Consider the following 71,505-nt stretch of genomic DNA (forward strand, 5'->3'; position numbering starts at 1 on the left):
CTACAACAACCACCATCGCGAGGCGGAGTTCGCGGTGGGTGATTGGGTGTGGCTGCGTCTTCTTCACCGCTCTACGCAGTCACTCGACCCGCGCGCGAAGCGCAAGCTCGGGTATCGCTACGCGGGACCCTTCGCCATCTTGGAGCGCATTGGGCAGGTGGCCTATCGTCTTCAGCTGCCGGCCGGCGCTCGCATCCACGATGTGTTTCATGTGGGGCTGCTCAAGCCTTTTCATGGAGAGCCACCGGCGGCTCCACCAGCTCTTCCCCCGACCGTCAATGGACGTCTTCTTCCGGAGCCAGAGAAGGTGTTGAAGGCGCAACTTCGTCGCGGGGTATGGTTCATCTTGATCCAGTGGGCGGGTCTTCCTGTGGAGGAAGCTACTTGGGAGCCACGTGAGGATTTCCGCCAACACTATCCAGACTTTCAGCTCGAGGACGAGCTGTTTGTGCAGGCGGGGAGAGATGTTATGACCGGTTTACAATACAACCGGAGGAGGCCCGCTGGGCAGTAGATTAAGGGCTTGGCCCACAAGTTATCTTAGGCTAGTCGTTTTCAGGTTATAAATATTAGATTGTAAGATACCTTTTGGAATTAAGCAATAAAGATAGTTCTATCCTATTGCCCGGCTCTAGAGGAGCCAGAAACCCTAGCTGCACCTTGCCCTAGCCGCGCCGCCCTCTTCTTCCTTGCGACGGCGCCCACGCGCCGGAGCCGCCGCCCTCGCCCCCAACCCTCGCTGTTCTGCCCGTATAACCTACGGAGTAGAGCCGGTAGGAACCCTAGCCCTACCAACCTCCATTGTAAAGAGAACACGACACCCCTTTTCGTAGGGGCTCGAAATCTGCCTCTGCGTCAATCTCCACGAACAAGGCATCGCGCTCCTTCATCATGACACATATTCACAATTGCTCGCGGCAGATGTCATGGGTGCTGCCTGATAATTCCCCAAGTGTAAAGAATCATCATAGCAATTTTTAAAGATGGAAGTGATAAGTATGGAGTGTCGAATCCACAAGGATCAAAAGGTAAGATCAATATTCTCTCAAGTCCTATCTGCCACTGATACAACTCTACGTACATCGAGAATTCATTTTTTTTCTAGAAACGAGAAATAAAACTACGTTATGGGTATAAAGAGGATAGCTTTCCAAAATATCGAAGAGCTAAAATATAAAAATAGATGTGCATAAATAAAGTTAGAATATATTACAAATAGCAAGTGGGGAATAATGATTGATTAGTGTGCGGATTTGTCCTATGCAATTGATAACAAGAATGGTAATCATTATTGTAATTTTATATGAGGGAGAGGCATGAGCTAACATACTTTTCGTATTTGAATCATATGAACTTATGATTGGACCTCTAGCAAGTATCCGCAACTACTAGAAATCATTAAGATAAACTCAACCATAGCATTAAGTATCAAGTCCCCTTTACTCCCATATGCAACAACTCCTTTATTCGAGCATAAACTTCTGTCACTCTAGGCACCTACTATAAGCGAATCATGAACGTATTGCAACACCCTACAGCGAGAATCCTGCACGTGTGCGCGGAACGGGAGGCATCATAGGACATCACCAAAATAAAACATACAATTCAAACCAATAAGAATCATCAATCAACTCAAAGAACAAAAGAAATCTACTCAACCATCATAGGATGGCAACACAACATTGGATAATAATATGCGGCATAAAGCACCATGTTCAAGTAGGGGATTACAACAGGGTGCGGGAGAGTGGACCATTGAAAGGAGATGATGGAGGTGATGAAGACGATGATGTTGATGAAGACGATCACCGCAACGATGGTTCCCCCGACAGCACTCCGGCACCACCGAGAGATAGGGGAAGAAAGGCTCCTCCTCTGGCTTGCTTCTCCATGGCCTCCCCCCCTAGATGGGGAGAGGTTCTCCCTCTGGTCCTTGGCCTCCTGGTGCCCGGAGGGGTGAGAGCCCCTCCAAGATTGGATCTCTCTCTATGTTTCCTTCTGTTTCTACGACCCCGTTTCTGGCCGAAAATCGTTTCTTAAATTTCCAGAGATCCGTAACTCCGATTGGGCCGAAATTTTGAGCAGATTTTTATCCGGAAAACATCTTTCTTGCGGAGAAAGAAGGGCATCAACCGACCTACAAGGTGCACAGAAGCCACCTAGGCGCGGCCAGGGGAGTAGGTCACGCCCATGTGGCTTGTGGGTCCCTCGAGCACCGCCTTGAGTTGTTTTTTCCTCCCAAATATCACATATATTTCATAAAAAATCCCCATGAATTTTATGGCGTTTGGACTTTGTTTGGTATGGCATTTCTCCGAAAGAAAAAATTTGCAAAAATAGAAACTGTCACTAGGCACTAGATTAATAAGTTAATCCATAAAAATAATATAAAAATGCACCAAAATCATAAAAATATATAATAAAAATGGCATGAATACTTCATAAATTATAAATACATTGGAGACGTATCACTTCCCATGGATTCGCACAATACTCGTTGTTCATTCCCAAAGGCTGGATTCTCCCATGGCTGTGACAACCTCCTCGTTTGCTTGCTCGCGACAGATCTATCCCTCCTGAGCCGGTACTGCTCAAGGAGGCGCAGGTTGTACCGCTCCTCCTCCTGCAACATCCGAAAAATGGAGACCGGGGCAGGCTCCTCCTCCACCATGATGGCCTCGTAGTACACCTGCGCTGGCGCCTTGGTGAAGCCGGCAACTTGCATGGGAGTGGGAACCAACTCCTTGTCGGTCATCTCCTCAGTCATCGGGTCAGCGTCGCTGCCCAATGGCGAGCTCATCGACTGTTCAAATTCTATCCATCGCGAATGACGGGCTTGCCAACCGGTTGTAAGGCTGACCAACCCATGATTTTGCTCCATCGAGAGGCTCTCCCACAACATGGTAGAGCTTGCCGTATAGCGGAGATAGTGCACGGAAGAGGAATGAAAGCGGACATGGTGTGTGCTACCTCTTGAGCACTGCGTTGGTTTTCCCTTAAAGAGGAAAGGGTGATGCAGCAAAGTAGCGTAAGTATTTCCCTTAGTTTTTGAGAACCAAGGTATCAATCCAGTAGGAGGCCACGCACGAGTCCCTCGCACCTACACAAACAAATAAAATCCTCGCAACCAACGCAATAAAGGGGTTGTCAATCCCTTCACGGTCACTTACGAAAGTGAGATCTGATAGATATGATAAGATAATATTTTTGGTATTTTTATGATAAATATGCAAAGTAAATAAAGCAAAATAGAAATGATAAAAGAAATAGCTTGTTGATGGAAGATTAATATGATAGAAAATAGACTCGGGGGCCATAGGTTTCACTAGTGGCTTCTCTCGAGAGCATAAGTATTACGGTGGCTAAACAAATTAATGTTAAGCAATTGACAGAATGGAGCATAGTTATGAGAATATCTAGGTATGATCATGTATATAGGCATCACATCCGAAACAAGTAGACTGACTCCTTCCTGCATCTACTACTATTACTCCACACATCGATCGCTATCCATCATGCATCTAGAGTATTAAGTTTAAAAGAACGGAGTAACACTTTAAGCAAGATGACATGATTCCATTTTGTTATCCTCGATGGCAAAAATACAATACGTGCCTTGCTGCCCCTACTGTCACTGGGAAAGGACACCGCAAGATTGAACCCAAAGCTAAGCACTTCTCCCATTGCAAGAAAGATCAATCTAGTAGGCCAAACCAAACTGATAATTCGAAGAGACTTGCAAAGATAACCAAACAGACATAAAAGAATTCAGAGAAGATTCAAATATTGTTCATAGATAAAATTGATCATAAACCCACAATTCATCGGTCTCAACAAACACACCGCAAAAAGAAGATTACATCGAATAGATCTCCACAAGAGAGGGGGAGAACATTGTATTGAGATCCAAAAAGAGAGAAGAAGCCATCTAGCTAATAACTATGGACCCGATGGTCTAAAGTAAACTACTCACACATCAACGGAGAGGTTATGGTGTTGATGTAGAAGCCCTCTGTGATCGATGCCCCCTCCGGCGGAGCTCCGGAAAAGGCCCCAAGATGGGATCTCACGGGTACAGAAGGTTGTGGTGGTGGAATTAGGGTTTTGGCTCCGTATCTGGTAGTTTGGGGGTACGTAGGTATATATAGGAGGAAGAAGTACGTCGGTGGAGCAACGTAGGCCCCACAAGGGGGAGGGCGCGCCTAGGGGGGGGGGTAGGCGCGCCCCCTACCTCGTTCCTTCCTGGTTGCTTTCTTGACGTAGGGTCCAACTCCTCTGGATCACGTTCATTCCAAAAATCACGTTCCCGAAGGTTTCATTCCGCTTGGACTCTCTTTGATATTCTTTTTCTGCGAAACTTTGAAATAGGCAAAAATCAGCAATTCTGGGCTGGGCCTCCAGTTAATAGGTTAGTCTCAAAAATAATATAAAAGTGTATAATAAAGCCCAATAATGTCCAAAACAGAATATAAAATAATATGGAACAATAAAAAATTATAGATACATTGGAGACGTATCCGTGTGGTGCGGATCAGGCCAATCAACGAGCTATTTCAATATGAGTGCCATAGTGAGTTTCTCAGCCGACGTGCCCGTTGAATGCCGGCAAGCGGACGGACAGACAACCATCTTCAATACATAAGATAGTTATCCCATCACCCCGTCCAGTCACGTCGTTCCGACATTGAACAAGCACGTAGACCGAGACAGGGCGCGGGTGGCGCTCTCAGTTGATGCATCGCTTCAATGTTGGCATCAGTGACCGGTCGCGTCCGCTCTGAACATGCATGAATGTGGCGCAGGGAGCGAAGGAGCGGTGACACGAGAGAGGACGTGGGTACGAGAGAAGTTTTTGGGTTGGACCGATGTGTCGGGCGCGTACGTGGGGACAGTCTGGACGTCCGCAAACCTTTCTGGTTTGTGTTCGGTTTATGGGACAATGGATGTGCGGACTCCATATACAAATACGAGTACACATTGGATGATAAACTATGTCCGAACAATTGGGTCCAAATGTTTACATGCTATTTAAGAGTCCGAAGATGCCCTTAGAACATCTCCAATAGCTGCCCTAAAATAGGGCACTAAGCCTTTTTAAGGGCAATCGTGGAAAAAATCCCTCTCCAATAGATGTCCAATCCTAATTTTTTTTTGCAAAACTAACTTTTGGGCAGCCCGAAAAAGAGGCACCAACTGCTGCAAATATACATCACCTGGGCGGCTGCCGTAAAAATGAATGACCACACCCACGACTCCCAACCACTGCTTTATTCTTCCTGTGCGCGATTGAGCGCCCGCCGTGGTCAATCGAGCGAGCTTCTTCGCCGGCCGCCGCCTCCTTTCGACCTCGACAACCCACAATTGAGTCCCTCAACCTTTCCTGGTGCGGAGCACCCTACAGTCATGCCCATGGATACTAGACGGACATCCCAAGCACCAAGTGGGCCATTGACAAGAGCACGTGCAAGAGTTACCGAAACCAAGATTACCTCTCTCCTTAGTGGGTTTCCCCTGGATTCACTTGATATATGGTTACTACCTCAACCGTAGATATTATGTATGCTTAGTTATCATGAAGATATCCTCGAAGACACTCGGACTGAGGAGCAAGTCACCACAGACGCGGAACAAGGAATGCAATGAGTGAAAACACCTAAATGCTACAGCGTACGGGCATCCAGCCATGCCCCGGCTATCTAGCGCCGACAAATGCCAAACTAACAATTGTTGGGATAGATACTATATGACAAATGAGACATTATTTGCTCTCCCTTTTGAATATAAAAGAACTTTATGAATTTGAGCATATAAAAGATCTTTATGAACATGATACATTCTTTGCACTTCCTTATGACAAATGCCAAACTAACAATTGTTGGGAGAGATACTATATAACGATCGATATCTTATGCGTGCTAACAAGCTTCTTTGCGCTTATTGCTTTTGCAATGGGCACATGGTGGAGGACTCATCGGCCGCGACAAGGCCTTTGCGATGCTCCCCACCAACTACTTTTGGCCAAAGATGTTTCGTGATATGGCATGCTACACCGACCGTTGTTTTATATGCCGCAAAGCTAAGTCTAGAGATCAGTCCCATGGATTATACATGCCTCTTCAAATTCCAAATGCACCTTGGGAAGATATAAGCATAGACTTCGTACTTGGTTTGCCTAGGACTAGAAATGGCAAAGACTCAATAATTGGTGTTGCGGATCATTTTTCAAAGGTAGATCATTTCATTCCATGCAACAAGATAGACGATGCATCAGATATTGCAATTTTATTTTGTAGGGAAATTATTCGTCTTCATGGGGTACCCAAGAGAATTGTCTTTCACCGCGACAGTCAACTTTTTAAGCTACTTTTGGAAGACTCTATGCACCGAGCTCGGAACCAAGCTCACGTTTTCTTTATCCTATCACCCACATATGGATGGCCAAACCGAGGTGGTGAACCACACAGTCTCCATGCTTCTTCGAGTACTTATCAAGAAAAACATCAAAGAATAAGAGGAGCGCCTACCCGTCGCCGAGTATGCCTACAACCGGGCAAGGCATTCAACCAGCAACAAGTCTCCTTTTGAGGTGGTCTACGACTTCAACCAGTTGTCCCCATTGGATATGCTCCTGTTACCGCTACAAGAAAAAAACGAACATGGATGTGAGCACACGAGCTACATACATATATGAAGAAGATGCATGAAGATACAAGGCTCACCATCGAGCGTCAAGTGCAATGCCTCGCCTCCAAGCTAAACATCAACAAGGAAAGCCCATGGTCTTCAACCCCGACAATCTCGTATGGATCCACATTCACAAGGAACGATTCCCCGATGAGTGCAAGTTGAAGCTCCTACCTCGAGCCAATGGTCCATTCAAGGTATTGGAATGCTACAACAACAATGCATACAAGATTGACTTACCAAGCGGCAAGTACAACGTGAGTGTCGTCTTCAACATCAATGACTTGGTCCCTTTCCATGGTGATGAAGATCATGAACAGAGAGCAGATCTTTTTCAAGGGAGGGGGGATGGTGCGGAGCACCCTACAATCATCCCATGGATGCTGCATTCACTTCCCAAGCACCAAGTGGACTGATGACAAGAGTATGTGCAAGAGCTATCGAAACCGAGGTTACCTCTCTCCTTAGTGAGCTTCCCCTTGATTCTCTTAAGACGTAGTTACTACCTCAAGCATATATGCTATGTATGCTTAGGTATCAAGAAGACAACCTCAGAGACACTCCGAGTGAGGAGCAACTCACCCTGGACGCAAATCAAGGAGTGCAACGAGTGGAAACGACAAAATGCTATAGCGGCCGGACATCCAACCATGCCCTGGATATCTGGCGGCTGGCGTTGACAAGTCCAAGGCAAGTGCCAAGAACCGGCGCCCGATGACCCTTCAGCGGCTGTATATCCGGCGACCCATCGATCGATCGGACATATGACCCTTCCCTGAAAATTCGACCACAAATGTCCAGAAGCATTGCTCAAAATGGACAGACATCCAGCCAAGAGCCGGACATCCAGTGCCCCCCTCACTAGTAGAAAAACGGCCATTTGCCCCGGTTCGTAAGGCCCATTTGTCCCGGTTAGGGAACCGGGACTAAAGGGTCATTACTAAAGCCACGGTGGTGCCGGCGACGAGATTGGCGCGGGCGATCGACGACGGTGAAGACAGGGACAGGACGTGACAAACCGCTAAACCTATGCAGATCTCGGGGAAAATGGAGCTTGGAGGTCGAGCTTCAAGAGGAGAAAAGCCTAACTAGTGTGGCTCGGGCATTTCATCGAACACCTCATGTGCATAGGAGGTGAGCTAGAGCACCCAAATGTCCTCTCCTCGCCGGCCAAAAAAAAACAGAGCACTGTGGAGTGCTCTGCTGCGACGATGGGATATATATAGACAACTCATTTGTCCCGGTTCGTGACTGGAACCGGGTCTAAAGCTCCCCCTTCTGTCCCGTTCGAGCCACGAACCGAGACCAATGTATGTGGGCCAGGAGCGAGGCCCATTGGTCCCGGTTCGTGCTAGGAACTGGGACAAATGTGTACTGATGAACCGGGACCAATGCCCATGAGGCCCCGGCCGGCCCCCTGGGCTCACGAACCGGGACGTATGCCCTTCATGGGTCCCAGTTCATAGCTGAACCGGGACTAATGGGCTGACCAGGCCTAAACCAAATTCCTGTTTTCTACTAGTGCTTGTTGGCCGGCCACTGGCACATCTCTAGACATCCGGCATTGGCGTGCGCGAACAGAGGCCCAAGGGCAGTGTATCTCCTCTTTCTCACACCCACTTCGCCCTCTACTATATATAGACCTTCCCCTTTTCCTCCTAGGGTTAAGTTGGATTAGATTTTAAGAGAGCTTTGCTCATCTATCACTCCTTGGAGTTCAAGACCTCCTAGGAGAAGGTCCCCTGGTGGATCTCAAGGCTTCCTTCCTTAGGGATTGGAGGAGCCTACCCTATCAAGACCTCAATTCCTCTAGGGATTCAGAAAACTACCTTATTTGTTATTTCCTCTGGTTGATTGTGGATCTTTGTTCTTATATGGATTTGTGGGATAGTAGATGTGTATCTTGGTTCTTGGTGAGAGATTCATCTGTTCCTTGTGTTCATCTTCGTTTCTCCTCCAAGAGTGAGAAGGTCACAAATCTAGGATTCCACCCTACATCATTTTCTATCTTCCTTGTGCTCGATTTCATTTCCATCCCCCCAAGATTCGGCTCCGTCCATGCCATGGCTGAGCTTGGCGAGCCGAACGAGGAGCCCGGAGCCCAGACACGCTCAGCTATGAGCCCAATACACGTGTCGTCACTAGATCCGTTGCTCACCACTGCCGGCTGCATCGGCCCGTACGCGGGTTAGGCTAAATCCGATGCCCACTGTCGGTGTCAAAACCGGCAGATCTCGGGTAGGGGGTCCCGAACTGTCCGTCTAGGCCGGATGGTAACAGGAGGCAGGGGACACGGTGTTTTACCCAGGTTCGGGCCCTCTTGATGGAGGTAAAACCCTACGTCCTGCTTGATTAATATTGATGATATGAGTAGTACAAGAGTAGATCTACCACGAGATCAGAGAGGCTAAACCCTAGAAGCTAGCCTATGGTATAATTGTATGTTATGATTCTTGTCCTACGGACTAAAACCCTTCGGTTTATATAGACACCGGAGAGGGTTAGGGTTACACAAGGTCGGTTACAAAGGAGGAGATATCCATATCCGTATTGCCTAGCTTGCCTTCCACGCCAAGTAGAGTCCCATCCGGACACGAGACAAAGTCTTCAATCTTGTATCTTCATAGTCTAACAGTCCAACCAATGGAGATAGTCCAGCTGTCCGGAGACCCCCTAATTCAGGACTCCCTCAGTAGCCCCTGAACCAGGCTTCAATGACGATGAGTCCGGCGCGCAGTATTGTCTTCGGCATTGCAAGGCGGGTTCCTTCTCCGAATACACCACAGAAGAATTTGAATGCGAGGATAGTGTCCGACCCTGCAAAATAAGTTCCACATTCCATCGTAGAGAGAATAATATTTTCGCAGATCTAATTTGCTGGCTTGTTTTGGCAGCATGACGTTATGTCACGGCCCAGCGATTATTCGAACCGTTTCTTTTAACCAGCCCCGCGCATAACGCGAGGCAGTTTTTCGACACGTCTTGTCAAAGCAGATATCGTGTCCCCTTATTACGGGATTCTCATCAATACGGGCGTGGGTAACCAAACCGCGCCATCAATTGCGGCGTTTGGGGGATAAGCGAGTTTTACCAGGCAAGTGGGGACGCTTAGTTTCGTCCGCCCATATAAAGGGATAAAAATTCACCTTTCTATCCATGCCTTCTTCCTCCCTTACCCATCCGTTTTCGCACACTCGAGCTCTAGCACCCAAGTCCGCACTTCCCACCTCGACCTTCTCCAGTCATGTCCGGAGCGGGAGGCAAGTGGATGGTCTCCTCCGTCACGGAGGGAGACATCAAGAAACTGAGGAGAGCCGGATACCTGCCCGACGACATCGCGCACCGGCTCCCATATGAGGGGCAGCTCATCCCCACCCCCAGGCCCCATGAAAGGGTAGTATTCCTCACCCATTTCCTTCGCGGACTGGGGTTCCCTCTCCATCCCTTCGTCCGGGGCTCATGTTTTATTACGGCATGGATTTCCATGATTTGGCCCCGAACTTCATCCTCAACATCTCGGCGTTTATCGTCGTGTGCGAGGCCTTCCTCCGCATCAAGCCCCACTCCGACTTATGGCTGAAGACCTTCAATGTCAAGCCGAAGGTGGTGGGCGGCCGCCAGGCAGAGTGCGGAGGCGCCATGGTGGGCAAGATGCCCAACATAACATGGCTCGAGGGCTCCTTTGTGGAAATCATAAAGGGGTGGCAATCGGGGTGGTTCTATATCACCGAGCCGCGCGACCCCGCATGGGTAGCGGCCCCGAGTTCCGATCTGGCATCCCCATGCGGCTCACCTCCTGGAAAGAGAAGGGCCTGTCCTGGGGTAATTCGAAAGAGCTGACCGGACTCCAAACATGTATTCAAAACATGGTGGACAAGAAGCTCAAGCTTGTCAACATAGTCCAAGTTATGCTCATCCGCCGGATACTCCCGTGCCAACAACGGGAGTTCAACTTGTGGGAGTTCAATCCGGCGCAACATCGAACTCTGAACAGGCTCTTCGACAAGACTCATGAAGACGCCTGGAGGGTGCTGTTCAAAAGTGCCGAGGTCCCTCCCCCTATTACCGAGGATCGCGGATTCAGCGCCAAGCCAGTGCGGTAAGCTGTTTTACCTTTCACATGATACTTATTTTTTATATAGATTGACTCTATGCGGGATCTAAACTCCCGTACCTTTGATAGGACTGGCAAAAGATGGTCGGACAGATCGACTGTCCGACTCCTTTGCCCGAAGGCCCCGCAGACGCTCTTCTGGCGAAGATGCTGACTCTGGCCCCTTATAAGGTACCGGAGAAGACCAAGAAGGCCAAGGAAACCCGAAAGAGTTCCCGACGCCAGGCGTCGTTGGACTCACCGTCTGATGACTCTGCGATGCACTCTTCCCCTGAAGACGAGAAAGAGGAAGAAGAAGATGCTCCCCCACTGACTGGGGAAGACAGTAAAAGGAAGGCCGCCCCAACCGGGGAGGCCGGAGGGTCCAGGAAGGAAAGGACTCTCCTTCCGGACAGTTCCACCGCCACCGATGAAGGCGAAGGCGAGTGGTTGCCTAGGGTCAAGCCCCCGGGGAGATCGTAAGTATTCGAATACCAGAGTAACTCCTAGGATTCCTTTGTCGCACTACTTTCCCTAACGCCGAACGCAATTATGCAGGCCGCTACGAGCCAGTATCGATGTGTCATCGGACGGCTCCTTGGGCTTGTCGGACATGGATAGAGATCCAGTCCCGACCGCCACCTCCCCTCATCCTACCGACGACGCCGAGGTGTTGTCTCAAGAGGCACCAGATCGAGGGGAGACAGTCCTGGAGGCGCCTTAAGGCGACCTTCTGGACTGCAGGAGCCGCGGGGACGGGGCCCCCGAGAGCTCCGAGTTCGGCCCTCAGCCGAACACCGTGCTGGACCCTCCAGCGGTTCTGGGCTCGGGCAGGCGGTCTCCTTCTAAGAGGGGCAAGACGCCTGTGCCGGTGACCTCTGTCCATCCGAAGGCACCGGACAATCTGCTGGAAGTGCTTCGCAGCGCTTCCATCGACGAGGAGCACCGCACTATCATGAGTGCGGTGATCCAGAAGGTTCAGTCTGCCAAGAGCGAATTGACTGAAGCCTGTGCCAGCCTTCTAACAGGCTTTGAGGTAAGTGTTTTAAAATTTAGTAGAAATATTACCGCATAGACAATAGCCCCTGATGCTTTGTTCGGTGTTCACAAAGAAAAGCCGAACAGAGGATCAAATAATATTGCAGGAGTCTAATATAAGTATGTCAATATGCATATGCAGGCTTCGCTGCTGGCATTCGCCGCACTAACTGCGGAGGTCGCCATACTGAAGGAGGACCTCGAGGGGTCCAAGAAAGAGCTCGGCCTTGCCAAGAGGCAGCTCGAGGAGAACAAGGGTAAGTAATACCCCATCTATAGATATGTATATATAAAAAGGGACGTGATTGCAAAATGACAGGATCATTGTAGTTTGCCAGGGGCCACGACCGAGGTGGCGACCCTGAAGCAAGCGCTGGCCAAGGCCGAAGATACAGCGGCCAAGGAGCGCACCGAGCGAGAGAAGCACAAGGCTCGGGTGGGCGAGGTGCAGCAAGAGCTCTAGGCTCTTGTGGCGAAGCACGAGGCGTTGGAGCTTGACTCCAAGACGCGGAAGTCTGAGCTTGCCGCGGCCCTCGAGAGTGTAAAAAGTGCCAAGGCCAAAGCCCAAAAGGCCCTCCAAGAGATCGACGCGATGAAAAAGATAGCGGCAGGTAAGGCTTTCTATATGCAAAGCAAGCATGTAAAAGTAAATTACCGATTACTTACCCGGATCCGGAGCTCTTCAGGAGCATTCGCAGATTTGCCCCGCAGTGTGTCTGATGCCGCATAATTTTACCAGGCCGAGGACGAAAGCTCAACGGAGAAGCTGTTCTGGTCTTAGTATGCTGAGGCCGAACATCCGGTGCCAATGAGCGACGAGCTGAAGCAGATGGTCGAGCTACATAAGGCGGCCGATCAAGCCATGAAGAGCTTTATAGTCCGGTTGTGGCCTTGTGATGCCCTTCCGAACAGCTTCTTCGGCCTGGTGAGGCGGCTCGTGGATGCCTGCCCGCGGCTGGAGGTCGTCAAGCGATCTGTCTGCATTGAAGGTGCATGCCGGGCTTTCGCCCGTGTGAAATTGCAGTGGGTCAAGCTAGACGCCGTGAAGCTGATCAAGGAGGGGCCGCCAGAGGGCAAGGAGCACTGCCACCCCGAGATGTACTACAAGGGTGTTCTGCCGGGCGCCCGTCTCATCGCGGACGAGTGTTCGAAAGATGTAATATTTGAATGAGACTTGCTCGTTTTATCCTGTATGTATGAAAACTTGTTTCATATGCACTATGCAACGCTTGTTGGAATTTAAAATATTACCTTCCATTTGGCTGTTTATCCAATCTGAGAGATGGCTAGTCCTCGGCTTCTGCCCCCATGCCATGAGTGTTGGGGTGTTCGGGATAAACGTGAGCACTCTTGTTCCCATGTTTGGGTCTTTGGAGGGAGGTGCTCAGCACAACGAACAAGGAAACCAGACTAATAATGCTTTATCACTCTCACTTAGCCATAGAATTCTATAATTTTAAATTTCGGCAAAGCCCCTGGTATTCGGAAGGCCGAATTCCAGGCGCGATACACGCCTGTAAGCCGGACAGGGTCGGCCCCTCGCCCTAAGCGGCATAAGTCTTTAGGGACTCGAAAAACCTCGCCGAACAGCGACCAATATCTCGCCTTATCATGACAGTCAGTTTTAGCTTTCTCTACTGAGGTGCTCAGCCCGGCAGAACCGGGGCACAATCACAGTAGTTCTCCTAGCGCTACCTTAGCCGATAGAGCGGAACGTAAGGTACCAAAACATAGGAGCCGGGCAAACCCAACATTTGACCAAAGACATGATTCGGAGCTGATGCATATAATGCTATAAGTTCGGGGTGCCGCACTTGTGAAAGTGTTCGCACTTTTCACACCGCATTGTGGGGTACGTAAGCCCCTAGTGTATTGGCCGTACCAGAGTGTACGGTTGCAAGGCGTCATTAATGAACACATAGATATATATATATATATATATATATATATATATATATATAACAAGAATGCAATAATAGTCGTAATGTCATGCATTGTTTATTGAAAAATTACGCTAAAGCAGAGTGATACAGATAGTGCGATAAGCAAATAGTAGGACTATGTCCCTTCCAAGGGAAAGCTGAGGAATGATATGAAATCGAATATTTCGCTCGTTACTGTAATCAACCTGGGAATTCCGTGGTATGACTTAGCTGTTTGCCTCCTTGGTTGCTGCATCATGTGTTCGGCAATAGTGATGCCGGACAGTGTTTCCAGAGATTAAGGTCCTGAAAGAAAAAGAAAAATAACCAAACGGGAAGCCCCTAGTGCGGTTTAGGCCGCGTTTTGGGGCGTGTCGCAGTTATGCCCCCCTCCCCACCTGTGCCCATGGTATTTTTAATGCGTAATTATGTACGCGCGACACGAATATCGCCGTTGGGCTGGGATTGGGGTGGCCGCCATATTGCTACGCGAGCTTAGATCGCGCCAGGCGGTCTATTTGCCGATTGCCCCGAGCGCGCTTGAAGGTGTCCGGGCTTTGAAACGCCGAACTGGTTGAGTGCCTTGAGAGGCTGCTTTGCGCTTCTGCTGCGAGGGCTCGGTGTGCTCCTCTGTTCGGAGAGACCGCTCTGTGTTTCCATTGACTGTAATAACTCCGCGAGGTCCTGGCATCTTGAGTTTGAGGTATGCATAATGCGGTACCGCATTGAATCTAGCAAATGCGGTTCGCCTGAGCAGTGCGTGATAACCACTGCGAAACAGGACTATATCGAAGATTAACTCTTCGCTTCAGAAGTTATCCGGAGATTCGAAGACCACTTCCAGTGTAATTGAGCTTGTATAATGGGCCTCTACGCCTGGAATGACGCCCTTAAAGGTCGTTTTTGTGGGTGTGATCCTTGAGGGGTCTATACCCATTTTACGCACTGTGTCCTGGTAAAGCAGGTTCAGACTGCTGCCGCCATCCATAAGGACTCGAGTGAGGTAAAATCCGTCGATGATTGGGTCTAGGACCAGTGCGGCGAATCCTCCATGACGGATACTAGTGGGGTGGTCCCTGCGATCGAAGGTGATCAGATAGGAGGACCAAGGGTTGAATTTTGGGGCGACTGGCTCCAACGCATATACGTCCCTGAGCGCATGCTTCCGCTCCCTCTTGGGGATGTGGGTTGCGTATATCATGTTCACCGTCCGCACTTGTGGGTGAAACCCCTTCTGTCCTCCAGTGTGCGGCTGCCGGGGCTCCTCCTCGTCATCGCTATGCGGTCCCTTGTCCTTGTTTTCGGCAATTAACTTGCCGGCCTGCTTGAACACCCAACAATCCCTGTTGGTGTGATTGGTTGGCTTGTCTGGGGTGCCGTGTATTTGACACGAGTGATCGAGTATGTGGTCCAAGCTGGACGGACCCGGCGTACTTTGTTTGAATGGCTTTTTCCGCTGTTAATGCAGCGCTTATGCTTGTTGCGACGTGACCTGCTATTGCCGTCCTTGGTATCTGAGGTACCATGGTTCCTTGATATGTTATTACTGTGAGCCAGCCAGCTGTCTTCTCCCGCACAAAAGCGGGTCATGAGCGTCGTGAGAGCTACCATAGATTTCGGCTTTTTCTGACCAAGGTGTCGGGCTAGCCACTCGTCTCGGATATTGTGCTTGAAAGCCGCTAAGGCCTCCGCATCCGGACAGTCGACGATTTGATTTTTCTTTGTAAGGAACTGAGTCCATAATTGCCTGGCCGACTCTTTTGGCTGCTGAATTATGTGGCTTAAATCATCGGCTTCTGATGGTCGCACATAAGTGCCCTGAAAGTTGTCGAGGAATGCGGCTTCCAGATCTTCCCAACAACTAATGGAGTCCGCTGGCAAGCTGTTAAGCCAATGCAGCGCTGGTCCTTTGAGATTTAGTGGGAGGTATTTGATGGCGTGTAAGTCATTGCCGCGGGCCATGTGGATGTGGAGGAGGAAATCCTCAATCCATACTGCAGGATCTGCTGTGCCGTGGTATGATTCACTATTTACGGGTTTGAAACCTTCTGGGAATTGATATTCCATTACTTCGTCTGTAAAGTATAAGGGGTGTGTGCCGCCTCTGTATTGGGCTATATCGCGACGCAGCTCGAATGGGTCTTGCCCGCTGTGTTAGGCCCGGCCGGATTTGCTTTTACTGTATCCGGCATGACGTTTGTCGTCTCGCAGAGTGGTGCGCCCTCGTGATCCGTAGATTGATCTTGAATGCTTTGCCTTGTCCTCCAATATGTCTCGCAGGTCTGGCGTATCTCCCCATGCCCTTTTATTTGAATGGCGTTGGGGTGGAGGCTGAGCTTTTGGCTGGAATGCCTCTCTATCGCGGCCACGAGGTGGCCGATCAGCCGTATCATACGCTTCTTCCTTCAATCGGGGTAGTAACCTGCGCCTTGGGTAACTCTTGGAGGGACGCTCGAGTTTATATTCCTCGGCTGCGAGGACTTCAGTCCATTTGTCAGCTAGTAGATCTTGATCAGCTTGAAGCAGCTGCTGCTTTTTCTTCAGGCTATTTGCCGTGGCCATAAGCCGGCGCTTGAAGCGCTCTTGTTCGACGGGATCCTTTGGTACGGCGAATTCATCGTCGCCGAGGCTTGCCTCGTCTTCGGAGGAGGGCATGTGATTGTCATCCTCCTCTCCGTCTGCCGCTTTCTCAGGAGAGCTGGCTCCTCCATCCTCCTGCTCTAAATCTTGTTGGAGGGGTTTGTTGTTTTCTTCGGCACTATTCAGAGTGTTATTATCTCCTGTGCCGGTATCACCACTTTTGCTTTGGCGGGACTTAGAGCGGCGCCGCTGATGTCGGCGTTTGGGTTGCTTCTTGGAGGGGTCATCCTCCGCTATCTCGTCGCCATTGCCTTTTTTGGCTGTATCCACCATGTATATGTCATATGACGAGGTGGTTTTCCAGTGCCCTATACGTGCTGGTTCATGTCCGTCTCCTACATCGTTGTCCATACCGTCGATGTCTTCGGAGTCGAAGTCGAGCATGTCGGTTAAATCATCGACAGTGGCTACAACGTGTGTGGTGGGTGGGCGTCGAATTTCTTCGTCGTCCGCATCCCAATCCTGTTGACCATAATCCGGCCAGGGCTCTCCTGACAAAGAGAGAGACCTTAGTGAATTCAGAATGTCGCCGAAGGACGAGTGCCGAAAGATATCCGCGGCGGTGAATTCCATGATCGGCGCCCAATCGAATTCGATTGGCAGGGCGCGGGCGGTTCGGAGTCAGAAGAAGAGTCCGACACCTTGGAGTCACGGGCTACGCAGAGGATTATGCTGGTGTTTGGCTCGATCGCCGTCGAGACTGCAGCCCCTGAGGCGGTGTCTAGCCACCCGTCCTCGATTGGCGCAGTTTGCTCCGAGCTAAGGGTCGGAGCTGATGCCGGTGCAGCCTCTGGGGTACTGTTCGACGGCAGAGCTAGGTCATACCCATCGCGACAGTGCGGCGCGCCCGGCTGTGGCTCGAATCCGTCGAAGATCAAGTCTCCGCGGATGTCGGCCGTGTAGTTCAAACTTCCAAATCTGACCTGATGGCCAGAGGCATAGTTTTCAATCTGCTCCAGATGTCCAAGCGAATTAGCCCGCAGTGCAAAACCTCTGTCCGGGGAGAAAAGTCTCACCCTGGACCGCATCGCTATCTATCGATGATAGTAGGAGCCATCAAGCCTAATGACGAAGACACAGAGGAACTCTCAATAAAAGCACCAATGTCGGTGTCAAAACCGACGGATCTCAGGTAGGGGGTCCTGAACTGTGCGTCTAGGCCGGATGGTAACAGGAGGCAGGGGACACGATGTTTTACCCAGGTTCGGGCCCTCTTGATGGGTAAAACCCTACGTCCTGCTTGATTAATATTGATGATATAAGTAGTACAAAAGTAGTTCTATCACAAGATCAGAGAGGCTAAACCCTAGAAACTAGCCTATGGTATAATTGTATGTTATGATTCTTGTCCTACGGACTAAAACTCCTCGGTTTATATAGACACCGCAGATGGTTAGGATTACACAAGGTCGGTTACAAAGAAGGAGATATTCATATCCGTATTATCTAGCTTGCCTTTCACGCCAACTAGAGTCCCATCCGGATACGAGACGAAGTCTTCAATCTTGTATCTTCATAGTCTAAGAGTCCGGCTAATAGAAATGATCCGGCTGTCCGAAGACCCCCTAATTCAGGACTCCCTTACCCACCATCGGACAATGTCCATGACGACTATGGTTTTCCTTCCCGCCCCCTCGTTCCCCTGGCCGTCAGCATTGGACACGGGCCTCTAGGCGAGGTCCATGGCAACCGTCTCCGGCAAGCCACGGTCCAGGTGACATCGCTGCCCTGCACTGGACGATTAGAGCGCCGTCACTAGGAGATTGCGTGCCCCTAAGCACAACCACGCTGATGCAGTTGCAGTGCAAATCCAACTGTAGTATCCGGTTTACTTCTGTTGCCGCAGGCGCCAAAACGAAGGCCTATCAAAATGAAGCTTTCCAAAACGAAGGCATATTATATACTTCTCCCTTCGTCCCACAATATAGTACCAGTGATGTTGATACCATGATACCAACCTATCCTTTTCAAAAAAAAGATACCAACCTATAAAATTCTAATTTAAATATATCAAAAAAATTCTGAAAAAAATTATGAATGTTCACAAGATATATGTTGACAATCAAAAAATAATTAGAACAAAATTTGATATAGAGAAGGAAAAAAAATACAAAAGCAAGAATGGCACTGTTCATATCTGAATATGTCTTTTCTGTTTCTCTGTGTATTTCGAATTTTAATTTGAATTTTTTAGGGTGTTGTCGACATATGTGTTGTGAATAGCCATGCTTTTTTTTTTCAGAATTTCTTGACATGTTTAAATTTAAGTTATGCAAGTTGCTATCATGATATCACGCAAGGAATGGTATCACCTTATACTTTCCCATGTACGTAATGTATATACTTCCTCTTTATTCCGATCGGTCCCAAAATATACACGCGTGTCCGGCTATTTCCGGCATGTCGCCTCCTGATTGCGCCTCGCGGCCTCTGCAAGCGCCGCTCCCACACCGTATGTCTTGGTCCCCTTGCCGGGGGCATGCGCCGCCTCTGCCTCCACCGCGGCAGCCGCGTCCTCCCTCGTCACCGCCTTGCCCGAAGGCAGCTTCGCCGTCGCGTTCCACTGACACACGCAACAGACATGCATCCGGTGAGAGATGCAAGACAAGAGGCTGCGCCGCAGATGTATGTATGTATGCATGCATACTGCATGCATGTTGGTGGTCGTGCGGAGGACTGCACGTACCTTGAGGACGTCTCCGATGGTGATCTTGTCCTCGGCGTGCGCGGCCGTGGCGTTGGCGTCCGCCGCCGCCTGCGCCTGCGCGGCGATCCCGGCAGGGATGACCACTCCGGTGCCGACGGCGCGCGCCTCCGCGGCGTGTATGGCTGCGGCGTCGGGCCTCTGCACGGGGTCGTCCCCAACGGCCCGCGCCGCCGCCTCCAGCGCCTCAGAGATCTTGACCTTGGTGTCCTGCACTTCGTCGACGACCGCGCGGCAGCCCCCGTGCGCAAGCCGCTCGTCGTCGCTCGGCGCAACGGTCACGGGGGCGTCGAACACCCTGCCCTGGCTACAGGTGTCGGTCTGGGCGTAGGTTTGGCAATCTACTCCGCATTTGGCCTGCGCCATGGCTCTGGCTTCTGTGCTCAGCTGCCCCTCGCGCGGGCGCTTCCCGTCGTGTGCGGCGGGCGGTGTACACTAGCGGCTGAGTTTATAGAACGGCCGCGGCACTCCAGCCGGGGACGTGGTTGGGAATGACACGTGGTGATACGTGTCAGCTGGGAATCTACTGCCGTTTTGTGGCAAGTGCATGCTCGGCGACACCTGGCTCGAGGCAGAATGCCCCTGATACAGCCGCGTCACCTGAGCTTTTACTTTGACGAAGCCACCCATGTCGAGCCATTTCATTGTCACCGCTGAAGAACCATCGAAAGGTGGCGGGGTTTGCTGTTCGGATTGGGGAACTATCAACGACGTGCAAGTTGTCCACGAAAATTGACTATTTCAGTCGTTAGGTTTCGATCCAACGGTAGGGCGACATTTTGCTTCCTCCCAATGGTAAGCCTGGTGCTGAGCCGCGGCCACGCTTCCGCCTCTACGGGTGTGTTTGGTTGCCCGCATACAGCCCAACCAGACCCGCGCGAGATGTGCGTGACCTGTTTGGTTGTCTGGGCTACATGCGGTTTGAGACCCGCACGGATCTTAAAGCAGCCTGCAGCCTGGTCCGGCGGAAACTACCGAATCGGCAGTTTCTCGCGAGCCTGGCCGTGCGCGGCCACGCGTGCGAGGCAGTTGCACGTCTCGGGTAGCGCGGGAGACGGATGCGACGTCTCATTACTCTTCCCTGACTCTCCTATCACCGCCCAGACGCACTGTTCTCACCGGTCCCTCTCTCTTCTTCACTGTCCTTCCCTCTCCTCTCCTCCGATGGCTCCGCCACGCCCGCCGCCGCGCCGCCCTCTGACCTCCGTCGACCAGCGCATCGCCGGCATCCAGGAGCGCTGGCTGGCCGGGCTCCTGAACTCGGGCCGCGACCTGGCGTCGGCGCTGCGCGCGCCGTCCCCCATTTGCTGCCGGCCACCACGAGCGTTGGACAATGCGGTGCCGGCCGCTCCTGCTCCGCCGCCGATTCCGGACCTCATGGTTCTGGGCTCGGCGCCGGCGCCGTCGACGGAGCCGCCCCTTCTTGGCACCCCATTGGCCACGGGGGTTTTCTTGACCCCCGTCCAAGGGTTTTCTCCGGTCGGCGGGCCGTCCTTCTCGACCTCCGGCGTGGCGTTGAGCACGAGGCCGAGGCCGCATGCCGTCGCCGGGGCCGGCTCCTCATCTGCTCCGCCCCCTCTCTCCTTCCTGTCGGGGTTTTCACCCCGGCCTCGGTTCGCCGCGGCTGCGCGTGCTCCGGTGAATCAAACCCCTCAATCCTTGCTCTTAGATGTAGATTAGATGTTTATTTGTTAGGCATGTGATAGTAGTTAGTGGATTCGATAGGATTAGATAGGATTATAGCAGATCCAATTGGATGCGATCCCAATCGAATCCAGTCGGACTGATGTGTTCTTGTTTTGTACAGTGTGTGCTAGGATAATTTTTCTTGTGCTAATGCTTGTGTGTCCTATGATTTGTGTTCATGCTAATAGGTGTGTTCATGCTAGAATCATGTTCATGTTGAGTGATGAATGTTAGAATCATGTTGACTGATGGCATGTTCATGTTCTTCATGTTGAGTGATGAATGCTAGAATCATGTTGACTGATGGCATGTTCATGTTCTAGATAGGATCATGTTCATGTTTCATATTGCTAACGTACATGTTCTAACTAGGGTTTGTGTTGAATGTTATACGTGCATGTAGTAGGAGCATTTTAGGATGGTGCCAAATCTGCATGGCTGCACATGGGTGCCATTGGTACTTGGTGTTGCTATTTTCAGATGTCACCATGTTTAGGATAGTGCAGTGTTGAGTGCCAGTTGCATCAAAGAAGATGACATTGATCAGTGGACTTGCCCAACAGCAAGTCAACTGATCAGTGGCATTTGCCTAACAACAAGTGTCATTGATAGGCAAATGCCACTTATCAATGGCACTTGCTGTTGGGCAAGTCCACTGATCAGTGGCACTGATCAGTGGACTTGCCCAACAGCAAGTGCCATTGATAAGTGGCATTTCCTCAAAGAGTTTGTGGACTGATCGGTGTCATTTGATCTTGGGAAAATGTCCTTGATCAGTGCCATTTTGCAAAGAGTTTGTGCACTAATACTTGTCATCTTACCTGACAAGATATTGAAGACTGACTGGGATGTGCCGGGAGGAGGAGCTCAGGTGGTGACCGGAGCTGAGCGCGCCGAGGATTTCATCCCCACGAACAAGTGGCTCAGGAAGATGGACCTGCTTGGCAGGATCGCCTTCATGAGCGTGCCTCGTTCAAGGGGACGATCTCCGAGGCAGGGCCACGGGGAGGGGGCTAGGGAGCCGATGTGCTTTTACCAGCAGATCAAGGACAACGAGGAGCTCACCATGCTCGTCGTGCCTCCCAAGTTCGTGGAGGTGATGAACACCTGGCTGGTCATCAAGCGGCCCCCGCGCGTCGTCAGGCTGTCGGCGAATAAGCGGTGCGTGTTCCGGGTGCAGGTGCAGAACTTTGAGGGGCACATGGTGCTTGGCCGGGGCTGGAACTACTTCTGCCGCCGCCACCGGATCGTCCTCGGCGACCTCGTCGTTGTGCGCATCTCAGGACTCGGACTGAAGGTTCAGATCTACAACCATGACTCCTCGGTGATGTGTAGGTTTCGTTGCAGCAGACACAATTGCGTTGGTAACATCGATCAGGCTATGTAGTTAACTTAAGTAAGGTGTTAGCGGATAACTTTTATGGTGTGTGGCGAGACTTGTGCTCATAACTTGTTCATATTTTGGCCAGGAGCAGCACCCTGGCATGGAGCAGGGAAGGAGGATGCCCCTACTTTTAATCTAGACTTATGCTAAGTAGTTAAGTAGTTTGCTGTCTTTTCCTTACTTGCTGTATTAAGTTTGCTGTCATTACATTGCTTGCTTTGTTTAAACTTGTTGTTGTGCTGATCATGTGGTGGTAAGGCCATCACATTTGAATGGGGTGAGCATAACACAAACGCTGTTTGCAACCAAACAGCTAAAGTTTGCATCTGCTCACACCCTAAGCACAAAAACGGCAACCAAACAGCAGAGGGGTAAATCCCTCTCCATGCGATGCAGGCAACCAAACAAGTTGCATCTGCTGCATATGAGGTTGTATTTCAGCAACCAGCCTGGGTTGAGATGGACATGCAATGCAGGTACTGTTTCAAACTGCAACCAAACACGCCCTACATGTTGATGTGCTGCCGGTACTTCTTGGAGCATGGCAAGTCGGTGTCGTGGCCTGACGTAAATCTGCCGCACGGATGGCTCAGATTGAGATAGTTCCTACTATTCAACTATTGTTGTTCTGGACAATCGATAGAATTTACAAAATGGTCCACTAATTGTGTTTGCTCCTTTTTTCGTATGTAAATTCTTTTTACTATGAATAGGTAACACAAAACCTTGACTTTAGGGGAGTTCCCAACTCCAGAATTAGTTGGTAACAAAAAACACAAACAAACCAGTTTTATCTTACAAAAACTCTCCAAATTTTAAATGGCTGGGCTAAATTGGCTGAAGATTCCCTAGATTGATCATTTCATAATTCAGATGTTCCGAATAGCTGTAATTTACTTAGCTTTTTAACTTTGATTCCTTAAAGGAAAATTACGAAAAACTTTCCAAATTTGAAATGACTGGGCTAAATTGGTTGCAAATTTCCCAAATTGATCATTTAAGATTGAACCCACACGTCATAATTCTCCTTAACTGACTAATCAGAACAAATTTGTGTCCTTTGTTACCGAGTAGTTCTGGAATTGTGGTTTTGTGTTACCTCAGCCCCAAATATTTGTGCAATTTCCTCAAAGGGAATATATTTTTGTTAAGTTTTCATCAGTGCAAATTTTTGAAACATGGGTCTAGGTGCACCTGTCTGGGCAAAAGGAAAAGGAAAATAGTAAAAAAATTAAAACTTTGTAGGAAGAAGCATTGTCAGTGTATCACTCACGTGAAAAGTTTCGGGGCAAAATGACTTCATTGGTATCATTGAAAAAAAAGACAAATTTACAAGTACAAATTGTGTGAATATTAAGCTTAATACAATATAGGTTTTGTTTTTATTTGTTACGAGAACTCAAAAGTCATTTTGCGGCAAAACCCTACATGAGAGTAATACACTAGACAATACTTGATCTAGAAAGATTCTTTTTTTTCAATTCACGTGCGCCTAGACCCAAGTTTCATTGTGTATTTTCGTGTTTTCATAGATTATACACCATTTATCTATGGAAGGTAACCTCTCCATCTCAATATAAAGAGTAAAATGTACAGAACCATCACATTAGCGTCATAGCTCTCGAAAAACCACCACTTTATAAAACGTGACATTTCGTATTGAACCAAAAAATTGGCAGTGACAAAAAACACTGATTCATAATTCTAATGACTTTGATGACGAGACTAATCGGCCCGGCCCGTCTATCAGGCTGAGTTGGCAGTAAAAATGCCACACATGCAAGTTAACTTGGTCTTCTTCTTCCTCCTTCGTTATCTCTTCAGATCTCGTTGTCTCCGTTGGTCACCAGAGGCCCTCTGCTCCTCACATTGCTTCCATGGCCGCCACCTCTGCTTCGATTAAACCCGAGAACCGGCCCGCCCCAGGAGTAGGATGCATCAGCGACTCCATCCCCGTCTGCGTGTACGCGCACGCGCTAGAGGCCGGGCCTTGTCCCGTGCAGTGGGGCGAGCCGTCCAAGAGCTCCTTCATGGTTCCGGTGCTTACAAATGAGGAAAAAAAAATCATGGTGAAGCTGCTACTTGATTTGGGCACTATCAATTTTTCAGTTCGGTGCGAAATATCACGGTTTTGAAAAGTGGTGATTTTCCGAGAACTATGACGCTAATATGATGGTTCTGTGCGTTTTATTCCTATATAAAAGAGGCAAGCATTTGACTCATCATATCTCTCGAGCCAAGTGCATGAACGGAACCGAGTTATTTCATTTTTAAAGTTTGAACGAAATCCACTAGAATAGAACCATGGCATTTCATTTCATTTGGTTCCTCGACTAAACATGTCCCAGGTCGTTGGCCCACTGAAACGCGTCTCTAATGCTTTTATTGTTTTGATCTGAAACGAATGGTTCCATCTCAAATGTTGGGGCTGACGATGAGCTTCATCTTTGCGATCGCCTGATCGGTCCTGTTGTGCTTAGTGAGGATGCAGTCTTAGGTCTTCGGTGTTTTTTCTACTATCTTCGTCTCAAAAGCTAAGACGTTTTTGCAGTGAGGTAGTATTTCATTTTAAATATGAAACGTTTATTAACACCGTATTATTCCGAATACTCATATCCGTATAACACATGCACATACCTTTAAAATTTACAATAAGCTAGGGGTAAACTCAGGAAACCATATGTGTAGGAACAACAAACTTATTATTAGTCCAGCTGACAATGCATCAGTCGTGGCGGAGATGGATCCTGTACTCGACGGTGGCGTCGCCGGTCTTGCCGTCGAACCAGTGGGTCCGCAACTGGCAGTAGCCGCGCGCAAACCGAAAGACGCCGGTGCCGCCAACGACGGGCATCTCTCTGACGGCCCGGTCTGCTTGATTGGGTCCGATGATGGCGATGCTGCTCCCATTGTAGGCGCCGTCGACGAAGACGAAGTTCATGGCCACGAACAGCGACAGGCTGTCCTTGCCGGCGCTAATGTAGACGCCCTGCGCGCGACCGAGGAGCCTCGACGTCAGGTTGGGCCCCTCGGTGAGCGGGTCGTCGATGACGAGCACGGTGCCGAAGCCCGTGGCGGAGGCGTTGGAGGACGGCGCCTCCGCCACCTGCACCACCCTTGCGTTCGGCCCGCCGCTCACGACGTCGTGCCAGTAGACCCGCAGCCGGGTTTCCTTCTCCGCCGTGGACGCCGGCGCCCCGGCAGCCGCGAGGAGCAGGAGCGCGGCCAAGACAGAGAGAGCGGTGCTGCTCACCATTGGGATCAGCTAGCAAGCTAGGAATGGATGGTGGTGGTCTGATGCGATCGCCGAAGTCTTCTTCGGAGGAGCTGATCTGGTTTGCTCAGCTTGCATGTCCAATGGTGCAGAGATGGGCGTATTTAACGGCGAGTTGTGATTGTTGGATCCTTGACAATTTCCCGCGTGTTTATATTTAGGGTTATCCTGCACATTATCTTGTTGTCGTAGTACGTGTGTGTGAGACAGAGTTGATCGTGGACTTCTTCGGTTATAGGACTTTGGATAAGAAGCTGAGCAGTAGGTGAAGGTACGACTGGATTAACACGCTATGGTTAATGTGGGTGCTCTCGTCACGTGTTTGTAGGTCACGTCCCATACACGTCCTCGGGATGCAAAATTGACCTGCTTGGTAGCCTGAGTTCCTTTGAATTCATAGACCGCACATACCTTAAAGTAGCTTTGGGCCTCGCTAAAGAGGAATCACTAAATCAGCTATTTCTTCGGCACCAGGCTCTGACGAGCCACGCGTGCCACTCGTCTGCATGCTTTGGGAAGCGGGAGACAGGACATATGGGTCATTACTCCTCACTCCAGCCTCTTCATCGCCCAAACCTGCATTCACACCCCTCTCTCACCATCCCTTCATTTTCACCGACGGCCACTGACACCCACCAGCGCATCGCTCGTCTCCTTGCGCAGTCAATGGTAGTGCTCACAAGCGTTGGCTCGCCACCGTTACACAGGGGGTGGCTCAACACCGCGCAATTGGAGAGAATATTCAAGGTTCATTCCCACATCTGCAAAAAGCCACGCTCCGCGTCTATCGACCGCCCATAGGTGGCAGGGACGTTGGATGAGGCGGCGGGGATCTCCACTAGGGTTGTGGTTTCCGGAACACCCGCCATGACGAAGGTAGGGATTATGATGATGCCTGGCCGAGGTTTCCTTCTACCTCCAGCGACATACACCCACCTAGAGCGGCAACAACTCCACCTTTGTTTGATGCTATAAAATTTTATCTACCTGACCATTGCTCCATACATGTAGATTGAGGGATGATTCGGTTGCAGTTCGGGTTTTTTAGGGTGGTTCTCCAGCGGCAATGCGATTTTGCCGATGAGGATACACAGTTAGCATATTTTTGGGATCCAGATTAGATTGATTCGCTAATCGTTTAGATTGTACATATCAGAATTGTGCATGTCCATGGCAATATGCATATTACTCCGATGAAGGATGCTGGAGTACCCGCCTCCTAGGGGCATCACACCCACGAGTGCCCTTCGCATCACCTGTTTCACGCTCGCCTCGCGCAGATGCCTCTATGGTGCGCTTTGCGTCGTCTGATCTTCGCAACACCCCACACCCAGCCAATTTTCTTTAAAGGTCCATGATGCGTGGGCCGCGGGCGCGACTAAGCCACCTCTCTGCGGGCCTTCTCATGCACTCTTCCGCGCGCATTGTATGAGGATGGGTCGGCCTGTAAGCGTCATTCTCTTCCGGTCCATCCAACCGCGATCGTGACGTCAAGAGCCCGAGTAGCCATGAGGGCAATCTGACCCGGGGTCGCGATGACAAGCCAACCAGACATGAGGGCTATCCGGCCAGGGTCGCGATGGCAAGAGTCCGGGTGGCCAACGCCGCACAACATCCAAGTGCAGCCTGTGGGAGACGTTGTCGCGGTATACGGTCTATGAGAGATACCCGGAGTAGCCTGACCCAGCTTTGGCTTGGTCTGGGGTGTCTCGGTGTTTCATGGACCCGAGCACTAATTGGGGTCCCTCGCTCGGCCATTTCTTTGAGTGTGCCGGATCCGGTATGCCGGGGAGTTTCCTTGATCGGATCGTTGGGGAAGGTATTCGGTTTGTGCGAGTTGGGGTCTTTGTGGGTGGTTAGGTCTTTTTCTGACGGAGGTTGGGTTTTTCTATAAGTTTGTTGTTTTTATGCAGCATGGCGGACGTCGCGCACACTGGGATCCCTCTTGCTTTGCTTTGCAGCCCCTTCTCTGTAGAGCCCTTTGCCCGTTCCCACCCGCGATGCTCGACCACCTCTCCGGCCTCACCTTTCTCGAACGGATGTATAGTGTGCCATGTTCTCCGGCCTCAAGAAGAGTGACTTTTGCCATTGATCGGCATACTATTTCTATTTTGGTTGGGTAGTCCCTTTAGTTCATTGTCCATACTTATGTTCTCTTCAATTTGGCGCCTTTTTTCCTTTCATTGTGGTACAGCAAGATACAAGACTCTGTAATGTGTACCGACAATAAAATTTCTTGGTGTTGTTTCCTCTATTTTTTTGTTGTCATTTTTTATTGTAAAGGAATAGATCCACTCGTCCTTAGGGAGCTCTTCCTGCTCGACCCACTTGGAATACTCCCACACTCTCTGCCAGGTTTTTCTCTCGTCGCGGTCCTCTTTGGTTCGCCAGGGAAAGGACCAGAAGGAGGACGCATTGGTCGCGGCATGGTCTCTCGGGGTGACTATGGCAAAGAGTTTTCAGCGACAATGATGTGTTAGGCCATGTTGTGTCTGACGTCGCGTTTGGACTTTGATCGAGATTTATGTATGTGTGAGGTGTATCGATGATGGGTTTTCGCTTTGGGGTGGCATTGGATCTAATTGTATGAACCAGAACGTGATGGGATTTTGCCTCGGGGCTATGCACGGGAAGCAAAAATGTCCTCATGTTCAAGACCCGTCTGTACACGTCGTAGCTTGCGTAGGTGTCCTTGGCTGCATAAACGACATACTCTGGATTCAAAGGTTGCTCCCATGTGGTTTCCAAGTTCTCTGTATCAATGCCATCTTTCATGCAGGCATAGGACGGGGGTCGATGACGACCGCGCTGAGATCAGCCACAGAGTCCTTCCCCTTATTGTTGCCGACGATCTTGTATTGATTCTGGATGTCGAATAGCTTCTTGCATAAGATGACCGAGTTGGGAAGCACCGTGGCATCATTTCTAGTGTCCACTGTAGCAAAGGTGTAACCGTCATTGCGGAGGAATGTGACGAACTTTCCACAAGGCATATAATTGATAGAATCTACAAAATGATGCACTAGTTGTGTTTGCACCATTTTTTTTCATATGCATGTTCTTTTACTATGAATAAATAGAAAGGGAAAAATTGTAGCTATATTTTTTTATGCAAGGAATTGTAGCTATATTTGTATAGATTATACAAAGTTACATATGGGGGGCAATCTCACCATCTCTATATAAAAGAGATGAGCTGGATCAATCGTGACTCATCCCATCTCTTCAACCAAGCGCATAAACAGAATCGATTTAATCAATTTTTTTGTTCCAACAAAATATGAAAATGGAACCAACATATTTCTTTAGAACGGAAATCATGGCATTTCATTTTATTTTGTTCCTCAACTAAACATGCCTGGGAGAATTTCAGGTGCTACGGTGATACAAGTGCTTGTGGGCCGTCGGATAGGAGACCGACCGGTTAGTGTTGAAGCCTCTGGATCTGCACAAAATTATGGGTCTCCTTGAGGATGTGTCTGCAAGTTTGTGCAGATTCTTCTTGTGACCGCTGGATATTGGATCCAACGGACCACAAGCTCCCATATCATCATAGCACGGGAGGTGTGGGAGCACCAAAAATTTCCCCAAACATGCCCTACGGCCAACTCCACCACGCGACCCCGTCTTGTCCAGGTGTGTCCGTTTGGGGTAGAGCGACGAATAGCGCGGCACAACACGCTGTTGGAAATATGCCCTAGAGGCAATAATAAAAGCTTTATTATTATATTTCCTTGTTCATGATAATTGTCTTTATTCATGCTATAATTGTGTTATCCGGAAATCGTAATACATGTGTGAATAAAAGACACCAACATGTCCCTAGTAAGCCTCTAGTTGACTAGCTCGTTGATCAACAGATAGTCATGGTTTCCTGACTATGGACATTGGATGTCATTGATAACGAGATCACATCATTAGGAGAATGATGTGATGGACAAGACCCAATCCTAAACATAGCACAAGATCGTATAGTTCGTTTGCTAGAGTTTTCCAATGTCAAAGTATCTTTTCCTTAGACCATGAGATCGTGTAACTCCCGGATACCGTAGGAGTGCTTTGGGTATACCAAACGTCACAACGTAACTGGGTGGCTATAAAGGTAGACTACAGGTGTCTCCGAAAGTGTCTGTTGGGTTGACATGGATCAAGACTGGGATTTGTCACTCCGTATGACGGAGAGGTATCGCTGGGCCCACTCGGTAATGCATCATCATAATGAGCTCAAAGTGACCAGGTGTCTGGTCACGGGATCATGCATTACGGTACGAGTAAAGTGACTTGCCGGTAACGAGATTGAACGAGGTATTGGGATACCGACGATCGAATCTCGGGCAAGTAACATATCGATTGACAAAGGGAGTTGCATACGGGGTTGATTGAATCCTCGACATCGTGGTTCATCCGATGAAATCATCGTGGAGCATGTTGGAGCCAACATGGGTATCCAGATCCCGCTGTTGGTTATTGACCGGAGAGTCGTCTCGGTCATGTCTGCTTGTCTCCCGAACCCGTAGGGTCTACACACTTAAGGTTCGGTGACGCTAGGGTTGTGAAGATATGTATATGCAGAAACCCGAATGTTGTTCGGAGTCCCGGATGAGATCCCGGACGTCACGAGGAGTTCCGGAATGGTCCGGAGGTAAAGAATTATATATAGGAAGTGCTGTTTCGGGCATCGGGACAAGTTTCGGGGTTATCGGTATTGTACCGGGACCACCGGAAGGGTCCCGAGGGTCCACCGGGTGGGGCCACCTATCCCGGAGGGCCCCATGGGCTGAAATAGGAGGGAACCCAGCCCATAGTGGGCTGGGGCGCTAGCCCCTATAGGCCCATGCGCCTAGGGTTTCCACCATGGAAGAGTCCATGTGGTGGAAGGCACCCCTAGGTGCCTTGGGGGGGAGGGAAACCTCCCCTTGGCCGCCGCCCCCCCTAGTAGATCTCATCTACTAGGGCCGGCGCCCCCCCATGGCACCCCTATATATAGTGGGGGGGAGAGGAGGGATTTCACACCAGCCCCTGGCGCCTCCCTCTCTCCCCGTTACGTCTCTCCCTCGTAGTCTTGGCGAAGCCCTGCTTCTGTGATGCCCTGCATCCACCACCACGCCGTCGTGCTGCTGGATCTTCATCAACCTCTCCTCCCCCCTTGCTGGATAAAGAAGGAGGAGACGTCTCCCGTCCCGTACGTGTGTTGAACGCGGAGGTGCCGTCCGTTCGGCGCTGGTCATCGGTGATTTGGATCACGTCGAGTACGACTACATCATCACCGTTCTTTTGAACGCTTCCGTGCGCAATCTACAAAGGTATGTAGATGCATTAGATGACTCATTGCTAGATGAACTCCTAGATGATCTTGGTGAAACGAGTAGGAAAATTTTTGTTTTCTGCAACGTTCCCCAACAGTGGCATCATGAGCTAGGTCTATGCGTAGTTCTTCTTGCACGAGTAGAACACAATTAGTTGTGGGCGTGGATTTGTCAATTTTCTTGCCGTTACTAGTCTTTTCTTGCTTCAGCGGTATTGTGGGATGAAGCGGCCCGGACCAACCTTACACGTACGCTAACGTGAGACCGGTTCCACCGACTAACATGCACTAGTTGCATAAGGTGGCTGGCGGGTGTCTGTCTCTCCTACTTTAGTTGGAGCGGATTCGATGAACAGGGTCCTTATGAAGGGTAAATAGAAATTGACAAATCACGTTGTGGCTTTAACGTAGGTAAGAAGACGTTCTTGCTAGAACCCTATTTCAGCCACGTAAAAACTTGCAACAAAAATTAGAGGACATCTAACTTGTTTTTGCAGCAAGTGGTTTGTGATGTGATATGGCCAAAGTTGTGATGAATGATGAATGATCTATATGTGATGTATGAGTTGTTCATGCTATTGTAATAGGAATCACGACTTGCATGTCGATGAGTATGACAACCGGCAGGAGCCATAGGAGTTGTCTTTATTCTTTTAATATGACCTGCGTGTCATTGAGAAACGCCATGTAAATTACTTTACTTTATTGCTAAACGCGTTAGCCATAGTAGTAGAAGTAATAGTTGGCGAGCAACTTCATGGAGACACGATGATGGAGATCATGATGATGGAGATCATGGTGTCAAGCCGGTGACAAGATGATCATGGAGCCCCAAGATGGAGATCAAAGGAGCTATGTGAATTTGGCCATATCATGTCACGTTTATTATTTGATTGCATGTGATGTTTATCATGTTTTGCATCTTGTTTACTTAGAACGACGGTAGTAAATAAGATGATCCCTCATAAATAATTTCAAGAAGTGTTCCCCCTAATTGTGCACCGTTGCGACAATTCGCTGTTTCAAAACACCACGTGATGATCGGGTGTTTTATTCAGACGTTCACATACAACGGGTGTAAGACAGATTTACACATGCAAACACTTAGGTTGACTTGACGAGCCTAGCATGTACAGACATGGCCTCGGAACACAGAAGACCGAAAGGTCGAGCATGAGTCGTATAGAAGATACGATCAACATGAAGATGTTCACCGACGTTGACTAGTCCGTCTCACGTGATGAGCGGACACGGTCTAGTTAACTCGGATCATGCAATACTTAGATGACTAGAGGGATGTCTAATCTAAGTGGGAGTTCATTAATAATTTGATTAGATGAACTTAATTATCATGAACTTAGTCTAAAATCTTTGCAATATGTCTTGTAGATCAAATGGCCAACGTAGTCCTCAACTTCAACGCGTTCCTAGAGAAAACTAAGCTGAAAGATGATGGCAGCAACTATACGGACTGGGTCCGGAACCTGAGGATCATCCTCATAGCTGCCAAGAAAGATTATGTCCTACAAGCACCGCTAGGTGATCCTTCCGTCCCACAGAACCAAGACGTTATGAACGCTTGGCAGACACGTGTTGATGACTACTCCCTCGTTCAGTGCGGCATGCTTTACAGCTTAGAGCCGGGGCTCCAAAAGCGTTTTGAGAGACATGGAGCATATGAGATGTTCGAAGAGCTGAAAATGGTTTTTCAAGATCATGCCCGGATCGAGAGATATGAAGTCTCCGATAAGTTCTTCAGCTGTAAGATGGAGGAAAATAGTTCTGTCAGTGAGCACATACTCACTATGTCTGGGTTGCATAACCGCTTGTCTCAGCTGGGAGTTAATCTCCCGGATGATGCGGTCATTGACAGAATCCTCCAGTCGCTTCCACCAAGCTACAAGAGCTTTGTGATGAACTTCAACATGCAGGGGATGCAAAAGACCATTCCTGAGTTGTTCTCAATGCTGAAATCAGCGGAGGTAGAAGTCAAGAAAGAACATCAAGTGTTGATGGTCAATAAAACCACTAAGTTCAAGAAAGGCAAGGGTAAAAAGAACTTCAAGAAAGACGGCCAGGAAGTTGCCGCGCCCGGCAAGCAAGCTGCCGGGAAGAAGCCAAAGAATGGACCCAAGCCCAAGACTGAGTGCTTTTATTGCAAGGGAAGCGGTCACTGGAAGCGGAACTGCCCTAAGTACTTAGCGGATAAGAAGGCCGGCAAAACAAAAGGTATATATGATATACATGTAATTGATGTGTACCTTACTAGTGCCCGTAGTAGCTCCTGGGTATTTGATACCGGTGCAGTTGCTCACATTTGTAACTCAAAGCAGGGGCTGCGGAATAAGCGGAAACTGGCAAAGGACGAGGTGACGATGCGCGTCGGGAATGGTTCCAAGGTCAATGTGATCGCCGTCGGCACGCTGCCTCTGTATCTCCCTTCGGGATTAGTTTTAAACCTTAATAATTGTTATTTAGTGCCAGCTTTGAGCATGAACATTGTATCGGGATCTCGTTTAATTCGAGATGGCTACTCTTTTAAATCTGAGAATAATGGTTGTTCCATTTTTATGAGAGATATGTTTTATGGTCATGCTCCTATGGTGAATGGTTTATTCTTTATGAATCTCGAACGTGATGCTACACATGTTCATAATGTGAGTACCAAAAGAAGTAAGGTTGATAATGATAGTCCCACATACTTGTGGCACTGCCGCCTTGGTCACATAGGTGTCAAACGCATGAAGAAGCTCCATGCTGATGGACTTTTAGAGTCTCTTGATTATGAATCATTTGACACGTGCGAACCATGCCTTATGGGTAAAATGACCAAGACTCCGTTCTCAGGAACAATGGAGCGAGCAACCAACTTATTGGAAATCATACATACTGATGTGTGCGGTCCAATGAGTGTTGAGGCTCGCGGTGGCTATCATTATGTTCTCACCCTCACTGATGATTTAAGTAGGTATGGGTATATCTACTTAATGAAACACAAGTCTGAAACCTTTGAAAAGTTCAAGGAATTTCAGAGTGAGGTTGAAAATCAACGTGACAGGAAGATCAAGTTTCTACGATCAGATCGTGGAGGAGAATACTTGAGTCACGAGTTTGGCACACACTTAAGAAAATGTGGAATAGTTTCACAACTCACGCCGCCTGGAACACCTCAGCGTAACGGTGTGTCCGAACGTCGTAATCGCACTCTATTGGATATGGTGCGATCTATGATGTCTCTTACCGATTTACCGCTATCCTTTTGGGGCTATGCTTTAGAGACTGCCGCATTCACTTTAAATAGGGTTCCGTCGAAATCCGTTGAGACGACACCGTTTGAATTATGGTTTGGTAAGAAACCTAAGTTGTCGTTTCTGAAAGTTTGGGGATGAGATGCTTATGTCAAGAAACTTCAACCTGAAAAGCTCGAACCCAAGTCGGAAAAATGCGTCTTCATAGGATACCCAAAAGAAACTATTGGGTACACATTCTACCTCAGATCCGAAGGCAAGATCTTTGTTGCCAAGAATGGGTCCTTTCTAGAGAAAGAGTTTCTCTCGAAAGAAGTAAGTGGGAGGAAAGTAGAGCTTGATGAAGTATTACCTCTTGAACCAGAAAATGGCGCAACTCAAGAAAATGTTCCTGAGGTGCCTGCACCGACTAGAGAGGAAGTTGATGATAATGATCAAGATACTTCTGATCAAGCTCCTACTGAGACTCGAAGGTCCACAAGGACACGTTCCACGCCAGAGTGGTACGGCAACCCTGTCTTGGAAATCATGTTGTTAGACAACGGTGAACCTTCGAACTATGAAGAAGCGGTGGCGGGCCCGGATTCCGACAAATGGCTAGAAGCCATGAAATCCGAGATAGGATCCATGTATGAAAACGAAGTATGGACTTTGACTGACTTGCCCGTTGAACGGCGAGCCATAGAAAATAAATGGATCTTTAAGAAGAAGACAGACGCGGATGGTAATGTAACCATCTATAAAGCTCGGCTTGTCGCTAAAGGTTATCGACAAGTTCAAGGGGTTGACTACGATGAGACTTTCTCACCGGTAGCGAAGCTGAAGTCCGTCCGAATCATGTTAGCGATTGTCGCGTTCTATGATAATGAGATATGGCAAATGGACGTCAAAACGGCATTCCTTAATGGTTTCCTTAAGGAGGAATTGTATATGATGCAGCCGGAAGGTTTTGTCGATCCTAAGAATGCTGACAAAGTATGCAAGCTCCAACGCTCGATTTATGGGCTGGTGCAAGCATCTCGGAGTTGGAACATTCGCTTTGATGAGATGATCAAAGCGTTTGGGTTCACGCAGACTTATGGAGAAGCCTGCGTTTACAAGAAAGTGAGTGGGAGCTCTGTAGCATTTCTCATACTATATGTAGATGACATACTTTTGATGGGAAATGATATAGAACTCTTGGACAACATTAAGGCCTACTTGAATAAAAGTTTTTCAATGAAGGACCTTGGAGAAGCTGCTTATATATTAGGCATCAAAATCTATAGAGATAGATCGAGACGCCTCATAGGTCTTTCACAAAGCACATACCTTGATAAGATATTGAAGAAGTTCAATATGGATCAGTCTAAGAAGGGGTTCTTGCCTGTGTTGCAAGGTATGAAATTGAGCTCAGCTCAATGTCCGACCACGGCAGAAGAAATAGAAGAGATGAGCCTCATCCCCTATGCCTCAGCCATAGGTTCTATTATGTATGCCATGCTGTGTACCAGACCTGATGTAAACCTTGCCGTAAGTTTGGTAGGAAGGTACCAAAGTAATCCCGGCAAGGAACACTGGACAGCGGTCAAGAATATCCTGAAGTACCTGAAAAGGACTAAGGAAATGTTTCTCGTTTATGGAGGTGACGAAGAGCTCGTCGTAAAGGGTTACGTCGACGCTAGCTTCGACAAAGATCTGGATGACTCTAAGTCACAAACCGGATACGTGTATATTTTGAATGGTGGGGCAGTAAGCTGGTGCAGTTGCAAGCAAAGCGTCGTGGCGGGATCTACATGTGAAGCGGAGTACATGGCAGCCTCGGAGGCAGCACATGAAGCAATATGGGTGAAGGAGTTCATCACCGACCTAGGAGTCATACCCAATGCGTCGGGGCCGATCAAGCTCATCTGTGACAACACTGGAGCTATTGCTCTTGCCAAGGAGCCCAGGTTTCACAAGAAGACAAGGCACATCAAGCGTCGCTTCAACTCCATTCGTGAAAATGTTCAAGATGGAGACATAGAGATTTGTAAAGTGCACACGGACCTGAATGTAGCAGATCCGTTGACTAAACCTCTCCCTAGAGCAAAACATGATCAACACCAGAATTCCATGGGTGTTCAATTCATCACAATGTAACTAGATTATTGACTCTAGTGCAAGTGGGAGACTGTTGGAAATATGCCCTAGAGGCAATAATAAAAGCTTTATTATTATATTTCCTTGTTCATGATAATTGTCTTTATTCATGCTATAATTGTGTTATCCGGAAATCGTAATACATGTGTGAATAAAAGACACCAACATGTCCCTAGTAAGCCTCTAGTTGACTAGCTCGTTGATCAACAGATAGTCATGGTTTCCTGACTATGGACATTGGATGTCATTGATAACGAGATCACATCATTAGGAGAATGATGTGATGGACAAGACCCAATCCTAAACATAGCACAAGATCGTATAGTTCGTTTGCTAGAGTTTTCCAATGTCAAAGTATCTTTTCCTTAGACCATGAGATCGTGTAACTCCCGGATACCGTAGGAGTGCTTTGGGTATACCAAACGTCACAACGTAACTGGGTGGCTATAAAGGTAGACTACAGGTGTCTCCGAAAGTGTCTGTTGGGTTGACATGGATCAAGACTGGGATTTGTCACTCCGTATGACGGAGAGGTATCGCTGGGCCCACTCGGTAATGCATCATCATAATGAGCTCAAAGTGACCAGGTGTCTGGTCACGGGATCATGCATTACGGTACGAGTAAAGTGACTTGCCGGTAACGAGATTGAACGAGGTATTGGGATACCGACGATCGAATCTCGGGCAAGTAACATATCGATTGACAAAGGGAATTGCATACGGGGTTGATTGAATCCTCGACATCGTGGTTCATCCGATGAAATAATCATGGAGCATGTGGGAGCCAACATGGGTATCCAGATCCCGCTGTTGGTTATTGACCGGAGAGTCGTCTCGGTCATGTCTGCTTGTCTCCCAAACCCGTAGGGTCTACACACTTAAGGTTCGGTGACGCTAGGGTTGTGAAGATATGTATATGCAGAAACCCGAATGTTGTTCGGAGTCCCGGATGAGATCCCGGACGTCACGAGGAGTTCCGGAATGGTCCGGAGGTAAAGAATTATATATAGGAAGTGCTGTTTCGGGCATCGGGACAAGTTTCGGGGTTATCGGTATTGTACCGGGACCACCGGAAGGGTCCCGGGGGTCCACCGGGTGGGGCCACCTATCCCGGAGGGCCCCATGGGATGAAATAGGAGGGAACCCAGCCCATAGTGGGCTGGGGCGCCAGCCCCTATAGGCCCATGCGCCTAGGGTTTCCACCATGGAAGAGTCCATGTGGTGGAAGGCACCCTTAGGTGCCTTGGGGGGAGAGGGAAACCTCCCCTTGGCCGCCGCCCCCCCTAGTAGATCTCATCTACTAGGGCCGGCGCCCCCCCATGGCACCCCTATATATAGTGGGGGGGAGAGGAGGGATTTTACACCAGCCCCTGGCGCCTCCCTCTCTCCCCGTTACGTCTCTCCCTCGTAGTCTTGGCGAAGCCCTGCTTCTGTGACGCCCTGCATCCACCACCACGCCGTCGTGCTGCTGGATCTTCATCAACCTCTCCTCCCCCCTTGCTGGATCAAGAAGGAGGAGACGTCTCCCATCCCGTACGTGTGTTGAACGCGGAGGTGCCGTCCGTTCGGCGCTGGTCATCGGTGATTTGGATCACGTCGAGTACGACTACATCATCACCGTTCTTTTGAACGCTTCCGTGCGCAATCTACAAAGGTATGTAGATGCATTAGATGACTCGTTGCTAGATGAACTCCTAGATGATCTTGGTGAAACGAGTAGGAAAATTTTTGTTTTCTGCAACGTTCCCCAACACACGCAACCCCAAACGGACAAATGTCCGGATTCAGTCCGTTTTCGACCTATTCTCGGCCCAAAATTGCGCCGAGTTTGGGGTGAAACGGACATCACGCGGACGGGCTCGCTGCACGCCCTTGTCCCCCCTTGGCCTGTCTGTCGGGGACACTAGCAGTCCCTTCGCTTCCAACGCCTTCACCCCCTCCCCCCGCCCCGCTGCCGGCGCCGCCGCTATTCTCCGGCCGCCTCCTCACCGCGCAGCCCCCGACCGTCCATACCAAACCACGTCTCGACATGGCCGCCACCACGCCCGCGCTTTCGCCGTAGTTTTGGTCGTCGCCGTCGTAGCCGGCGGCAGAGGTGATACGACCGCCGACGGCGTACCACGGCGGCCACGACAGCTTCCGACGAGTGCTCCAGAGCGGCTAGTAGCCGGCCGTCAACCACCCCTGCTGCATCGAGGTGATCATCGCGCCCTCTTGCCACCACGACCGCAAGGTATTTGACACTTTGCCCACAAAGGTATGGACAGTGGAGATGGATTTTTCTTCCACCACTTCATTTGTTCATCGGATGATTCGTCGTCAGGTGATGAAGATCTTGTGGTGGCTGCACTGGCCGTTCATGACCACATTCAACGACAGCTTCCTCGGTATAGGGGGTCACTCTGTGGTCGTGCTCCCAACCTGAACCGCAACAGGGAGAGAGGCCACGCCTTGCTCTATGCCGATTACTTTGCGAACACCCCACTCTTCAAGCCGGATAAATTCCGTCGCCGTTTTCGTATGGCAAGGCATGTGTTCAATCGTATCCGAGAGGGAGTGGTTGCTCATGACCCATACTTTGAGTGCAAGACGGATGCCCTTGGCAAGCTTGGATTCTCCTCTTACCAGAAATGCACCACGGCCATCCGCATGCTTGCATATGGAATTCCAGGCGATCTGGTGGATGAGTATGTGCGTATGAGTGAGACAACATGTCTGGTGTCAATGTACAAGTTCTGCCAGGCTGTGATCGAGGTGTTTGGCCCTGAGTACTTGAGGCAGCCAACTGCCATTGATACAGAGAGATTGTTGGCGACCAACGCAGTTAGAGGCTTTCCAGGCATGCTTCGCAGCATTGATTGTATGCACTGAGAGTGGAAGAACTGTCCATTTGCTTGGCAGGGCCAGTACAAGGGGCATGTCAAAGTGTGCACTGTCATATTAGAAGCGGTGGCTTCACATGATCTTTGGATATGACATTCTTTCTTCGGCATGGCAGGTTCTCACAATGATATCAACGTGCTGCAGCGTTCTCCAGTCTTCGCAAGGCTTGCAGAAGGCCACTCTCCACCTGTCAACTTTGAGATCAATGGTCATCAGTACAACAAGGGATACTATCTAGCTGATGGTACATATCCTCAGTGGTCAACTTTTTTGAAGATAATCTCGAACCCCCAAGGTGAGAAGAGAAAGAGATTTGCCGAAATGCAAGAGAGTACTAGAAAGGATGTGAAATGTGCTTTTGGTGTGCTTCAATCCCGATGGGGTATCGTACTAAACCCTGGACTGTCATGGGATGAAGGGAAGCATTGAGACGTGATGACTGCTTGTGTAATCATGCACAACATGATCGTCGAGGACAAGCACGATGACAATATCTTCGACCAAGGATTTGATTATCAAGGTGAAAAAATTGAGCCCTGCACCAAGAACCGGCCATGTTTGAACAGTTTGTCCAATTTCATTGTGAGCTGCGTGATTAGCACACTCATTTGGATCTTCAAAATGACTTGGTTGAGCACGCGTGGGATCACATTGGCAACCAATAAATGTATTGATTCATTTTATGTTCATTCACAACAATTTCAACTTGGTTGTAAAACTATTTTATTAGAGACAATTTCGATTGGGATATAAAACTATTTTTATTTTCAGAAAATTAATATTTGAACGTGCAAATTTGTTTTGATATGAAAATATGGGCATTTTGGCCCTGGCGGACAGGATGGGGCAAACGGTTGCGGCCGCGCGCTGGACGCACGGCCACCACACCCCAGAACAGGCCCGGACACGACTCCATCACTCTACCCAAAACAGATCAATTTCGGGCAAAGCGGACATCCGTTTGGGGTCGCGCGATGGAGTTGGCCTAAGTCGTTGGCTCATTGAAGTGTGTCTCTAATGCTTTTGCTGTTTCGATTTGAAATGAATGGCTAGATGTTAGGACGAGCTTGGTCGTCACTATCTTTTTTATCACTTGCGGTCGTTAGTCATCGGTCTTCTTGTGTTTAGCGGGAATGCAATTCTCGGTCTTCAGTTTGAAACCGACTAAGACAAAAAGGAATATTCACCAGATTGTATTTCATTCCAAAATTGAAATGTTTATTAACTCCCGGTATTACTCCGAATAAATCATCACCGTACAACGCATATAGTACATACCCTCGAGATAATAAATAAGGTAGCGGTAAAATCAGGAAATCATATGTAGGAACAACAGAGGGTGCTTGAATACATTTTAGTCCCATGACTAAAAGTAGTGGGACAAAAACATAATAGTCTCATCCATAAAAAAGCTAAATTTAAGTTAATGAGCACTTATTATCCTCCAAACCCTTCAATCCGGAACTCGCCTGTGTTAAAGAAAAGAAGTTAAATGAGTAAAGAGAGTACTAATCCATATTTTAGTAAGGATATCCTGGACTAAAAATTTTTAGTCTCAAAACTAATTTTAGCTCCTCTTTAGTCAGGGTGTTTGAAACTTTAGCCTCTTAAAAAGACTATTTTTAATCAGACTATAATAAGTTTCTTGGATCCAAGCACCCTCTTATTATTAGTTCAGCTGATAATGCATCAGTCGTGGCGGAGATGGATCTTGTACTCGACGGTGGCGTCGCCGGTCTTGGCGTCGAACCAGTGGGTCCGCAACTGGCAGTAGCCGCGCGCGAAGCGGAAGACGCCGGTGCCGCCGACGACGGGCATCTCCCTGACGGCCCGGTCCGCCTGGTTGGGCCCGATGATGGCGATGCTGCTCCCGTTGTAGGCGCCGTCGACGAAGACGAAGTTCATGGCCATGAGCAGCGACAGGCTGTCCTTGCCGGCGCTGATGTACATGCCCTGCGCGCGGCCGAGGAGCCTCGACGTCAGGTTGGGCCCCTCGGTGAGCGGGTCGTCGATGACGAGCACGGTGCCGAAGCCGGTGGCAGAGGTGTTGGAGGACGGCGCCTGCGCCACCTGCACCACCCTCGCGTTCGGCCCGCCGCTCACCACGTCGTGCCAGTACACCCGCAGCCGGGTCTCCTTCTCGGCCGCCGACGCCGGCGCCGCTGCGGCCGCGAGGAGCAGGAGCGCGGCCAGGCAGGAGAGAGCGGTGCTGCTCGCCATTGGGATCAGCTAGCTAGTAAGCTAGGAATGGATGTTGGTGATCTGATGCGATGCGATTGCTTAGCTCTTCCTGAGGAGCTCTGGTCTGTGCTGCTTGCTCTCCAATGGTGCGGAGATGGGTCTATTTAAGGGCAAGTTGTGACAGTGTCTGGCCGTGTGTTCGGTTTATCTTCTATGCGTGTGCGAGATGTAGTAGTTGATCTTACAAGTCATCGTGGACTTCGTCGGCTGTGACTTGGAATAAGAAGCTGTGCGCAGTAGGTGAAGGTATGACTGAATTAACACGCTATAGTTGGGTGGTGCAGGCTGCACTTTCCATGCATCCACACATACACGCTCGTCCTCCTTCAAATTTGGAAAACGGGGTGCTCTAGAAGGTTGACGCGGGGACTCGATCGTGCCGGCTACCAACAATATAGGGGTCCGGCCATTGACCACGGTTTTTTAAGCCGATTGACTGGTAAAAACCTAAACCCGCAGCTCCAATTTCTTTAACTATGCATGTGATTGGCACATACAAAGTACGTAGCGTTGTTGTTGTTGACACCAGATTTAGCACCGAAGAAAATATTTTTAAGATGACCTTAAGTGGTTGTTTGGATACAGGAAATTAGATGTGGGATTTTAGAAAACGAGTTTTTAAAGGATTTTTAGGAAAACCGATTTTGGTTAGTTATTCTGTTAAAGTAAGTACATAAAATACTTTGTTTGGATGAGAAAAATAGTAAAGCATGGATATGCAGCTACACAAAGACTTGGTCAAAATTCCAATACATTTCTTCAGTCGATCTATTGAGCTGCTGGCGCTTAGCAGGAGCGTCTCCGTCGAGCGCTCCTGTCAGCCTCGCTGTGGCCGCTTCCCCAAATATGGCGACAGAGATAAGGGCGCCGCCGGTGGCGTCGTTGAGGACAAAACGAACCAGGCTGCCGGCGGCCGGCCATGCAGCAGTGTCCTCTGTGCGCCGCTGGGATGACCAGGGAGGGAGCAGTGCTTACGATGTGATGCCATTCGCCGCTCATGTTCATTGGGGTGATCAGGTTGTAGTAACCGTCGGTAGGATGAACACATCGGCTATGGCACTCTGTGCTCCGCGGCAGCTCCCACCTCGCCAAGTCGCCATGCCACACGGCAATAGGCACATCCGAGCCCCGAACAGCATGCTCGCCGATGCTTGTAGAGGACGTCGCGAAACATGCGATTCGTCGCCGTGTCACACGACGACGGCCACGTCCGGGCCAGAGCGGCACTGACTGCCAGCGTCGCCTCGCATGTGCCTGCAGAGGAAGTGGTGGCGCTCTGATGCGTCGCCATGCAACACGACGACGACCACGTCCGGGCCCGAGCGGCGAGCTCACCCACTCGGCGGTGACTCGCTCATGCCTGAAGAGGATGCCGTGGGTGCTCGTGATGCACCCAACACGTCTTTGTAGCGTAGCATCTGGCCAGGTAAGATTGCGGTCGTCGGCGGCGGCAGAAGGAAGAGCACGCCGGCCATGGCATCATGCGCTCCGTATGTGGCCGCCGTATTCATAGAACTTGTTTATATAAAAACGTCAAATAGTCGTTTTTCTATAAGCCGGGTTTTTGAGGTTTTGTTGAACTCAGTTTTCTTTATCCATGATTTGGTTATAGGTGATCCAAACAAGAATTTTGGTTGTTACAACCGAAATTGCGTTTAACTAGAACTAGTTCTCTATAATCTTGCTATCCAAACAACCCCTAAATGAAGAAGTGCTCCACATGAAAAAGTTACATATCATCGAAATGAGAAGCTTTGATGTTTGGGTCATTGCCATCCGACCTCATCTCGGAGTACAAAGTTGTACTCGAAGAACTAAGATTTTATATTCGGTACTATTTGGCCAATTACTCCTCAAAGATAGTCTATACGGAAAAGTATTCTACACGGATTGTCTTTGTCTCATCGAGCCAATCGTTCTTTATATTTGAGTCATCTTAATCCCAGATCATATGCAGAAGTTCAGCACAATGCGGCCCTACGGTGAGCAAAAAGTGACGCCTGGCACCAAACACCCATATGACTGATGTCTGATAGGGAACGTGATATCACCTCTTTTGCGTGAGCTATTCGGCCCTCAAGATGGCCTCGAATTGAAAAACATCCAACACGAAAGTTGTTCGCCTCGTTGAAGCGAATAAATTTCCATTTGGGCTCATTTACATCTAAGGTCGTATTTGGCCTGTAGAACCAAAAGACGGAAATGCGGTCTCAGCCATACCTAAATCCAAATTAGGTTAATTTTAGAAGGATTTGGATGAGATTTGTAGTCCTTTTTTTGTACGGGAAGTCCGACCGCCTCATAAATAGATGGGAGGTAACGGTCGATTGAACAACACACAATGAATCAAGCCATCCACCACTTTTTACCTTTACCTTTTTTCCTTGAACCTAATTCTTCTTCTCGTTTTTCGTTTGCAGGGCGGCGATCCATGAGGCCCTAGAGGCGACCAGGTTGACCTAGGGTGGCCCACAGCCGCCACGCGTCCGGACGGGGTCCCTCCTGGGCGAGCAGGGCTTCGGGTCTACAAAATCGTCCACTGAATTGCTTGCGTACCACGCTTCCAGGCGTGTCTCTTTCAACGTGAGCTGCGGTGCACCACCCTTGATGTTGAGGGTCCACGGTCATGTGTTCATGTGTTCATGTGCGAACACACTTTTTAGTTACTCCGTTGGGGACAAAGCTTCAAACGACCTCCATCCCACATTCTTGCTATGAAGAGATCGCCATCAAGGGTTTGTAATCTACAAAGATAATATTAATACCCCAATCCTCTTGTGTAGATGCAAATAATTCATATGATGTTACGATCATTGTATGCTCTATCGGCCAGCCCTTGATTTTTCAATCATGCATCTAATTACATGCAATGGCCGATTCAAAGTAATTTGCATGCTTCAACTTCTTATGATACTAGCAATATGCATCATATGCATTCCAACTCTCATGCATGCATCGGCAACCCCACAAATTCATATGCTGATGAACAACATGATGAGTTTGGCTAATAAATTTGAAACAACACATGTTAGAATTTCTAAAGCCATGCAAGAAACTATTTCACTCATCGAAAACTAATTTACAATATGTGAATCCAAATATGCTAATCGATGGGAGATTGACCATGCTACCACTAGTTATACGACCATTTACCCTCAACCATCATATGCTACACATCATGTTAGTAATTTTTTGGCACCTTATGCTGTTGGGGATATTCATAATTCAGCTCCACATCTTCGTAGACAAAGCCAGATAGGTGAAAATTATACAGGAGCACATATGCCTTTACATAATATTTTAGCACGTAATGCATCCTCTACACAATTGCAGAATTTCGGCAACACTCACAAATCATTGCCGGAAAAATCTAGAAGTATTATGGAGCAATCCGTTCCAGAAGCGGTTGTGGCCACATTAAAAAAGAGTGTAACACAAAATAAGAGGATTGGTGCTCTTTGCCTTGAAAAATATGAAAAGGGGTTATTTCCTTATGATGCAATAAAAGCTAGAGTTTTCCAACATGATGAATCATTACTAGATTGCTCATGCTATAGTTACCAGATTGCTCATACTATAGTACCATGTTGCTCATGCTAAAGTTACCATGCTGCATGCTATAGTTACATGGCTGCTCATGTAATAATAATTACCATGCCACTCGTGTTATAGTTACCAGGCTGCTCATGTCATAGTTATCATTTTGTTCCTACTTAAGTTATCGGGGTACTTCTGCTATAGTTATCAGGTTGCACATGCTAAAGTTACCATGCAGCTCATATTATAGTTACCAACATAGCAGTTATGTAGTTATCAGGCCACTCATGCTATAATTACTAACATACTGGCCTGCATGTGTTGTAGTTATCGACATGGCTATTATATAATTATCAATATAGCAATTACTCCCTCCGACCCCTTTTACTCTGCATCTAACTTTTTTTCATTTTTCCCGAATTGCTCTGTGCGTTCTACTTTTGCCGCACCTCTTTCCTATTCTATCCCTCATTTGCCGCGTCCCATGCAGTGGAGGAGCACACGTGCGGTAATTCTTTTCCTGGTTATCCGGCTCTCTCCTCATTTGGTGCGCCGCTGCATGCAAATTACCATCACCCCGCATTAACTGCTCTCCTAGTATTGGCGCAACGTAAAAAGGATGGAGGGAGTACGTAATTACCAGACTGGTTATGTTATATTTATCAGATTGCTCATACTAAAGTTAACATGTTGTTCATGTTATATTTACCATACTGCTCATACTATTGTTACCAGGCTGCTCATGTTAATTTTTTTTAAAATCAAGCTTATGTAAAGTTACCACAATGCTCATGCTATAGTTACCAGGTTGCATGTGCTATAGGTGCCAGGCTGTCGATGCTAAAGTAATCATTGTTGATGCTACTGTTTTTTAACTACTCATGCTATTTATTTATTTATTTATTGAAATTTGGTTGAAACCCCAGTCTCCGCATCAGGTGGTGCACACAACCATCTTTACGCCCTGTTTGGTTCCAAATAAGTCACCAACTTATAAGTCAAAAAGTGAAAAAAGTGACTTATTTTGCCAAACAGACCCAACTTATAAGTCACCCCAACTTATAAGTCATAAGTTTCTCCACCCCAACTTAAAACTTATAAGTCACCTCTTTTTGCGCGGGTCCCATCACCTTTATATTAAAAACAAGGTGGGAAGGTATGATCAGGTGACTTATAAGTTAGATGACAACCAAACAGGCGTGACTTATAAGTCATTGGTTTTAAGTCACCTGACCTATAAGTCAGGTGACTTATTGGAACCAAACAGACCCTTATTAATGTTGATGCTAGACAACAAGGCCAAAATCATCAACAAATGAAGTATAAAGAATGAGCAACTACAACAAACCATTACAAGACATGGGTTTAACACATATGCCTAGATCAACTTCTTCCGCAACACTCCTTGGATGCCTTTCTCCTTTGACAAAGTTGAGACCGTGTACTGGAGCTCCCGCGATCTGGCGGCGATGGAGAGACAGAGTGGGTGAGATGGCGGCGGCGATTCAGGCGGCGTTACCGGCGGAGGGGGACGCCCATGCGGGGGTGGGCACCCATGAGGGCCCTTTAGCGCTCAGGAAAGGAGCGAGATCAAGGCTAGGAAGCGGCTATGGAGAGGGAAGTCGAGTGAAAGGGAGGCGCCGATCCAGGCGACTCCTCCGGCGGGGAAAGAGGTCCGTACGGGGGTGGGCACAATCCAAGGGCCCTTCACCGATCAGGAGTGGATCACCATCAAGGCCAAGTCACGGGAAATCTTCTGGCGTTCCGCGGATCGGAAGCGATGTTGGGAGAGGATGAAGAAACATGCGAAGGGGCTATTTAGCGGGACATCAGGTGAGTTTATATCCGATCTGGCGGAGGAGGGTTCGGCCAAGGCCAAGTCTGGCAAGGATTCTTTCCTGTTGAAGGATTCTTTGTTGCCCCCAGCCGATTTGGAAAGAAAGTCCTATGTTACGGGGATTAGAGAGAGTGTTTCCTGGACTGTTATTAAGGGAGGAGAGATGAATCGGGAAATTGACGGATTCTGCAGAATTAGGGGCATGGGAGGAATTCACGTGATCTTCTTTTGGAAATCGCCTAATAAAGGTCTTGTACGCTTTGATAATCGCTTCAATTTCGTCCTGCTTATTATGCTTGCGGGGGATAGAGGGTGCCATATTAAATCTAGAGCAATTAGCGCTAGAATTTTTTAAAAACTGACAGATCAGGATCATTTATGGTTCGTAAAGTGTATCAATTCCGTTGTGGAGGGTGCTAAATTAGAGGAGAATAGGCAGTATATCTGTACCAATGCGATGAGCAAACCTCCCTCACATAATAGCTCAGAACAGGGGACAGAGATTTTTGCTCATCCTCTCTCAGGTTGGGTTACTAGTGTGAGAGCCATGGCAAGTCAGGGGAAGGAGAAGGAGATGGGTAAGGGCAGGGGCGAAATGATGAACACGGCGGCGGGGGGTTGTGAGCCGGTGATTCCTGGCGGGAGTGGAGCCCCTGTTCTGGCCCCTATGCCGGACAACAACGAGGGGGCGGTGGAGAGACGCCCTCGAGGGGGGTGGCCCCCATTGATCATCGACATGGAGTCGGCGATGAGGGCTATTTGTGGATCACTAATGGTGGGGCGTCTCCTATCGCCCTTCCAAGTGAATCCGCATACCATCGTCGATGAACTTCGTGCTACTTCGGCATGGAAGTTGCAAGGTGTGGCCACCGTTCAAGAGGTGGCTAGCGTGGATGGGAGATTCGTCCTCAACTTCTCTGTCGAGGCAGATAGAAAGTTTGTCCTGAAGGCCCAGCCATGGCACTACAAGCGTGACGGCATTATCTTTGCCGAGTTTGACGGCAAGGGTGACCCGACGGAGATTAACCTTGGAGCCATGCCTATATGGGCACAGGTTCGTGACCTCCCTTTCGAGATAAAAAGTGAGAGTGTGGGCAAGTCCCTAGGGGGCCAACTTGGCGAGGTGATCGTCGTATCCCACCGAAATCATATGATTGTGGAGAAGTTTTTGCGTATTCGAGTGAAAATTCCGTTACATGAACCACTCAAGCATAGGGCAGAATTCACTCCTTTAGGCAGCAAAGAGAGTCTTCAATATGATGTACGCTATGAAAAATTGCCGTTGTACTGTGAGTGTTGTGGACTTGTTGGTCACACATCTAAGAGGTTCTGTAGAATTCCGAAGGATATTAGAGTAGCATCCTTTCCAAAAAATCTTAGTGTAGATGCTTACTGAAAAGGTCAAATGGCTAGCAAAAGAGCTATTATGTTTAATGGCCCCAACAGTAACATTGCACCCAGGGCCGGAGAGGAAATGGTGGGCAAGGTGACCAAGGCCGTGAGTAACCTCACGGTGACGGAAAAGGGATCAGCGGTGGTCACGATGACGGCCACCCCCGTGACAGGGGGCTCAGGCCAGGGAGGCTCCCAGCTCGGCCAGGTGGGCCGGGCTCCTGGGGCAGCCCTATCGACCTCTCGTGGGGTTGTTTCCGGTCAGGAGGATCGAAATACAGCCCTGGTCACTCCTGCTAGTCTCAGTCAGGAGGGCCTGAGGCTGGCGGCGTCCGCGGGCACACAGCGGGGTGTCTTACCGCTCGGCCAGGAGGGCCGGGCCCCACTGGCACCCCCGCGCGCTAGCCCTGGGGCTGCTACTGTTCAGGAGGATCGGGTAGCAGTTCCGGGCGTCCAGGCTAGCTCTCGCCAAGAGGGCCAGGAGCAGGCGATAATGGAGACTACCGGTCCGGTTGTCTTTCCTGGCCAGGAGGGTCAGGGAGTGCAACTTTTCCCAACATGCCAAGGGGGTCAGGGAGTCCTGTTCAGGGGTGAGGCAAGCCAAGTCACTAATGATGCTCATCCTGACCAACTCTTATTTAAACCAGGTGTGCTTGAGGCCCTGTCAGGAGCGGTGGCTGCTAGGCTTGCTACTGCTAATGCAAATTCTAAGGCTCTGTTTAATTTTAGTGCTAAGAAGAAGCCTAAGCAGGGTAGGCCAAAGAGTATGGGAAAGAAAGAAAAGAAGGAAGGAGGAAGTGGGAGGTCTGAGGACGCGCGTAGGATAATATTGGGGGAAAAAATAAGGAACCCATTTGAAGTCCCACCAACAGGCAGTGACGTAGAGTTCTCATTTGAAAAAACCATGGACAGTTATGAGCGTGTGTTGTATGGTGGTATGTACGCTTCCTCTAAGAGAGTGTGCATGGGTAGGGTAGAAACAGTAACGGATGGAGATGGGGTCACTACACATGTAACAAAGGAGACAAAGGGGAAAGAAGAGGAATATGTGCAGCAAAGGAGAGAATTGGTTGGAGATGATGGCGCATCGGCGGCCTCCGAGGAGGAGGTCCGCCAGGCCAAATGAAAATCATAGGGTGGAACTGTCGTGGTATGCTCTCCCCCACGGCAGTTCGCGAGCTCTTGGATCTACAAGGGCGGACCAAGGCAGATTTAATTTTTCTTTCTGAGTCTCATTTGAATAAATGTAAAGCTGATGAGCTTCGTCGTGTTTTAGATTTTGATTCGATGTTTGTAGTGGAGAGTGATGGTCGGGCCGGTGGCCTTGTTATGTTTTACCACAAAATGAACAAAGTTGTTTTAAACTATGTGGCGGCTAATTTTATAGATGTTCTTTTTATGAATGACAATGTTGTACAATGGCGTTTTACTGGCTTTTATGGTCATCCGAATTGGAGGGATCGTAATTTATCTTGGGATGATATCCGTAACTTGCACAATAAAGGTGATCACCCTTGGGTGGTTTTGGGCGATTTTAATGAAATTCTTTTTTCTTCGGAAAAAGAGGGAGGCAATGCGAGACCTAATACAATGATGAGAGACTTTCGTAATTGTTTGGGAGAATGCGGGTTGGAAGATATGGGATGTATTGGGGACCCCTTCACTTGGAGGAGGGGTGACATTAGGGAGAGGCTTGACCGCGCGGTTTGTAATGTGAAATGGGCAAACAAGTTCCCTAGATCTGCAGTTATAAATAAAGAACATGTACATTCTGATCATCGCCCTCTCATTCTGGATACAAAATATTTTGATGGTAATGTTTTTAACCAATCAAGGAGAAACAGTTGTAGAAATTGTACGTACAGCGTGGGAAAAAGCAAAGATACGAGGTATTGGACCATCTCTCGCTGAGCGTACACTAGCGGTGAATGCGGATTTGCATATTTGGGACCGTGATATTCTGAGAGGACCGAAAAAAAGAATTAATAAATTAAAAAAAGAATTAGAAAAGTTGCGGAGGGGTCCTATAAACGCGGAATCCCAAGCACGCCAAAAAGAGATTCTTGTCATTATTGAAAACCTATTAGAGCAAGAGGAGATCTACTGGTTACAAAGGGGTCGTGCAAACTGGCTTTTACATGGTGATCGCAACACTTCCTTTTTCCATAATGCAGCGACGACTAGGAAAAAAAGAAATCAGATTAAAAAATTGCTGGATGACAATGGTGTTTGGCTGCAAGATACGGAGATGAAAAACCATATTACGAGGTACTTCGCTAATCTCTTTACTTCACAAGTTGCTCAACCGAATCCGGAGGTTTTATCCCTCGTCAGAAGAAAAGTGACAGATGAAATGAATATTGCTCTCCTTGCCCCTTATACGGCTGAGGAGGTTCGAAAGGCGCTATTTGATATAGGAGATTTAAAAGCGCCGGGTCCGGATGGACTACATGCCATTTTTGATAAAATATTTTGGTCTATGTTGGGGGATGATCTGACTGAAGAGGTGCTCCAGGCGGTGAATACTGGCACTATACCTAATGGGTGGAATGATACAACAATTGTAATGATCCCAAAGATTGGTTCCCCAGAAAAGGTAACTTAGTTTAAACCAATCAGTTTGTGCAACATGGTGTATAAGGTTATTTCAAAAATGATTGTGGCTCGTCTGAAGTTAAGCCTTCCAGATGTTATCAGTACAACTCAGAGTGCATTTGTACCAGGAAGAATGATCACAGATAATATTTTAGTGGCCTACGAATGTTTTCACACAATAAAGAAAAAAAAGGAGTGGTAAAGAGGGTATATGTGCCATCAAACTGGATATGCATAAAGCGTATGACCGATTAGAGTGGTCCTTTTTGAAGGAAATAATGCTAAAATTGGGTTTCAAAGAGAAGTGGGTAGATTTAGTTATGCAATGTGTATCTTCTGTGGAGTACCGGGTTCGTTTTAATAATGAAGAGATTGAGAGCTTTAAACCTACTAGAGGTCTGAGGCAGGGAGACCCTCTCTCCCCATACTTATTCTTGTTATGTACAGAGGGGCTGACCGCTCTACTAGCTAATGCAGAGGAGAATGGTAATATTTCTGGAGTTAAGGTCTGCAGAGATGCCCCATCAATTTCAAACCTTTTATTTGCCGACGATTTTTTGATCCTTATGAAAGCAAATGCTATGAATGCGGAGGCATTAAAATCAGTATTGGACTTTTATTGCGCTACCTCAGGGCAATTGGTGAGTGTCGAAAAATCTAGTATTTTCTTTAGTCCCAATACAAAAGTAGAAGATAGAGCGCAGATCTGCACAACATTGAATATTATGACCGAAGCCCTCAATGATAAATATTTGGGTTTACCTGCAAATGTGGGCATGGACAAAAGTGATTGCTTCCTTTTCCTAATTGATCGCATTATTACAAAAATTAGTGCATGGAAGGAGAAGTTGTTATCCACCGGAGGAAAGGAAATTCTACTTAAAGCTGTTGTACAAGCTATCCCAGCTTATGCTATGTCCGTCTTTAAAATTCCTAAAAAAATTGTAAAGGAATCATTGACGCGATGTCGCAATTTTGGTGGGGTGATGAGGACAATCAGAAAAGGATGCATTGGATGGCGTGGTGGGAAATGTGTGTCCCAAAAAAACAAGGAGGAATGGGGTTCCGAGATTTACATTATTTCAATTTGGCGTTACTAGCCAAGCAAGCGTGGCGTTTGCTTGATAATCCGGAATCGTTATGTGCCACAATCATGAGAGCTAAATATTTCCCGGATGGCGATTTAATGAATGCAAGTCTAAAGAAGGGTTCCTCTTTCACCTGGCAAAGCATTATGGCGGGGGTTAATTCTCTAAGGAACGGCTATATCTGGCGAGTTGGAAACGGACAAAAAATTGATATTTGGGAAGATGCATGGATCCCGAATTGTGCAAATAGAAAAATAATTACTCCTAGAAGGGGGCAACTTTTGTCAAAGGTTTCTGATCTTATTGATCCAATTACGAGTTATTGGGATGAAGACTTGGTGAGACAAACGTTGTGGCCAATTGATGCTCAAAGGGTACTTGCAATCCCCCCTCCGATACATGAAATGACGGATTTCATTGCTTGGAGTTTCACAAAAAATGGTTTGTTCACTGTTCGATCGGCTTATTGGGAGGAATGGAACAAACAGCATGGAAGAAAATTACAATATATGAATGGTATGGGTAGATCCAATGCTAATCCTGTTTGGAGCAAGATCTGGAAGCTATCTTGTCCAGCAAAGGTAAAAATCTTCATCTGGCGTACATTGCATGGAACATTCCCATGTCGTGTTACGCTCGCCAATAGACATGTGAAGGTCCCTCCCATCTGCCCAACATGTTCAAAAGGGCTAGAAGACACGAAACACGTCTTGTTTCTGTGTCAGAAGGCGAAAAAGGTCTGGGATAATTTGGGTTTGTATGAGGTGATCAATAGAGCCTGTGTTGTTGACCGGGCAGGAGAGGCAGTTCTTGAATTTTTATTACTTATGCCAGAGGAAGAAATATCTGTTTTGGGACTCCAGAATGCACGTAAATTGATCATTATAACAGCTTGGTATTTATGATGGGATAGACGTAAACTGGTTCATGAAGGAAAGTCTCAAGATGCATATCAATCTGCGATGGGGGCCCGTGCTATAGCGGCAAATTATGTTAAAGCAAACTCCCCTAAGGCGATCAGTAAGAAAGGGGGATGGCTTAGACCTCCTATGGGTTTTGTGAAGCTAAACGTTGATGCTTCTTTTGACCATGATCTGCTTAGAGGCACGGCGGGGGCAGTCCTGAGAGATGACAAAGGAAGGTTCATTGTTGGCGGAAGTTGGCGACTTGATTGGTGTGCGGATGTTCTAACGGCAGAAGCATTGGCACTGAGGTTTGGCCTTACCCTAGCACAGAAGGCGGGGTGCAACCGCGTTATTGTTAACTCTGATAATACGGAAGTGATTGACACGATGAAGAATGGAGGACAATCGGCGGGAGCGGCGACGGCAGTGTTCGATGATTGCTATTTCATGGCTTGCGATTTTACTATTACTAGATTTGAACATTGTAATAGGGAAGCAAATAAAGTTGCTCATGAAATTGCTAGGCTAGCGAAATATTTAGCGACTAGGGATTGGTTTGAGGAGCCCATGGTTGATATTGTAACTCTTCTTATTGATGATGTAACTGTTATTTCTAATCAATAAAGCTTAATGTTTTCAAAAAAAAAAACTTCTTCCGCAACAACGCTCTCTCACGACACCGTCATCAGGTTCGGCCGGTGATGACAGGACACACATTTCATCCCGGTAGCTGAGACCAACCAACTAAGGTGAGCACATCAGCAAGGAGACAATGTCTTCAACAAGATATGACACAAGGTTGTCATAATTGGACCCATCCAGCATAGATTAGAATAAGCTTTTCACCTCGAACACGAAGTGTGTTTCGAGCGCAATCTTGAGGTCGGATCTTCCGATAGTCGCGGTTGCCAGCGCTTCACGATACACCAGACGGAGTGACGCTAGCAGATGAGTGGGACGGATTCCCACCATAGACCATGACCATGATCATGATCATCAGGAGGCCCCCCACGCGCGGTGTAGGTTTGGCCGCTATAGTTAGTGAAATCATTGCTCATTGCATATTTGTCTTTTCTGCATGTATATAATGAATAGAGGAAATAGTATATGTGCACGGGAAGAAATCGTTTGGTTTTATCCAAAGAAAAATCAACCGTCGCTAGTTAGTGGAATCCGTTATTTATTTCCAAATAAATCATCTCAGAAAGCATATACACATACTCTCGAAATGAAAATAAGCTATCGGTAAAATCAGGAAATCATATATTGGATCATAACAACGAATTAACAATCATAGTACCGACCGGGCACGAAACAAGAATGCATGCATCAGTCGTGGCGAAGATGGACCCTGTACTCGACGGTGGCGTCGCCGGTATTGGCGTCAAACCAGTTGGTCCGCAACTGGCAGTAGCCGCGCGCGAACCGGAAGACGCCGGTGCCGCCGACCACGGCCATCTCCCTGACGGCCCGGTTCACCGGGTTGGGGCCGACGATGGCGATGCTGCTCCCGTTGTAGGCGCCGTCGACGAAGACAAAGTTCATGGCCATGAGCAGCGACAGGCTGTCCTTGCCGGTGCTGACGTAGAGGCCCTGCGCGCGGCCGAGTAGCCTGGAGCCCGTCAGGCTGGGCCCCTCGGTGAGCGGGTCGTCGATGACGTACACGCTGCCGAATCCCGTGGCGGAGGCGTTGGAGGACGGCGCCGGCGCCACCTGCGCCACCGTGGCGTTCGGCCCGCCGCTGACCACGTCGTGCCAGTACACCCGCAGCCGGGTCTCCTTCTCCGCCGCCGACGCCGGTGCCGCGGCGGCTGCGAGGAGCAGGAGCGCGGCCAGGCAGGAGAGAGCAGTGCTGCTCGCCATTAGGATCAGCTAGGTAGCTAAGCCCGGAATGGATGTTGGTGGTTTGATGCGAGTGCCGAATTCTTCTTCCTAGGAGCTGGAGGTTTGTGCAGCTTGTATGTCCAATGGCGCAGAGGTGGATCTATTTAACGGCGAGTCGTGGTTGTTGGGTCCTTGACAATTTCTGGCAGTGTCGTCCCCAGTGTTTAGTTTAGTATTTCTGGCCGTGTCACATGTGTTAACTTTAGTGTATGTGTATCTTTCGCATTCGTCTTGTTTTTGTAGTATGCGTGAGAGGGAGAGAGAGAGAGAGTAGATCGTGGACTTCGTTGGTTATGAGATTTTTGAATAGCAAGAAGCTGCGCGGCAGGTGAAGGTATGACCGAATGAACACGCTATAGTTAGGTGATGCTGCTTGCACTTTCCATGCATCCCTACACACACACATTGGTCCTTCCGATTTGGAAAGCGGGGTTGCTCTAGAAGGTTGGCACGAGGACTCGTGGCAACAGGGAAGGGGGGGGGGGGGGGGGGGGGGGGCAATTGACCGAGGTTATTTTTTGGTTAGGTGATTGACCGTGTCTGTGTGTGTGTGTGTGTGACATCGATTCACCTTGTTTTCAACTAGTTGCATTTCATTTATCGGGAAAAAAACTACCTGGTGTAACTTTTCTTTGTAGAAAGGAGTCTGTCACCGGGCTTAAACTCAGGCCCAAGATCGAGTTACCGAAAGAAGTTCGATGCAAGGTTGCGAAGACCCAAACATGCGCCGCGACACATGTGATCTAAAAATAGAATAGAAAGTGTGATACAAGGTCGTGATGACATGATACAAGTGTCACAATGTTGTAAGGCGGAATTATAGCCAAAGCCAAAACATTACTCCCATGAGGTTATTGTGGGATTTATGTGATGGTGATAGTTTGGCCGGCCACTAGATATTTCCTAAGATCTCTATGGAGCTCTGGAAATTGCACAGGTCCCACCACCCACCACCTTATCTTCTCACTACTTGACCAACGACAGAGGCTTCCTTCTCCCAAGGTCTTCATCCCCAATTCACATCCGGCTCGGTCTCTCTCCACCTGCCTCTTCGCTCCCTACGCACTACCACACTACTAGGGAAAACCTTATACACAGAACTTTAGCAGTAGCGCGGGTCAAAAAAGCACGCTGGTGCTAAGTAGCAGTAGCGTGCCTGTGCAAACCGCGCTGCAGATAAAGTTTTAGCAGTAGCGCGTCTTGTTCTAAACACGTTACTACTAAAATTCCTACGGCTTAGCCGATAGGCTACACATAGTAGTAGCGACCTATATCGAACCACGCTACCGCTACTTTCTTTGTAGCAGCGCGTTTTAATCTAAACTCGCTACTGCTAAAGGATATAAAATTAAATGGAAAGCAAATAGAAAGGTAATTGAAAATGAAAGAAATAGAATAAGGTGAAAGGAAAAAATAAAATGTGAAGAAAACTAAATGAAAAAGGGGAAAAAAGAGAAAGGAGTAGGAGTAGCGTGTATCCCAGAACGCGCTGTAGCTAACGTAGCAGTAGCGCGCTTTCTGGAACGCGCTACCGCTACTTCTGACTTAACCACGGGGTTCGTCCTTCCCCACGGCCACTTCCCCCAAATTCAGCTCTCCACTCTCGCCGTCGCTGTCGCCCGTCGGCCGCCGCGCGCTCTCTGCATACCCTCTACGCCGCCCCCGACCCCAGATTCAACGCCGCCCCCGCCCCGACCTCAACGCCGCCCCCGACCCCGACCTCGACGCCGCCATCCGCCGCGCGCCCGAGCCCCGACCCCGACCTCGACGCCGCCTGCCCCTCCCTTGTCGCAGGCACCCGAGGTGAGCACGCCTGCTCCTCCCTCTCCCCTACCTCTGCCTAGGGTTTCTTTATATTTTAGTTGCATCAAATTAGTTAGGGTTCATGTAAGGGTGGAAACGAATCAGATGGGAATGCGGCTCAAATGAGTTAGGGTTCATGTAAGGGTGGAAACGAATCAAATTTCTAAGATGAATCATAAAACAAGTAAAATTTGACCACTTATTTCACTTTATAGTTGGATAATTGAAATATCCGCTACCACTTTCCACCCCTAGCTTCATCAAATTAGATGGTAATTAGGGCAGTAGTTCCTAGGTACTAATTAGTTAGTAAGAACTAGGTACTAATTAGGTACTAGTTTATTTTTATTTATAGTAAGTTTATTTTTAATAAGAACTAGTTGAATTAATAGAACTAGTTAGTAAGAACTTGTTGCTATTTTTTTTAGTTAAAGGAATTTTTCCCGCATCGACGTGGACGATGCCTATCCCGCATCCTCGTCGTCAAGTCGGCGGAGGACGACACCTGCTTGACCAGATGGGCCATGTCTGGGACTAGGCTCCGCCGGGGTGGTACTGGGAGGCGCTACCTATCGGGGGGCGCAAGTTGGTGAGGAGCCAGCCTGTCGTTGACCCAAACCTTTTTTGGTGGCGGTCGCGTGGGCCAGTGAGGGTCCAGAGGTTCGAGGACCCCGCGGAGGTGGTGCGTCACTGTGTCAGTGAGGAGGACGTGCACATCCGTCGCTACTTGTTTGTGTTGGAGCACAGGTTCTCCAGGGATCTCACTGGAGCTATGATCCCGTGATGGTTCCTTCTCTGTGGGTGTCCACTGCCCGCGCCGATACCCGTCGTGTGCTAGGGTTTTAGTTGTATTAGTGATGTTATATGTATGACACTATTCGGGATGTATTAGTGATAATATTCGATGATGTACGGACGCATGAGATGATTTACTTTTGCTTATTGAATGCATGCTAATTTGAGTCCTATAAGATATTTTGAAATGTATATCTTGTGTTGCTCAAATAGGATATGTGCTTGCCCAAGTGGCCGGTCATGTTTGCAGGTTACACCTCCGAGTGGCCTATGTTTTGCCGGAGTGTTGATTCATTTCCGTTCCGGCAAATTTCGGGCGCTCGATATGTCCTATTTTAGCAAAAGTCATGCCGGATTTTTCCGTGAATTTTGGCATGACTTGTGCCAGAATATGTAGGAAATATCGAGTGCCCCGGATTTGTGTGTTGAGTATCCTAGTAGTTGTCTTCGATCGATTTTCAATTAATGTTTTAACTATGAACATAGGAAATGTCTGACGACGAAAAGGATTTCGGTATTTGCAAATACTGCGAAGACGAGCGCGGCCTGTGCGACGAAATATTTCTAGATGATGATAGGCGCTTCAGCATCAAGCTGGACGAGAACTTCAAAGTGGATACATTAAGTCACAACGACAAGTCTTTTTTCGTAATTAAGCATGATATTTTCTTCATTTGCTTCAACTTATAATTTAAGCATGACATTAAGCATGACAAGTCTTTTTTTACTATTCTACTAGCGTATCCCCTGCCATGTAAGAGTTTTTGTATTGGATAAGATAGGTTTCAGTCGTACTATGGAGGAAAAGAAAGTTTACTTGAAGACCGAGCATGGTTATATTTTTCACGCAAAATTATACAATTCAGACGACTACACCTATTTTGGATGCAAAACATGGCGAGCACTATGCAAGACTTATGCATTTGAGCCTGATATGGTTATCACCTTTGATATTCGTCCGGAAGATGATATTGAAGGTAATACCGACATCTGGGTCGATGTGCAGACGCCTCCAGTTATACCATTATGTAAGTTTCTCAACCATATTTATGTCTTTGATATTGTTTATTCAAAAATAGTTGACAACTAATTTGTATTGTCAGCTTATTTCGCTGCAAGCAAACATGTCCAGCGCTTGGTAGACAGGACCTACTACTGTCCCAGGGCTGAACTAAACTGCGAGGAGCTAAGTCATTATGTTTCATGGCTTGAGGATCTTGATACTATCAAGACAAATTTTCTTCCTGCACTTAGAAATGTTAGTACTGAAAACGTGCGACCAATAGTGTTCGTAATGAACTACGGTCACATCTATTTAGGAAGGATGGTAAGATTTTTACTATTTGTCCTCAGTGCATCTTTTCCATACATTATTTTTGAAGCTAAACTTCATTGCTAAGTATGTTACCATACGATGTTCTTCAACAGGGACTCCCGATGAATGTTGTGCCTTATGGGATCGAGACTAAAGGTACCATGAGTATTATTAGCTTACGGCCAAGATATCCTACAGATTACTTTAGTGCATTCAAGATTAGCGACGGATGCTTAATAGTGCAAGACTGGACCAAATGTGTGATGGAGAAGCGCAGAGAAGTACTAGGGGGCAGCAAACAGATGCGCTACCCACGATTAGGAGACAGGTTCATCTGCATGCTCCAAATTGATCAAGGAGGAGAGCTACACATGTTTTATGTTATTTTACCTAAGAGAGAGCACCAGGAGTGATTAGCTAGCTAGAAATGAGTTTGAGGATGATGATGTGCTACACTATTACTATGATGATAAAATAGCTAGTGTTGGTGGTAATGACTATGATGATTATTATTAGCTAGTGTTAGTGGTGATTAAATAAATACTATTGGTGGTAATGACTATGATGATGATTAAATAGCTTGTGTTGGCGGATTAGATTCAAGTGGAGGCAACATGTGGTGCACATCGAAAGTACTACTAGTCCAAACTAGATCAACTTTGGATTAGTAGTATACTTTTGACATGCACCACATATTGCCTCCACTTGAACCTAATCCACCTTCATTTGACATACCGTTATGGACATAATGATGTAAACCTCATAACTGATATTGTACCAATATTTGTACGATGGCGCATAAATACATTAAAAATAAAAAAAATAAAAGAATATTAGTAGCGATGGAGAGAAAACACGCTACCAGTAGTTACATTAGCAGTAGCGTGGAAGTGAACAAACGCTATAGCTATTTGTCCTAGCATTAGCGCGTGCGGGCACGCATTACTGCTAAGCAATAGCTGTAGCGCCTTATTAGTAGCGCGCCTACCCGTGCTACTAGTGAGCAGAAAACCAGAGCTACTGCTAGGGTTTTCCCTAGTAGTGCCATTCTCACCATGTCGTCCCTCATAACCTCCCTTCAGTCATCCTCGCATGGTGGAGGTTCCAGCGAGCATGGACTTGCAATTGAGGGTGGCTGAGGAGGAGTAGGCGAGTGGTGTCGACACCTCCCGTGGCTCGCTTCTCATAGTGCCATGGGCAAGGAGTCATTGAGGCACGTTGTTAGAGGTCCTGGCAGGAGCCAGTGCTATAGTTGAGTGACGCACCTACTGGCAGTGCTCTTTGTATGGCCCAAGACGACACGTCTCCTCGACTAGCCGTTGCACCACTGCACCTTGCCCCATCACCGCCGCCACTCAACGCTGGTACTTCTTGCATCTCTATGGCGGACACGGCCCATCCCTGTGGTTGCACGACACGTAGCTCCACCTCACCCCCGTCCAACAGCTGCCCCATGTTAGGATTTCTCATTTTTATCCTTTAACTACATAGGTTACTACTTAGTTTATTGGTTTATTTGGAAAGTGTTGATTTTTCTTCTGTAAAAGATATGTACTTCTCAAACTTGGTGATGTTGAATTCATGGGTACAAAGGATTGTAGATTAAGTTGTTGATAGGGCTCCCTGGTTCATGCTTTGATAGATTATATTTGAATTAGTGTTGTGTGGATTATGCATTCAAAATTGAATAGTAAGAAAGTAAAAAAATTAGCCTCTGCCCCTATATATCATTGGTGGAATATTGCGCTTTTGTTGTGGATTATACATGCTCATGTCCATTGAGTCCATATCACACATGGTTACTTTGTTGTCTTTATTGACTCAACATTCAATGTGACAATCTTCAAAATAGTGATGATTGTGGTAGATTGAATGTATGACTAACTAATATTAGTATGCCTTCTTAAGTTGGATTATGATTCATAATATTTGGTATCCTATCACTCCTTTTTATATTTCTTACTCCTGACAATACATACTATCTGCAAATTGGACTAATGTTAGCTTTGCGGGTGAGATCTAGTGCTTCTAGGTATGACCCTTGCAACTATTCCCTTTTCTGCCTACCAAATTTGAAATTTTGATCTTCTCGGTTAAAAAATGATTTACATAATGGGGCTATCCAGTGAGGTGTTTCTCTAATAAAAAACATTGACAATAGAGAACTAGAGATACAACCTCGAGCGGAGTTTTTTCCCATGTTTTCTTACAATGCATTCCCTTTTTCAATATTGGTAGGGAAAATGGAGCAAAACACTTTATTATTTCCTAAGATGTTTCGTTAATACTAGCAGGCGGAAGTCGCAGCGGCACGCCGCACCGGTGGTTGAGCGCGTGCGTATGTTTGAGGTCGAGCCGGTTGCGAAGAGGCCCTTTTACATTGTTGTTTATTTCCAAGTCCTTAAGCAATAGCTCTATCATTGATCAAACCTTGTTATCCATGAAAAGAGTCATAGTTAGAGACTGCACCTGCACGGTGTTAATAGTTGTTTTAAAATGTGCACAAACTCAACCACAGAAAGTGCAATTGATCTACTCGTAGTCTAAAATATTCAGGGAACTGAATGGATATTCTACCATGAACCCCACAATTACAACAAAATATTGTAAAGGGTATAGATACCTTTGAAGGCATTGAAATTTGTTCAAGAATCAAAACCATAGCAATGTTAGAGTTATCATGATGAAGCAAAAAAAAAGCTTGTATGAATAGTCAAGATCACTCTTCATATAAATTTGAAACCAATTGATAGTACAATTGGAAAGATGATAAAAAAACATCTTTGTTCAGTTCTATGCAATATTTGTTGGTGTTCTATGCAATATGAACATAATATTTTTTTAGCATAATCCCTATGAGAAGCTGGGTAAAGATCATTGTCGGTGTCAAAACCGGCGGATCTCGGGTAGGGGGTTCTGAACTGTGCGTCTAGGCCGGATGGTAACAGGAGGCAAGGGACACGAGGTTTTACCCAGGTTCGAGCCCTCTTGATGGAGGTAAAACCCTACGTCCTGCTTGATTAATATTGATGATATGGGTAGTACAAGAGTAGATCTACCACGAGATCGGAGAGGCTAAACCCTAGAAGCTAGCCTATGGTATGATTGCTGTTCTATATGTTGTCCTACGGACTAAAACCCTCCGGTTTATATAGACACCGGAGAAGATTAGGGTTACACAAAGTTGGTTACAATGGTAGGAGATCTACATATCCGTATCGCCAAGCTTGCCTTCCACGCCAAGGAAAGTCCCTTCCGGACACGGGACGAAGTCTTCAATCTTGTATCTTCATAGTCCAGGAGTCCGGCTGAAGGTATAGTCCGGCCATCCGGACACCCCCTAATCCAGGACTCCCTCAGTAGCCCCTGAACTAGGCTTCAATGGCGACGAGTCCGGCGCGCAGATTGTCTTCGGCATTGCAAGGCGGGTTCCTCCTCCAAGTACTTCATAGAAGATTTTGAACACAAAGATAGTGTCCGGCTCTGCAAAATAAGTTTCCACATATTGCCATAGATAGAATAATATTTACACAAATCTAATCTGCTGACGTATTCCGTAGTGTGACGCACCACGGCCAAGCCTTTATTCGAACCGTTTTATTATCCCACCTCAGCGCGTCATGCGAGGCGGTTTCCTTGGCACGTCTTGTTAAAGCAGAGATCGTGTCCCCTTATTCCGGGATTCTCATCAATACAGGCGTGGGTAACCCAACCGCGCCATTGATTACGGCGCTTGGAGATAAGCGAGTTTTACCAGGCTGGTGGGGACACGTAGTTGCGTCCACCCATATAAGGGGATAAGGATCCACCTTTTCACCTACGCCTTCTTCCTCCTTTGCCTATCCATTTTCGCGCACTCGAGCTCCAGCGCCCAAGTCCGCACTCCCCACCTCAACCTTCTCCAGCCATGTCCGGAGCAGGAGGCAAGTGGATGGTCTCCTCCGTCACGGAGGGTCACATCAAAAAACTGAGGAAGGCTGGATACTTGTCTAACGACATCGCGTACCGGCTTCCCGAAGAGGGGCAGCTCCTCCCCACCCCAAGGCCTCATGAGAGGGTAGTGTTCCTTCCCCACTTCCTCCGCGGACTGGGCTTTCCTATCCACCCATTCGTCCAGGGACTCATGTTCTACTACGGCCTGGATTTTCATGATCTGGCCCCGAATTTCATCCTCAACATCTCGGCATTTATCATCGTGTGCGAGGCTTTCCTCTGCATCCGCCCCCATTTCGGCCTATGGCTCAAGACTTTCAATGTCGAGCCAAAGGTGGTGCGCGGCAACCAGGCGGAGTGCGGAGGTGCCATGGTGGGCAAGATGCCCAACGTCTTATGGCTCGAGGGCTCCTTTGTGGAGACCCTGAAGGGGTGGCAATCGGGGTGGTTTTACATCACCGAGCCACGCGACCCTGAGTGGGTCGCAGCCCCCGAGTTCCGGTCCGGACCCCCAACGCGGCTCACGTCCTGGAAAGAGACGGGCCTGTCGTGGGGCAGCAAAGGAGAGATGACTGGACTGCAAACATGCATCCAAACCCTGGTGGACAAGCAGCTCAAGCTTGTCAACATAGTCCAGGTCATGCTCATCCGCCGGATCCTCGCATGTCAACAACGGGCCTTCAATCTGTGGGAGTTCAACCCGGTGCAGCACCGAACTCTGAGCAGGCTCTTCGACACGACGTACAAAGATGTCTGGAAGGTGCTTTTCAAGGGCGCCGAGGCTCCCGCGTCCGCTACCGTGGATCGCGGATTCAGTGCGCAGCGTCACGCTAGCGCGGTAAGTTGTTTGTACCTTTTACAGGGTATTAGTTTTTCACAGTTTAACTCTATGCGGGATCTAAGCTCCCTTACCTTTGACAGGTTTGGCAGGCGAAGTCCGGACAGATCGACTGTCCGGCTCCTTTGCCCGAAGACCCAGCCGATGCCCGCTTGGGGAAGCTGCTGGTTCCGGCACCCTATGTGGTGCCAGAGAAGAAGGCCACGAAGAGGGCCACGGGGACTCGAAAAAGTGCCCGGCGCCAGGAGGTGCAGGGTTCATCATCCGACGGCTCCAAGGCGCATTCCTCCCGTGAAGACGAGGAGGAGGAAGAAGAAACCTCTCCCCCTCCAGCGGGGAGAGAGAAGAAAAGGAAGGCCGCCCTCACTGAGGTGGCCGAAGGGTCCAAGAAGGGGAAAACCCTTCCTCCGGACTACTCCACCGACGCCGATGACAGCGGAGAGGAGTGGCCGCTCAGGGCCAAGCCCCTGGCGAAATCGTAAGTATCCGGATACCAGAGTAATTCATAGTATTCCTTTATTGCACAGCTTTCCCTTATGTTGAATATGATTATGCAGCCCACCCAAAGACCGCCTCGACGCATCGTTGAGCGGTTCACTGGACTCGTCGGATGTGAATTCGCTTCCGACGGCCACCTCCCCCGCCCTACGGACGACGCTGAAGTATTGTCCCAACAGGTTCCAAGCCAGGAGGAGGTGGTCCTGGAGGCGCCGCAAGGCGACCTCCCGGACTCCAGGAGTAAAGGGGATAAAACCCCCCAGGGCTCCAAGTCCGGCCCTAGGCTGGACACCGCTCCGGAACCTTCAAGGGTTCCAGAGTCCGGCGGGCGACCTCCTTCCAAGAGGAGCAAGCCCACCGTGCCGGTGACCCCCGTCCAACTGGAGGCGCCAGACAATCTGTTGGAGGCGCTCAAAGGCGCCTCCATCGACGAGGAGCACCGCATCATTATGAGTGCGGTGGTCGAGAAGGTTCAGTCCACCAGGAGCGGACTGACTGAAGCTTGTGCTAGCCTTTTAACAGGCTTTGAGGTAAGTAAAGAATGTGTAAATAATATTACCGCATAGACAGTAGCCCCTGATGCTCTGTTTGGCGTTCGGGAAGAAAAGCCGAATAGAGGATCAAATAAAATTTGCAGGAGTCTAACAAAAAGGAATCAATATGCGTATGCAGGCTTCTCTGCTGGCGTCCGCCGCACTGACTGCGGAAGTGGACACGCTAAAGCAAAACCTCGAGCAGTCCGAGCAAGAGCTCGGGCGTGCCAAGAAGCAGCTCGAGGACAAGGAAGGTAAGAAATACCTTGTTTTATATATATAGAAAAAGTGCAATTGAAAAAAATGACAGGATTATCGTGGCTATTGTAGGGGCCACTTCTGAGGTGGCGACCCTTAAGCAAGCGTTGTCCGAGGCCGAGAAGACGGCGGCCACGGAGCGCACCGAGCGGGAGAAGTATGAGGCCCAGGTTGGCAAGGTGTGGCAAGAGCTCCAGGCTCTCATGAAAAAACATGAGAGTTTGGATCTTGACTCAAAGATGCAAGCGTCCGAGCTCGCGATGGCTATTGAAAATGCCAAGTCTGCCAAGGCCGAATCCCAGAAGACCCTCCAGGAGTTGGATGAGGTGAAAAAGATAGCGGCGGGTAAGGCATTCTTTATGCAAAGAAAACACATAAACGTGAGTTGTTACTTACCCGAATCCGGAGCTCTCCAGGAGCATTCGCAGATCTTCCCCGTAGCGTGTCCGATGTCGCCGTATTCTATCGAGCCGATGAGGGCAGCTCGACAGAGAAGATGTTTTGGTCTCAGTATGCTGAGGCCGGACACCCCGTGCCCCTGAGCGACCAGCTGAAGCAACTGGTCGAGCTCCACAAGGCGGCCGAACAGGCCATGAAGGGCCTCATAGTTCGGCTGTGGCCTGGAGAGGCTCTACCTGGGAGCTATTTCGGGCTGGTGCGGCGACAGGTGGGGGCTTGTCCAAGGCTCGAAGTCATCAAGCGCTCCGTCTGCATTGAAGGTGCCCATAGGGCCCTTGCCCGTGCTAAGGTGCACTGGGGCAAGCTGGATGCTGAGAAGCTTGTGAAGGACGGGCCACCGCCGAGGAAAGAGCATCGCAAGCCCGAGAATTATTATAAGGATGTTCTGAAGGGTGCCTGCCTTATGGCGGATGAATGTTCCAGGGATGTAATTTTTGAGTAAAACTCGCTCGTTTTGTCCCGTGCGCTGAAAACTTGTTCATATGCTAAGCAATGCTGTTGGAATTTAAAATATTACCTTCTATGTGGCTGTTTATTAATTCTGAGAGATGGCGAGTCGTCGGCTTCTGCCCCCGTGCCGCTAGTGCTGGGGTGTTCGGGGATAAACCTGAGCGCTCTTTTTCCCATGTTTGAGTCCTTCGAGGGAGGCGCTCAGCACAACGAACAAGGCAATCGGACTCAATCGGACTATAATGCGTGAACACTCTCACTTAGCCATAGAATTCTACAATTTTAAATTTCGGCGAAGCCCCTGGTATTCGGAAGACCGAGTTCGGGGCGCTATCCATGCCTTGGCCGGACAGAGCCGACTCCTCGCTCTAAGCGGCATAAGTCTTTAGGGACTCAAAAAACCTCTCGAATAGTGACCAGCTCTCGCTTCATCATGACAGTCAATTTTAGCTTTCTCTACTGAGGTGCTCCACCCAGCTCAACTGGGGCACAATAGCAGTAGTTCTCCTAGTGCTACCTTAGCCGACACAGTGGAACGTAAGGCACCAAAACATAGGAGCCAGGCAAACCCAACTATTGACCCAAGACATGATTCGGAGCCGATGCATATAATGCTATAAGTTCGGGGTGCCGCACTTGTTAAAGTGTTCGGACTTCTCACACCATATTGAGGGGTACTAAAGCCCCTGGCGTATTTTGGCCGTACCAAAGTGTACGGGTGCAACATGTCGTTAAGGAACATATATTTGTAAAAAAAGAGTAATGCAAAAATAGACAAAAGCTATGCATTGTTTATTAAAAAGGGCTGCGATCAAAGCAGAACGATACAAAATAATGCGATCAGCAAAAGGTTGGACTATTTAACATGTCCGTTCCAGGGGCAGGCTGCGGAATGGTATGCGAAACAGGTATACTGCTTGTGATAGAGACCACCTGGGAGTTCCGTAATGCGGCATGGCTTGTCTGCTTCCCTGGTTCTTGCATTGTTTGTGTGGCAATTGAACTGCCGAACAGGCCTTTCGAAGAATGGAGTCCTAAAAGTAAGAGAAAATTAAAAAATCAGTAGCCCCTGGTGCGGTTTAAGCCATGTTTCGGGCGTGCCGTGATGGTGCCCCTCCCCCTGTACCCATGGTATTTCTAGAGCGTAGTTATGTACGCGAAGCACTAGCGTCGCATTTTTGCGAGGGCTGGGGTTGGGGCCGCATTGCTACACCTGCTCGGAACGTGCCAGGCGGTCTTGTTGTAGGTTACTCCGGGCGCGCTTGGCGGTGTCCGGACGTTTAATGGCCGGACTGGAGAACTGCCTGGAGAGGATGCTTTGTACTTCCGCTGCAAGGGCCGCCGTGTGCTCCTCCGTTCGGAGAGAGTGTTCGGTGTTTCCATTGACCGTAATTACTCCTCAAGGGCCTGGCATCTTGAGCTTAAGGTATGCATAGTGCGGTACCGCATTGAACTTGGCGAATGCGGTTCGCCCGAGCAGTGCATGAAGCCACTGCGGAATGGGACTATGTCGAAGATTAACTCCTCGCTTCGGAAATTATCCGGAGATCCGAAGACCACTCAAGTGTGACTGAGCCTGTACAGTTGGCCTCTACACCTGGTATGACGCCTTTAAAGGTCGTTTTGGTGGGCTTAATCCTCGAGGGATCTATGCCCATTTTCCGCACTGTATCCTGGTAAAGCAGGTTCAGGCTGCTGCTGCCATCCATAAGGACTCTAGTGAGATGAAATCCGTCAATGATTGGGTCTAGAACCAATGCAGCGAGTCCGCCATGACGAGTGCTAGTGGGATGGTCCCTTCGATCAAAGGTGATCGGGCAGGAGGACCATGGGTTGAACTTTGGGGCGACTGGCTCTACCGCGTATACGTCTCTTAACACGCGCTTCCGCTCCCTCTTGGGGATGTGGGTTGCGTATATCATGTTCACCGTCCGCACTTGTGGGGGAAAACCCTTCTGTCCACTGTTGTTCGGCGGCCGGGGCTCTTCGTCGTCATCGCCATGCAGCCCCGTGTTTTTATTTTTGGCATTTAACTTGCCTGCCTGCTTGAACACCCAACAATCCTTGTTAGTGTGATTGGCTGGCTTTTCGGGGGTGCCATGTATCTGGCACATGCGGTCGAGTATTCGGTCCAAACTGGACGGTCCCCTAGGATTTCTTTTGAATGGCGTTTTCCGCTGACCGGATTTATAGCCTCTAAATCCGGCATTAACTGCCGTATCCTCAGCATTGTCGCCGTTAATGCGGCGCTTCTGCTTGTTGCGGCGCGACCTGCCACTACTGTCCCTGGTATCTGAATTACCAGGGTTCTTGGTCATATTGTTGCTACGAGCAAGCCAGCTGTCTTCTCCCGCGCAAAAGCGGGTCATGAGTGTCGTGAGTGCTGCCATAGATTTCGTCTTTTCCTGTCCAAGGTGCCGGGAAAGCCACTCGTCACGGATATTGTGCTTGAAGGCTGCTAGGGCCTCTGCGTCCGGACAGTCGACTATTTGATTTTTCTTTGTTAGGAACCGTGTCCAGAATTTCCTGGCCGATTCATCTGGCTGCTGAATTACGTGGCTTAGGTCATCTACGTCTGGGGGTCGCACATAAGTGCCCTGGAAATTGTCGAGGAATGCGGCTTCCAGGTCCTCCCAACAACTGATTGATCCTGCTGGCAAGCTGTTAAGCCAATGCCGAGCTGGTCCTTTAAGCTTGAGTGGGAGGTATTTGATGGCGTGGAGATCATCGCCGCGGGCCATATGGATATGAAGGAGATAATCATCGATCCATACCGCAGGATCTGTTGTGCCATCATATGATTCGATATTTACGGGTTTGAAACCCTCGAGGATTTGATGATCCATTACTTCGTCTGTAAAGTAGAGTGGGTGTGCGGTGCCTCTGTACTGGGCTATATCGTGACGTAGCTCCAATGAGCCTTGTCTACTGTGTTCGGCCCTACCGGATTTGTGTCCGGCATGACGGTTACCATCTCGAGTCATGGGGTGCCCACGCGATCCATAGATCGATCTTGTTTGCCTTGCCTTGTCCTCCAACATGTCTCGTATGTCCGGCGCATTTTCCCGTGCCTTGGTACAGGGTGCTGGTGATGTAGGTTTAAGTGCTTCCTCCTCTAATTGGGGTAGTAACCTGCGCTTTGGGTAGCTCTTGGAGGGGCGTTCGATTTTATGCTCCTCGGCCGCAAGGACTTTAGTCCATCTGTCGGTTAGCAAATCTTGATCAGGTCTAAGTTGTTGCTGTTTTTTCTTGAGGCTTCTTGCCGTGGCCATAAGCCTGTGTTGAAAATGCTCTTGCTCGACGAGATCCTCTGGCACGACGAATTCGTCGTCGTCGAGGCTTGCCTCATCTTCGGAGGGAGGCATACAATTATCGTCCTCGACCTTTCTGTCTGCCGCTCTCTCATGAGGGCTGGCTTCTCCATCCTCATGTGCTGAATCTTGCTGGAGGGGGTTTTCTTCGGCACTCTCCGGAGTATTATTATCTCCTGTGCTGGAATCACCGTATTTGCTTTGGCGAGATTTTGAGCGGCGCCGCTGACGCCGACGCTTAGGCTGTTTCTTGGAGGGGTCATCCTCCGCTGTTCCATCGCCATCTCCTCTTTTTGGGGTGTCCACCATGTATATGTCATATGATGAGGTGGTTTTCCAGGGCCCAATAGGCGCTGGTTCTTCATCGTCTCCTGCATCGGTGTCCATACCGTCGATGTCTTCAGAGTCGAAGTCGAGCTTGTCGGTTAAATCGTCGACAATGGCTACAAAGTGGGTGGTGGGTGGTGGGTGGGCTTTGAATTTTTTCATCGTCCGTATCCCAACCTTGTTGACCGTAGTCTGGCTAGGGCTCTCCTGATAAAGAGAGAGACTTTAGTGTCTTCAAAATATCGCCGAAAGGCGAGTGCTGAAAGATGTCCGCGGCAGTAAACTCCATGATCGGCGCCCAATCGGATTCGATTGGCAGGGGCGCGGAGGGTTCGGAGTCCGGAGAGGAGTCCGGTTCCTTGGAGTCACGAGTCTCGCGGAGTGCGGGGCTGGTGTTCGGCTCGATCGCTGTTGGGATCGCAGCCCCCGAGGCGGCGTCCAACCACCTATCTTCGATCAGCGCAGTTGGCTCCGAATTAAGGGTCGAAGCCGATGCGGGTGCGGCCTCCAGGGCACTGTTCAGCGGCAGAGCTAGATCATGCTCGTCGTGATAGTGCGGCGCGCTCGGCAGTGGCTCGAATCCGTCGAAGATCAAGTCCCCGCGAATGTCAGCCGTGTAGTTTAAACTTCCAAATCTGACCTGACGGCCAGGGGCATAGCTTTCGATCTGCTCCAGATGGCCAAGTGAATTGGCCCGCAGTGCGAAGCCGCCGAAGACGAAGATCTGTCCGGGGAGGAAGGTCTCACCCTGGACTGCATCACTATTGATGATCGTAGGAGCCATCAAGCCTGACGGCGACGAAACAGAGGAACTCTCAATGAAAGCACCAATGTCGGTGTCAAAATCGGCGGATCTCGGGTAGGGGGTCCCAAAGTGTGCGTCTAGGCCGGATGGTAACAGGAGGCAAGGGACACGAAGTTTTACCCAGGTTCGGGCCCTCTTGATGGAGGTAAAACCCTACGTCCTGCTTGATTAATATTGATGATATGGGTAGTACAAGAGTAGATCTACCACGAGATCGGAGAGGCTAAACCCTAGAAGCTAGCCTATGGTATGATTGTTGTTCTATATGTTGTCCTACGGACTAAAACCCTCCGGTTTATATAGACACCGGAGAAGATTAGGGTTACACAAAGTCGGTTACAATGGTAGGAGATCTACATATCCGTATCGCCAAGCTTGCCTTCCACGCCAAGGAAAGTCCCTTCCGGACACGGGACGAAGTCTTCAATCTTGTATCTTCATAGTCCAGGAGTCCGGCTGAAGGTATAGTCCGGCCATCCGGACACCCCCTAATCCAGGACTCCCTCAATCATGGCTAACAATAATGAAAATACATGTTGTTCATCACAAAGAATTTTATTAGCAAAATCTAGGATTCCAAGATCCATAACTCTAAAGAAAATAATCCCCAAAACACATTGTAAGTTATGGATTAAGATTATGGAACATGGAGAAGGCATGTGCCAAATGGGACGGAGACAACATGGTTCTTACCTTTTCCTTCTTCTAATAAGGAGTCAGATCGAGATATCCTTATTGCTCAAATTGAGAATTTGAATAAGTAAAAAAATATAAATACAAAAGAGGAATATGATGCACCACATAAATAAGCACTCAGCACTTCTAATATCTTTTGTTCTTAGTATGTGCATTTGCAGTATCCTTTTAACCATAGATCAAGCAGCAGTTTAATTGGAAACAAAAGAAAACAACATGCAGAATTTAAAATAATAAGCATAGAAGTGCAATTTGTTATTATTACCTTTCAAAATTGGCTAACACACCAGGGGCTGCCATTTAATGTACCATGTGAAGGTGGAGGTGGACTAGAACTCCAGCATACCTAAATGTTGTAACAATTTTCATATTATTGTCATTTTCCACCAATTAATTTTAAATACTGTTAAAAACTAATCTCTTTCGCACAACTACTTACATACCTGAATATTGATTAACCAAGGTGGAAACAAATATAGCCACAATATGCACACCCTCGAGTAGTCTAACGTCGTCAAATTTATCTGCTAAATCTCCATACTGTCACAACAACATGCTAGAAAACATTGATCGTTCAGTGGTAATATAAACCTAGTGTCTCTGCTGCCAAGCATGAACGAATGGTGGTAACACATCATTAATGGAATTTACCAAAATGAGAACATCTAAAATATATGTAAAATCATAAGACAATCATTTGTGTATATGCATAAAAAATAAGGAGGAAAAGTATACCTTATTTAACCTGGCATTAATATATTCTGCCTAACATGCTTCCCAATTTGTGAAAAACGTAACACATAGTAGGCCAGCATGGGAAAGTTTTCTAGTTGTGGAGCAAGTGATTCAACTATTGTTCTCTCAGTAAAACAAAGTCTCCATGGGTGATCCACCACTCCGTGTTTCTTTAGCATTTCATATATCAAAATTTTCAATATCTAGACTAATCCTACCTCAAACTTATTTATATATCTGGGCACTCTATTGAATGACACTCATCCCTTAGTGCACTAGCCTATAAAA

At 48.4% G+C, this 71,505-nt stretch overlaps 4 protein-coding genes and 2 pseudogenes across 4 annotated transcripts; 2 read left to right on the plus strand and 4 right to left on the minus strand.

The window, feature by feature from the left end:
- Positions 1-18,703: 18,703 nt before the first annotated feature.
- Positions 18,704-19,498, minus strand: LOC125505971 (late embryogenesis abundant protein D-34-like). The gene is made up of 2 exons (XM_048670865.2): positions 19,064-19,498; positions 18,704-18,940 (listed from the first exon to the last, which is right to left on the minus strand). Exons 1-2 carry the CDS (start codon positions 19,445-19,447, stop codon positions 18,767-18,769), a joined length of 558 nt encoding a protein of 185 aa, XP_048526822.2. The 5' UTR covers positions 19,448-19,498; the 3' UTR covers positions 18,704-18,766.
- A 5,228-nt stretch (positions 19,499-24,726) lies between these two features.
- Positions 24,727-25,528, minus strand: LOC125505972 (dirigent protein 22 pseudogene; annotated as a pseudogene).
- A 13,091-nt stretch (positions 25,529-38,619) lies between these two features.
- Positions 38,620-39,411, plus strand: LOC147972904 (uncharacterized). The gene is made up of 2 exons (XM_087524501.1): positions 38,620-38,959; positions 39,098-39,411. The coding sequence occupies exons 1-2, from the start codon at positions 38,620-38,622 to the stop codon at positions 39,409-39,411; spliced, it is 654 nt and encodes a 217-aa protein (XP_087380627.1).
- A 780-nt stretch (positions 39,412-40,191) lies between these two features.
- LOC125510591 (dirigent protein 22) lies at positions 40,192-41,316 on the minus strand. The gene has a single exon (XM_048675810.2). The coding sequence runs from the start codon at positions 41,200-41,202 to the stop codon at positions 40,672-40,674; it is 531 nt and encodes a 176-aa protein (XP_048531767.1). The 5' UTR covers positions 41,203-41,316; the 3' UTR covers positions 40,192-40,671.
- A 5,828-nt stretch (positions 41,317-47,144) lies between these two features.
- Positions 47,145-47,993, plus strand: LOC147972905 (uncharacterized). Its single transcript, XM_087524502.1, has one exon. The coding sequence runs from the start codon at positions 47,145-47,147 to the stop codon at positions 47,991-47,993; it is 849 nt and encodes a 282-aa protein (XP_087380628.1).
- A 5,747-nt stretch (positions 47,994-53,740) lies between these two features.
- LOC125510592 (dirigent protein 22 pseudogene) lies at positions 53,741-54,558 on the minus strand (annotated as a pseudogene).
- Positions 54,559-71,505: the final 16,947 nt, after the last annotated feature.

The sequence above is a fragment of the Triticum urartu genome, chromosome 5A (assembly GCF_056163025.1).
Source record: "Triticum urartu cultivar PI428250 chromosome 5A, HENAU_Tu73, whole genome shotgun sequence".
Classification (NCBI taxonomy): domain Eukaryota; kingdom Viridiplantae; phylum Streptophyta; class Magnoliopsida; order Poales; family Poaceae; genus Triticum; species Triticum urartu.

Coding starts and splice junctions, on each gene's coding strand:
- LOC147972905 (XM_087524502.1), top strand. CDS start 47,145: ATGGCAAGTCAGGGGAAGGAGAAGGAGATGGGTAAGGGCAGGGGCGAA.
- LOC125505971 (XM_048670865.2), bottom strand. CDS start 19,447: ATGGCGCAGGCCAAATGCGGAGTAGATTGCCAAACCTACGCCCAGACC. Junction 18,941..19,063: donor CCATCGGAGACGTCCTCAAG/GTACGTGCAGTC, acceptor TGCGTGTGTCAG/TGGAACGCGACGGCGAAGCT.
- LOC125510591 (XM_048675810.2), bottom strand. CDS start 41,202: ATGGCGAGCAGCACCGCTCTCTCCTGCCTGGCCGCGCTCCTGCTCCTC.
- LOC147972904 (XM_087524501.1), top strand. CDS start 38,620: ATGGCAAGGCATGTGTTCAATCGTATCCGAGAGGGAGTGGTTGCTCAT. Junction 38,960..39,097: donor CATGCTTCGCAGCATTGATT/GTATGCACTGAG, acceptor TCGGCATGGCAG/GTTCTCACAATGATATCAAC.